Source organism: Podarcis cretensis (genome assembly GCF_951804945.1).
Source record: "Podarcis cretensis genome assembly, chromosome: 8".
Taxonomy (NCBI): Eukaryota; Metazoa; Chordata; class Lepidosauria; order Squamata; family Lacertidae; genus Podarcis; species Podarcis cretensis.
In genome coordinates this window covers 78,395,663-78,467,751 of record NC_137177.1, presented here as the reverse complement: position 1 = coordinate 78,467,751, position 72,089 = coordinate 78,395,663, and the positions used below count along the sequence as shown (strand labels likewise).

The 72,089-nt window shown below is 44.6% G+C and overlaps 2 long non-coding RNA genes across 4 annotated transcripts; one reads left to right on the top strand and one right to left on the bottom strand.

Moving 5' to 3' along the window:
• Window positions 1-24,608: 24,608 nt before the first annotated feature.
• LOC307222263 lies at window positions 24,609-38,148 on the bottom strand. 2 transcript variants are annotated; one of them, XR_013841694.1, is made up of 4 exons: window positions 38,046-38,138; window positions 34,269-34,438; window positions 27,534-27,723; window positions 24,873-24,990 (listed from the first exon to the last, which is right to left on the bottom strand). It is a non-coding gene; the product is annotated as an uncharacterized lncRNA (long non-coding RNA). The 2 variants fall into 2 exon arrangements; XR_013841693.1 differs by lacking the exon at window positions 27,534-27,723 and having other exon boundaries at window positions 24,609-24,990; window positions 38,046-38,148.
• Window positions 34,364-36,645, top strand: LOC307222270. Of its 2 annotated transcripts, none has more exons than XR_013841703.1 (2): window positions 34,364-34,482; window positions 36,325-36,645. It is a non-coding gene; the product is annotated as an uncharacterized lncRNA (long non-coding RNA). The 2 variants fall into 2 exon arrangements; XR_013841704.1 differs by having other exon boundaries at window positions 34,367-34,482; window positions 35,887-36,645.
• Window positions 38,149-72,089: the final 33,941 nt, after the last annotated feature.

The window sequence follows — 72,089 nt, the reverse complement described above, 5'->3', positions numbered from 1 at the left end:
CTGGAGGCGGTTGGAGGTTGGATGGCGGCTAACAGATTGGGGTTGAATCCTGACAAGACAGAAGTACTGTTTTTGGGGGACAGGAGGCGGGCAGGTGTGGAGGATTCCCTGGTCCTGAATGGGGTAACTGTGCCCCTGAAGGACCAGGTGCGCAGCCTGGGAGTCATTTTGGACGCACAGCTGTCCATGGAGGCGCAGGTTAACTCTGTGTCCAGGGCAGCTGTCTACCAGCTCCACCTGGTACGCAGGCTAAGACCCTACCTCCCCGCGGACTGTCTCGCCAGAGTGGTGCATGCTCTGGTTATCTCACGCTTGGACTACTGCAACGCGCTCTACGTGGGGCTACCTTTGAAGGTGACCCGGAAACTGCAATTAATCCAGAATGCGGCAGCTAGACTGGTGACTGGGAGTGGCCGCCGGGACCACATAACACCGGTTCTGAGAGATCTGCACTGGCTCCCAGTACGTTTCCGAGCACGATTCAAAGTGTTGGTGCTGACCTTTAAAGCCCTAAACGGCCTCGGTCCTGTATACCTGAAGGAGCATCTCCACCCCCATCGTTCAGCCCGGACACTGAGATCCAGCGCCGAGGGCCTTCTGGCGGTTCCCTCACTGCGAGAAGTGAGGCTACAGGGAACCAGGCAGAGGGCCTTCTCGGTAGTGGCGCCCGACCTGTGGAACGCCCTCCCATCAGATGTCAAAGAGATAAAGAATTACCTGACATTCAGAAGACATCTTAAGGCAGCCCTGTTCAGGGAAGTTTTTAATATGTAATGCTGTATTGTTTTTAACACTGATTGGGAGCCGCCCAGAGTGGCTGGGGAAACTCAGCCAGATGGGCGGGGTATAAATAATAAATTATTATTATTATTATTATTATTATTCCCTCCCTTGTCTCCCCATTGGCTGGGGTACCACAAGGTTTACAGCCCATCATGATTACCTAATTACCCTGCCCTTATTTGGTCTATAGGTAAAGGTAAAGTGACCCCTGACCATTAGATCCAGTTGTGGCCGACTCTGGGGCTGCGGCGCTCATCTCGCTTTATTGGCCGAGGGAGCCGGCGTACAGCTTCCAGGTCATGTGGCCAGCATGACTAAGCTGCTTCTGGCGAACCAGAGCAGCGCACGGAAACGCCGCTTACCTTCCCGCCGGACCGGTACCTATTTATCTACTTGCACTTTGATGTGCTTTCGAACTGCTAGGTTGGCAGGAGCAGGGACCGAGCAATGGGAGCTCACCCCATTACGGGGGATCGAACTGCCGACCTTCTGATCGTCAAGTCCTAGGCTCTGTGGTTTAACCCACAGCGCCACCTGTGTCCCTTTATTTGGTCTATATCCCTATGCAATTATTTGCTAAGCCAAATTATTTGCCAAGCAAAAATACCTGGAGATAAGTGTGAATTGAACTCTCTGCTTTGCTGTTGCTTGTCTACTTATAACACCCACATTCTGACCACTAGCAGGTGTCAGAAAGTTCTATATTTGCTGATGCCTGTTAATCTACTGTCTAAAGTTATCTAGCGCTACGGCTTTGTAGCCAATGTGAAGAAAAGTAATGTTCTATCCGAGGTTGTTTTTAGCAGCTGCAGCCTTGAATGAAAAAGCAACATGAATGAAAAAGCAAAATGTTTCATCATTTCTCACACTGATAAAACAAACCAGCTGAATGGCTGGGCACAAACCCAGATTCTTCCTTTCTCGGGGAGGAAAGGCTATATAAAGAGAGCTAATGACATCACCCAGGACAGAACAGACCGAAGGAGAAGCTCTTCCTCTCCACTGACCAATGTGGAGCCATCATGAAGTTCTTTTTTTTTATAATATTTATTAAATTTTAGTTTAACAATAAAATACATAGATAATAACACAATCTTTCCAATAAGTCTTTATATTTCAGCCAGACATTAAATACTGCTTTTCTGACAACATGGTTCTTGAAAGTCTTATGTATTTTAGCCTTGTCATACCACAGATATGCATGCCAACCAAACGCATTGTTGAATCCTTCCAAATCTAAAACGTCAGTGTTCTCAAGAAGTAGCCAGTCTTTCAACCAGCAGAAAGCTGCTGATTCATAATACAATTTTAGGTCTGGCAGGGCAAAGCCCCCTCTTTCTTTAGCATCAGTTAATATCTTAAACTTAATTCTGGGCTTTTTGCCCTGCCAGACAAATTTTGAAATATCTCTCTGCCACCTCCCAAAACACTCCATTTTGTCCACAATCTGCAAAGTTTGAAACAAAAACAACATTTTTGGCAATACATTCATCTTAATAGCAGCAATACGTCCTGTCAAGGAAAGTTTCAATCTTGACCAAACATCTAGATCCCTTTTAATTTCAGACCAACATTTTTCATAATTGTCTTTAAATAAGTTCCTGTTCTTCGCTGTTATGTTTACCCCTAGGTATCTTACTTTTTTAACCACATTTAATTCTGTCTCTTTCTGAAACCTTTCTGATTCTGAAGAAGTCAATTTTTTTTCTAAAACCTTGGTTTTTTGCTTATTAAGTTTAAATCCCGCCACTCGACCAAACTCATAAATCAGTTGCAATACCCTTTTAGTACTAGGCTCTGGCTCCTGTAGGGTCAAAACTAGGTCATCTGCAAATGCTTTCAGTTTATATTGTTTCGCTCCGACCTGGATACCTTCCACCAACCGGTCTCCTCTGATCATATTCAAGAGCACTTCTAGGACCGATATAAATAACAAAGGGGATATAGGGCAACCTTGTCGTGTTCCTTTTTCAATTCTAAACTCTGCTGTCACCACATTGTTGACTATCAGTTTTGCCTTTTGCTCTGAATAAATTGCCTCTATCCCATTGTGAAACCCCCGCCCCACTCCCATTCCTTCCAAATTTTTCTTCATAAACTTCCAAGAGATATTGTCAAAGGCCTTCTCCGCGTCTATAAATATCAAGACTGCTTTTGTATTAATGTTTGTTTGCAAGAGTTCCAAAATATAAATAATGTTCCTTGTGTTTGCAAACAAATGTCTACCTGGGAGAAAGCCTGCCTGGTCCTTGTGAATTACTTCATTTAAAACTTTTTTAAATCTACTTGCTAAAATGTCTGCAAATATTTTGTAATCCACATTTAGGAGGGAGATGGGGCGGTAATTCTTAAGTTGTGTCTTTTCAGTTTCTAGTTTGGGTATCAATGTGATGAAGGCTTCTTTCCACGACTCCGGTGCCTTCTTCCCCTCCATAATTTCATTGCAAACCTCCATTAATGGATGTATCAAATAGTCTTTCAATGTCTTATAATATTTGGAGGTAAGCCCATCTGGCCCTGGAGACTTGCCCAGTTGCATGTTCTGAATGGCCTCCTCGATCTCTAATTGTGTTATTTTATAATTCAGGATTGTTCTATTCCGCAGAGACAACTTTGGTAAACCATTCTTCTTTAGAAACTGTTCTATCTCTGATTCATTTTGCGGCCCTTGAGTATATAGTTGTTTGAAATATCTCTGGAAGCACTTTCTGATTTCCACTGGGTTCTGAATATTTCTTCCCTCAATTTCTAAATTTGTTACTGTGTTCAGCTTTTGTCTCTTTTTCAGCTGCCATGCTAGCAGCTTTCCATTTATTTGCCGATTCAAAGGATCTTTGTTTCATTAACTTAACTTTCCATTCCACTTCCTGGTTTATCAGTTTTGAATATTGTGCTTGATAATGTTTGATTTCTCTTAATATCTCCTTTGATTTCGGTCTCGATCTTAACTTCTTCTCACCTTCTTTAATTTTCTCCAAGATCTTATCTTTCTTATCGTTCTGTACTTTTTTCTTAATAGTATTCTGTTGTATCAGAAACCCCCTCATAACCGCCTTACTTGCGTCCCAGACAGTTCTTTTTTCCACCATAGTGTTCAGGTTTATCTCAAAATAGTCCTTCAAAGCTTTTTGGGCCTTTTTAATAATGTCCTGATCTCTAAACAAATTGCCATTCATTCTCCATCTAAAGGAGCCGGTTGGAATTAATCTCATATCCATCTTCACCGCATTATGGTCGGAGCAAGTCTTTGGGCAGATTTCCACTTTTTTTATCTTGGGTGCCAGGCCTCTGGTTATCCAAATTTGGTCGATTCTTGTCCATGTCAGTTGGGCTTCAGAAAAGAATGTTCCTTCTCTTCCTAGAGGGTTCTTTGTTCTCCAAATGTCAATCAAGTCCATGTTGTCAGTCATTTCAAAGAATGTTTTCAGTAGTCTGCCGTCTTTTGTCACGTTTTGGCTATGTGACTTGTCCATATTGGTTGATACCACTCCATTCATATCTCCCATCATGATGATGTTATCATAGTCCAGATAGTCCAGCATAATCTCGTGCAGCTTCTTGTAGAATTCCGATTTTCCCTCATTTGGCGCATAAATTCCTAATAACAAAAACTTTTCTCCTTGGGTCTGGATCTCAATTGCCAAAATTCGTCCTTGTTCATCTTTAAATAAAAATTTTGGTGACAGGCTCTCTTTTGCATATATCACCACACCTCTTTTCTTTACTCGATCCGATGAGATAAATTCTTGGCCTAATCTTTTATTTATTAACACTTTTCTATGTAGCCTAGTCACATGTGTTTCTTGCAAGCAAATAACATCCAATTGTTCTTTTTTCAAAATATGAAATATCCTTCTCCTTTTCTCCGGGATGTTGGCGCCATTTATGTTCCAACTCAGAAGTTGCAGAGACATCCTGGTCAAATCTGTTATTGTTCTGGTGGTGGTATCTTTTTATCCTGGTCTACAGACCCCAGAGGTGTAGGTGTAGGTACAAGCTGTGGTCCAGCCCCTAAGGGTCTTTCAATCCCTTTCTGAAGGTCCTCTCCGTAGGTATTCAAAAATTTATCTCTGTCTTCAGCTGTTTTAATTTTCACCTTCTTCCCCCTGAACGTAAAAGATAGTCCTTGTGGAAATTCCCACCTAAAGATAATCAAGTTGCTCCTCAACAGCTTGACTAATTCAAGGTAGGTGGATCTAAGATCCAAAAGTTGTTTAGGAATGTCCTTGTAAATCTCTGCTCTTTTGTCCAAAATTTCATGAAGTTCTTGGCTGGTCTCTTTGCTGTGGTGCTGCTTATCTGGTCCATGATGGCTGAATTTTTAAATGCTTTTTGGATGCTTTTGGACAATAGGGATGTATTGGATTTAGAAGGTTTTGATAACAGATTCGGCTGGCATGCTTATTTGTGGTATGACAAGGTTAAAGTACATAGAGGTTTCTTAAATCACACTATAAGAAAATTAATTTATGAGGTCTGGAACAGATATAAAACATTATTAGAATGGAAAACTCCGTGGTGGCTTTCACCACTGGCAGCCTTTGCAGTAAAAAAAGAAAAATATGTTAAGTGATTCGGCTACATACAAAGACTTGCTAATGGAAGTTGATAACAAACTGAAGCTAAAGTCATTTGAAGAGATAAGAGGTAAGCTATCAGACTGGTTGCAGTGCCATCAATTCCAAGATGTATTTAAGGAAGATAGTGAGAAAAATGGTTTTGGTAACACTAAATCAAAACTAGAGACAGAGTTGCTAAACAACAAAAAGAAAATCATTGTCAAAAATGTGTAAGTTATTATTAGAATGGCATACAAAGGATGAAGAAGTTAAGTCAGTTATGATTAAATGGGCTCAAGATTTGGGTCATAATATTGAATTAGATAAGTGGGAAAGATTATGGACAAAAACAATTAAATTTACTGCATATATGGCACTTAAGGAAAATTTAATGAAGATGATGTATAGATGGTAATTGATGCCAACAAAACTTGCTAAAATGTATAGAGCTCAAAATAAGGCATGTTGGAAATGCAAGGAGAAGGAAGGGAACTTCTTCCATATGTGGTGGGGGTGCAGTAAAGTTAAAGCTTACTGGGACATGATATACAATCAATTGAAAAATATCTTTAAATATACTTTCATTTTAAAAAGGAGGCTTTTCTATTGGATATTGTGGGAGAAGAAATTCCAAAAGTAGACTTAAATATGTTTATGTATGCTATCATGGCTGCAAGGACACTTTTAGCCCAGAAATGGAAGCAGAAGGAACTTCCAACTTTGGAAGAATAGCAGATAAAAATGACTGAATATGCAGAAATGGCAAAGCTGATAGGGAAAATCTGAAACCAGCATGAAGAACTGTTTGAAAAGGACTGGAGTAAATTTATACAATATATGAAAGAACATTGTAAAAATTTGAGAACTTTTGCAGGTTTGATTTAAAATGTTTTGTAATGATAATTTTTGAAACTGATTTACAAATACTAAAGTAATTTTTAAAAGCATAGTAGGAAGGTAAATAGGGTGATAAGAGGATTGTGATTGCTTAGGAAAGCCAGGGAGTGGGGGAAGTTGATGCACAGTATGTGAGGATATGATTTGATATGAATGCGACAAAGGAAAAATTTGAAAACTTAGTAAAAATTGTGTGTGTGTGTGTGTGTGTGTGTGTGTGTGTGTGTGTGTGTAAAGGAAAATGTGCACACTGCCCAGATAGGGACACAATAATGGCTTCTAAGAGCCATGCTACATCTGAGCTTCATCAATCAGCTCAGACCTCTTTACATGCTAAGTTTCTGAGGGAGACTGAGGGAAGAACCATAGGCCTGATTCCCTAGCTCCTCCCAAGGTGAGCTAAGTCTGGCAGGACAGCTTACTCAATGGTCTTAACCCCTTTATGCCTTAAGTAGACTTAAGCATGTTGGTTATATGAGGCTGGTTAGCCCACAGAACTTCGCAGCCAAGAGGAAGGGGACTATCTTTCAGATATTGGGAGCCTGACTCCTTTAGGGCTTTAAACACAAATAGAAGTACATTGAATTGAGCCTGGAATCAAAGGGGCAACCGATGCATCTGGTTTATATGTGATGAAAATGGAAATCCTGCTAGTAATCTGGCTGATGTAATATGAACCAAAGGAAGTTTCTGAGTTGTCTTCAAGGGCAGCCCCATGTAGAGCACTTTGCAGAGGTCCAGCCTGGAAGTTACCAGAACATGGAGCACAGAGGTCAGGTCATCTGTGTCCAAAAGGGGCCATAGCTAGTGAACCGGTGGAGCTGGAAAAAAGCACTCCTTGCCAAGGCTACCTGAGCCTCCAATGATAATCACAGTTCAGTGGGGCAGCCCTAGTGAATAAACCTTCTGCTTGAAACTCAACTGACGTGACATTAATCCCAGTTAAAAACAGACACAGAGAAATACTGGATGACCTTTATTTTTTTTGATTCGGCTATTGCAATTGATGCCCCAGTGAGAGAAACCAGCAGTGATGGGCTGATGTTTGACGACCATGTGCTGAACCTCTGAGCATCTTGGGGGGGAGGGAGGGGTCGGAGGTTAGATCAAAATGAACTGGAGCATCGCAGGGTCTGGTTGCAGAAGTGGAGGTGCCTCGAGCTTGTCAATTTATACCTAACTCTTTGTCTGGTCCAGGACGATTTAAGCCCCCCTTAGGCTCTTTAACCGGTCCGCTTTTGCCACTCCTTGCCTTTGGGGCCCGTTTCCTGATGGCATGAATCCCATCGTTCAATGCCCCCTGTTGGCAGGAAAGAGAAGACAGCTGGTATCATGACCCAACATCTGCAGACACCTTTCCTCCCGTGACAAGTGTGGACTGGAACCTTTGTCCCTCTGGTCAAGCGTGGAAGAGACTAGCCTCTTCCACTGCAAACTGTAGCTCAGTGTTAGAGCATCTGCCTTGCGTGACAAAGGTCCCAGGTTCAAGCCCCAATGACTTCTCCTGGTAGGGATAAAAGGTAAAGGTACCGCTGCCCATACGGGCCAGTCGTGACTGACTCTGGGGTTGCGCGCCCACCTCGCTTCAGAGGCCGTGAGCCGGCGCCATCCGAAGACACTTCCGGGTCACGTGGCCAGCGTGACGAAGCTGCTCTGGTGAGCCTGCACCAGCGCAGCACACGGAAACACCGTTTACCTTCCCGCTATAAAGCGGTACCTATTTATCTACTTGCACTTAAGAGTGCTTTCGAACTGCTAGGTGGGCAGGAGCTGGGACCAAATGACGGGAGCTCACCCAGCTGTGGGGATTCGAACCGCAGACCATACGATCGGCAAGTCCTAGACGCTGAGGTTTTACCCACAGTGCCACCCGCGTCCCCCACAGCGCCACCTGGTAGGGATAGAAACCCTTTAAACCACAGGCAGCTACAACGCGTCAATCCATAGACAATACTGACAAACCAATTGTCTGACTTGATTAAAGGCAGCTTTCTCCAGGTTGCTGCTATTAATATTACTTTCGTTATTATTACTATTACCACAATAATCTATATTCTGAAACAGTCAACAGAACTGTATGGAAAAACCTTACATTTACAGAGCAAGATATCCTCTTGAATTATATACCCACCTCATGGAACCTTACAAAAAGACCATATGAGTGGACTCTCTGTGCCCTTGCCACAGCAAAAAGACTGATGCTGAGTAATGGGAAAAATAAAAAGGTGGCTCCCTTCTATGATTGGATTGAAGACTTTTACAGACTCGCAACATATGAACAACTTGCATATAAATGCAGACTTGCTATGGACAAATTCAATGGTATTTGGAATCCATTCTTGCAAATACTGTAATAGGTTAAGATATGGTGAAGTACAATAACAATCTTGCAAAATATACAGTTTTGGGTTCCCCCCTTTGTTTCCCCTTCTGCACGTTTTCCGTTCCTCTTTCTCTTTTTCATTTGCATCTCACCATGGGTGGTGCACATATAGTTACGTACTTTTTGAACTTTCAATGAAGATGTTTTAAAAATTAAAAACTAAATAACCCCCCCCCCCAATAATTTATATCCTGCCCTTCCTCCAGAAGGAACCCAGGATAGTACACACAAGAGATAAACCTATTAACAAACGAAAGAGTCCACAAGTCCTAGAGATCATAGAATCATAACATCGTAGAGTTGGGAGGCACCCTGAGGATCAACCCCCTGCAAGGCAGGAATATGGCCACATTCCATTTGAAACAAGTGGCAAATCCCTGGCAACAGGATGGAGACCCCTTGCTTGAACCGCCACCTTTGACATCCAGCTTTTCCTACCAAAAACAGGGCACCCCTGAATGGCAGTTCCTGGGAATCCCAAGTAGCAGGGAGAGTGGCTGTTGTATCCAGGGCCTGCTTGTGGGCTTCCCCTTCAGTTGACTACTGTGAGAAGAGAATGCTGGACTTGATGGACCCCAGGGCTGATCCAGCTTCAGGGCTCTCCTTATATTATTCTACTTACCGTCTTGCCCTGGGCTGAATCCTCAGCCTGGACCTCATCCAGAGCTATCAGAGACCAGATCAGCAGCACGGCAACAATGAGGGTGGTGGAGAACTTCATGATGGCTCCACTCTGGTCAATGGAGTGGAAGAGCTTCTCCTTTGGTCTATTCTGTCCCGGGTAATGACACCAGCTCTCTTTATATACCCTTTCCTCCATGAGCAAGTAAGAATCTGGGTTTGTGCCCAGCCACTCAGCTGGTATGTTTTATCTGGTGTGGCTTGGGTTGTAAGGCATTGTTGGCTATGGAGCAGGAAGAAGATTAATGGGGACACCATCTACCTTTGGTCTTGGCAGACATCTCTTTTCCACGCGTCCAGTTTCCTAGTTTGCTGGGGTCCTAATTGGTTATGCGGCTGTCATGGCTCAGATATTCAGCTCATGTAGCTCTATATGCAATTATATAGAACTTCCCAAAGACAAAAGAAAGTGTCTGTTTCTTTAAATATAGCCTTTACATAATGTATGCAATACCAAAATCATTTTCAAGTGGAATAGACCAGAGAAAACTGGATGATCCTTTAGCAAGAAGTAGACTTAACCTTTAGAATAAGAGAACAGGAAGAACATACTGTATATTTAAAGAACATTGGAAAACATTTATTGAATATATGGGAAATACCGTAATTGTGTCCAGCTGAAAATGATGGCAGCATTAAGATAAATTCAGCAGTGTCAGTAGGTTTGGATGGATGCAGTAATCATGGAATACTGAATGGTATACTTTTTGTAAAATATGCACGAATTTATGCTATGTAAAATGAATCATGGAAAGAGAAGAAGGGAAGTCATTGATATCTTAAGGATGTAAAATGAGCATCTTAAACTGTAAAACAGGAAACTGAAAAAGAACATTCTCTCTCTCTAAGCAACGAGTATAATTTTAGAGATTCTCTTCTATTTTTTAAATGAATGAACACTCAGACAGAACTTTGGTTTTGAGATATCCTGTATTGCACTTGAACATGATTTTGATATTGCATAAATTATGTAAATGCTATATTTAAAGAAACAGACCCTTGGTGGAATATAAATGTCTTATTATTACATTTTGCCTTTGGGAAGTTTTGTATCATTGCAAACAGAGTTATATGAGCTGTGTTTCTTTATTTCTCTGTATTCCTTTCTGTTGTGTATGGTTCGGATATTCCCTGGCCAATGAGTGGAAGGGAGACCATTTCCCACCCCACAGCATTTTAGTGCCGCAAGGGAGATAAGAAGCCCAGAAGGGCCAGTGGCCAATCTAGTCCAGCGTCCCATTTTCACAGGAGTCAGCCTGTGGGAAACCTTCAAGCCAGACCTGAACATAAAAGCCTTTCCCTTCCTACAAACCCCAACCCTTTAAGTCTGGGTGGTGGGCTCAATTTTGTTGATGTACAACAGCATGGATAGTAGTGGGGACTCTTTGGAGTTGGTTTTGAGGATGGTTGAGAAACGGGCAACCAAGAGCAACTCCTCTTTGAGGAAAGGCGTAGAATAAGTGGACAGAGAAAGGTTCTTCTCCTTCTCTCCCTTCTATCTTGCACTCTTTATAAAGCCTCTTTTATTGTCCATGAGTTGCCCAACCACTGCCACAGTGTCCTTTGTCTTGGCAGATCAAGATGAGCAGGTTGACAGCAAAGGTTGCAAGGTTTTTAGCTGGGGCAATCAGAATAAGAGCCACTATTGGACTATTGATTCAAAACCCTAAAATGTATTTTATATAACTGACTTTTTATTTCTATGCTTTGTATATTGTATTGTTCTGTTGTTGCTATGGCCGATGGCTGACGCCAATAAAAATTCACTCATTCATTCTTCTCCCTCTCTCATAAGACTAGAATTCGTGGGCATCCAATGAAGCGGAATGTTAGGAGATCCAGGACAGATAAATTGAAGGGCTTAATCACACAGCACATAGTTGAACTATGGAGCTCCCTTCCCCAGGAGACAGTGGTGGCCACCAACCCAGATGGCTTTAAGACAGGATTCAACAGATTCATGGAGAAGGGTTATCAGTGGCTGCTAGTGATGGTGGCCATGCTCTTCCTCCACTATCCCTGTATACACTGATGGTATCTAGGAAAGAGGTATGTGCCATTTCTAATATCTAATCTACAGACACATGCAAAGCCTCTCTTCCTCCTGGAGGGGAGGGATTTTGATCAGGAACTGTTCCCACGCTTGCAGGGGGCATGTCACCCCCTGCCTGATGTCACTGCTGACGTGCCACGTCCCCCGGTCAGTCTTCCAATCGGTGGGAAGCCTGGGGGTGGGGTTTAGCCGCTCAAATGCGGCCGTGGCAGCTCTTCCCCTCATTGTGCTGCCAGGTTTTCATCAAGTCACCCACCCAATCTTCCCTCTAGTCCATCCTTTACGCTTGACCTTGCTATGGACCTATGGTTGGTCGCCTTGGTTGCCCAAGGGGCCTGGTAGGAGTTTTTTCCCAATTGGCAAATTGGCACCGGCCTCTTGGTTTTTTTCGCCTACCTCGTAGCAATTCGTCACAACTTTTCCGGTATTTGGCAGTTAGGCATTGGAATATGTTGTCGATGTATGGAAGGGGGCAGGGTGTGGCCATCGCCTACCCCTTCACTTATGGGTATTCCGTTAAAGCCATTTCTGACCCTGAGGAAGAGGTGGGGTTGCGGGCTTCATGCCCACCCCACGTGCCCGGGGCCTGGCTTCAGCCCCCACGAGACTGAGGGAATCCCAGCTGTGTCTCCCACCCAGCCAGCCAATCGGGTGGCTGGGGGGCGTGGCCTGCCCTATTTAGGGCCGGTGCGGCCGGGGCTCTCCCTCTTTTTGCTGCACCAGCCAGGTGATTTTGGAGGTTATCTGCTTTGTGGTTTGTATTGGGTTTGTTTCGTCTCTTCTTCACCTTGCTTTTAGGCCTTGTTTTGTCCCAGGGCTGTGGAGCAGCGTCGGACCCCTAACGCCTCTGTGTCTTTGGCGATCGTATTTCCTCTGTTGTGCCAGTGCTTCGCTAATCACATTTCCCTCCACTTGGATTCTTTGCCACAAGCCCGCAGCTGTGTTCTGAGTGAAACTGCGGAAATAAAGCCTCATCGATCGGAGTTGTTTTCCCGGGTTTCCGGATCGCTTACTACAGAGGAGCCTTGTCGGTCGGCAGAGCCTTGCCGGGCACGGTTTGCAAGTCTCGGCCAGCTCACCTCCAGCTTTGCCGCTAAGGAGCTTTGTCGTGCTCTTTTGCCCACACGTTTCCGGGAGATCCCCACTTTCATCTTGCCTGGGGAGGATTCATCACCCTGAAGAACAGGTCGTGTGGGGTTTTATTGCTTCGGGCCGCAGTTGCGGGTCTTTTGAGTTCCATGTGGGCTTGGCTGGGGCTCAGTGGGGTCTGGGCAGCGCACAAGGAGGGAGACTTGAGGCTGCTCCAGGGGGGGCTTGTCCGTCGACTTAATTCACCGCTATCTTAGCGTTCATAGCATTGCCTTTCCAGGGGTGTGTGGGCTTATTTGCGGACCTGCTTGTGCTTTTGGGGGGAGCTTTATTTCCGCGCTGAAGCTGAGAAATAAGTGGCGGCTCTGTTGCTAGGTTACCAGCCTGTCCCGGGCGCCATTTTAACGACCACGTGGCCCGGGAGCAGCCGTCATCTTAATATAGGCAACCCCACATGGGAGGATTTCATTTTCTGTCTATTTCTATCGCAAATCGGCCGCGAAGGCAATGCCTTTTTCAGCGCGAATTAATTTTATTAGCAATATTACTGCAGGCAACATTAATTGACGGATCCTGCTGCATTAGCCACTTAGCATTGGGCCGCGTGAGTGCAATTAGATCTGCCTAGCGTTGTGTTTCTGGTACAGGCAGCAGCCTCCTTCATTGTACAGTATCGGAAGTATTTCACTGGTAATTCCCTATATTAGCGGCTTCGTGGGAGGCCCCCCTGGGGTCACCTTTTGCCTTGCTCTGCCCTCTTTGGATCCATAGGCAGCTAATTCAGGCCTCGTTTTGTTATCTTTAAATTTATTTCGACTTTGTGGTGTACTGTGAGAGTTATTTCCTTCAATACATTACATAGCATTTTATTTAGGATTAGTTAATCAATAGTTTATATCTTTATAAGGCTTATCTTTAATAGGGACGCAGGTGGCGCTGTGGGTTAAGGCCTCAGCGCCTAGGGCTTGCCGATCGAAAGGTCGGCGGTTCGAATCCCTGCGGCGGGGTGCGCTCCCGCTGCTCGGTCCCAGCGCCTGCCAACCTAGCAGTTCGAAAGCACCTCTGGGTGCAAGTAGATAAATAGGGACCGCTTACCAGCGGGAAGGTAAACGGCGTTTCCGTGTGCGACTCTGGCTCACCAGAGCAGCGATGTCACGCTGGCCACGTGACCCGGAAGTGTCTCCGGACAGCGCTGGCCCCTGGCCTCTTAAGTGAGATGGGCGCACAACCCCAGAGTCTGTCAAGACTGGCCTGTATGGGCAGGGGTACCTTTACCTTTACCTTTACCTAAGGCTATATTGTTCTGCAGGGGGCTCCTTATTTGGCTAAATAATTCATTGGGTTAATTTTAATTAAGGTATGCAAGGGCTCTAGGGAGCTTCTCATTTGGGCTGAATAATTCATTAGAGGAATTTTAAGTAAAGTGCACAAGGGTTCTGGGGAGCTTATTATTTTGTGGGATTAATTAGCCAATCTTAATTAAAGTGCAAAAGGGGCTCCAGGGAGCTTCTCATCTTTGGTTCTCAGTTCATTTGGTTTATTGCAATTCAAAGTGTTTCTCGGCCCCAGGTGCTTCTCCTTTTTGGCTAAGGTCATATAGATTTTGCTAAATATTTCATTTGTCTCATCTTAATTCCTAATTGTTTTGGCCTTTATTAACAAACCTCAGCACCACTGGATCTCTGGGTTCTTATTCATTTTCCTCTGTAAGTTTTGCTCATAGCTGCCTACTTCTCGGAGGTACTCTTGTACTCATATTTATAGACCCAGGTCGGTGCTAAAGACTAGGCTTTTGCATCTAGATACATAGGTTTGAAGTTTGGGTAGGCATCTTTGTTTTCCTTTAGAACTTGCTAGTGCAGACACTGCTGAACTATTTCGGTAATACCTCCGACTTACATATTCAGGACAGGACCCGCCCTGACTTGGCCACAGTGATCCATGCGACAGTCATCTCCAGGCTTGACTACTGTAATTCGCTCTACGCAGGGCTGCCCTTGAAGCTGTCCCAGAAACTCCAGCGGGTACAGAATGCTGCAGTGAGGCTCCTCACGGGGTCTCTGCCATGGGAGCATATTCACCCAGTGCTTTTCAAGCTGCACTGGCTCCCGGTGGAGTACAGGGTCAGATTTAAGGTGCTGCTTTTGACCTTTAAAGCCCTTCATGGCCTAGGACCCTCGTACCTACGGGACCGCCTCTCCTGGTATGCCCCACGGAGAGCCTCAAGGTACATAAATAACAACACCCTAGTGGTCCTGGGCCCTAAGGAAGTTAGATTGGCTTCGACCAGAGCCAGGGCCTTTTCAACTCTGACTCCGGCCTGGTGGAACGCTCTGCCTCATGAGACCAGGGCCCTGCAGGATCTGATTTCTTTCCGCAGGGCCTGTAAGACAGAGTTGTTCCGCCTGGCCTTTGGCTTTGAGCCAATTTGATTCCCTCCCTCCCTCCCTCTCTCTCTTTTTTTCTCTCTTTTCCTTCTCCTCCTGCGATGAGGCTACATTTTCATATTTTAATGTTCCATTATTTTAATGTTGTATTTTATTTTTGTTTTTAAGTTTGTAATCATTCATCTTGTTTTTATTATTGCTTGTAAGCCGCTCTGAGCCCGGCCTTGGCTGGGGAGGGCGGGGTATAAATAAAAAAATATTATTATTATTATTATTATTATTATTATTATTATTATTACTAGGCAATCCAAACCAGCCAGTGTAGACTTTACTGAACTATCTTATAAGGGTATTTGTCTCTAATTATGTCTGCTCAAGAGAACCAACAGACCCCCGCTGGATCTGGGTTGGCGCAGGGAAATCAGGAAGGGACCCAGGCCTTGGTAATGCCTTGTAACCCGCAGGCATTTGCCCAGTTCTTTTGAGGCGTTTTATAGACAATGCAAGCCTGCAGGCCAGTTGGCCTTGCCTCCTGTGCCACCCTCACAAGAATGCATCCCCGATACCCCCCTTTGCAATTTGGATCACCCCAGCACTTCAGCTGCCAGCGTGGCCACACTGAGGTTGAGCAATGATTCAGCAAACTGTCCCAACACATGGTCGCAATCGTCCAGTGCAGGCAAGTCAAAGGGGGGTCAGAAGGGTGGTAAGTCTGGCAAGGCAAATGCTAGAGGCCCTAATACTACTAACCCCCACAAGGATGTAGGCATCTCTAGTCTTTTGCAGGATGCACCACCGCAAGCTGCTGCAGCAGAAGGTGTGTCAGGTTCCTTTTCTGACGAGGAGGCACAGGAGCACCAGGGCGACCAGGTGACCAGCGTTCCAACACCTGTCCCAGGCAAGGGCCAAGCTGGAAAGAGGAAGGGAAAAAGGAAGCATACCTCTAAGAAGAGTAAGAGAAGCAGACGGTCGGAGTCTGAGGAGGGATCAGGTACCTCATCATCAGATACTGATAGCGACACACCTATGGAGGAGTACTGGGGTTGGGGAGAAGACAGCTCAGGGCTCCCCTTATGGGTGCATGAAAGAAGGGCTAATTCATACCACGAGTCCTTCAATGGTTCCCTGGAATGGAAGGACGGTGCTTTAGTCCAGGATGTAAAAACATCCACAAATTTATCTACTGATTTTATCCTGGGGAATCATTTGTCTCAAAGAAAGAGGACCAAAATACTTAACGGTGATTTCATTGACATATTTACTTTGTTGCCCCCAGCTAAGATGACCGGGGAAGGGGAAAAGAAGCATAGCTACAGCAAGCGTCGTTATAGAACACCACGAGCCGAGCGTAACTTTGAAAATTGGCTGGATGGGTTCCAGGTGTTCATGGGTGTGGTCAGTGCAACTTATCCTAAACGCGTGATGCATCTAATAGCTTACTTAGCACATGTCAGGAGGGCATGGGAATTAGCAGGGGAGATCGCTGCTCTAAATTATGATGAGGATTTCCGTAGAAATGCTTCTCTGTTATCATCTACACGTTGGGATTTGAGGGACCAAAATTATTGGATGGAGCACGTCGGTCCCTACGTAGAGAAGAAGTCCCAGGATTCGTCCAAATTTGGAAAGGCCAACTCAAAGCAGAGGCGGCTGTGCTGGGAATTCAACAAAGGGGTTTGTACGAGGCCTATCTGTAAGTATAGCCACAAGTGTGAAAAATGTATTGACAACCACCCAGCCACTGCTTGCATCAAAGGAAGGCAGCCCTTTCGGGGCGGGAGAGGCTTCTCCAACCAGGGTGCTAGGGGCTCCCATGGTGCTTCCTTCGGACCACAGGGTAACCGATAATAACTTGGAACTTGGCCTGGCCTTTTCTCCCATTAAGCTGACCCCTTTAAAAACTCTTTTAGACCTCTACCCCAACAGGACAGCAGCACTATATCTTTGGGAAGGTTTTAGTTTAGGCTTTAGGATTCCATTCGCTTTCCCCCCCAATTCAGGTGACCCACCAAATCAGAAATCAGTCAGAGAAATGCCCGAAGTTGCGCGCAAGAAAATTTTCAAAGAGATAAGAGCAGGGAGGGTTGCCGGTCCCTTTCTGGTCCCTCCCATAGAGGGTTTGCACATATCCCCATTAGGCATTGTCCCCAAAAAAGTGCCCGGTGAGTTTCGCATGATTCACAACCTGTCCTACCCGAAAGGAGGGTCTGTCAATGATGCGATACCTCAAGAACTCTGCTCTATGAGGTATGCCTCCTTTGACCAAGCAGTCAAACTTATTCGCAAATTTGGAAAAGGCGCGTTGCTGGCAAAATGCGATATCGAGTCTGCGTTTCGACTCCTGCAAGTCCACTCAGAGGATTTCTGGTGGCTGGGCTTTAAATTCGAGGGGGCATACTTCATAGACAAGGCAATGCCCATGGGCTGCTCAGTAGCCTGCGCAGCCTTCGAGGCATTCAGTACCTTCTTGGACTGGGCACTTCATTTTAGAACAGGCTCGGAGGGTGTGTCGCACTTCTTGGACGACTTTATCCTCGTGGCTGATAATAGACAAAAGTGCTCGGCCCATCTGGAAGCCTTCACGACTTTAGCGGCTGAGCCGGGGGTGCCATTGGCCGCAGACAAAACAGAGGGCCCAGCTACAATTATGGTTTACTTGGGTATTGAATTGGATACTGTCGCCCAAACCTCAAAGCTTCCCAGAGAAAATTTAATTGCACTCAGAGACCTTAATTGGCAACTTCTTCCCCTAAGGAAAGTAATCCTCAGGCAGATTCAGTCACTGCTTGGTCATTTAAACTTTGCTTGCTGTGTGGTTTCCCCTGGCCACCCATTTTGCGGCTGCCTCGCGAGACTATCAGCTGGTCTGCGATCACCTCATCACAGGGTTCACTTATCAAAAGAGGTAAAATCTGATCTGGAAGTCTGGTTGAAGTTTTTGGAAAGTTATAATGGAATTTCCCTGTGGCAGGATAACATGTCACTGCAGGTTGACTTTCAGGTGCATTCAGATGCTTCAGGCTCTCTAGGGTTCGGTGTTTACTTCAGGGGACAATGATGTGCACAGCGCTGGCCCGCAGCCTGGGGGGGGGGGGGTCCGATAACCAGAGATTTAACCTTCTTGGAATTCTTCCCGATCGTATTGGCAGTGCACTTGTGGTCTAAAGAATTTAGTAACCATAGGGTATGCTTTCACACTGGTAACCAGGCAGTAGTATCAGTCCTATCCAAGCAGGCCGCCCGGTCACCAAGGGTGGGGGCCCTTCTATGCTCCTTTGTCCTCTTGTGCTTAGAGCTCAATGTCCATTTTTCTGCCAAATTTGTGCCTGGTGTTAACAATGACATCATGGATGCCCTATCTCGTTTTCAGATGGACCGCTTCCGCTCGTTAGCACCGGACATGCACCAGCTTCCACAGCCGTTCCCGGAGCACCAATGGAGCCTTGGGAACTAGAAGTGATGCAGGGAATATTAGCCTCGGCGGCGCCTTCCACTTTAAGTTCTTACAAGAAAGCTTGGTCGGATTTCCTAAAATTCCGCAGTAAATCCTACGCCACTAGAATCAATTCCCCTCCCATCAAGTCTGAGGTTCTTTCCTACTTAGTACATCTGAGACGCATGGGCCGCGCCCCAAAAACCCTTAACATACAGACGGTGGCAATATCATTCTTTTGCAAGGCATTTTATCCTTCTGACCCATGTGCCGACTTCATGGTGCGAAAGGCCTTGGAGGGCTGGGGTAGATTGCAGCCCCCCAGCTGCGATAACAGAAAGCCAATATCATTTGACATCCTTTACCAGATCCATAAAAAATTGAGAACTGTTTACTGGTCTAAGTACAAGGCCCGCTTATTCTCAGCAGCGTATTCCATCGCCTTTTTTGGCGCACTCCACATTGGGGAGGTAGTATATGAGGCTGGCCAACGCTGTTCTTCCCGAGGCTTACTGTTGAGCAATGTCACACTATCGTGGCAGGATCTAGTCTTGCGGATACGCAGTTCTAAAACAGACCAGTACGGGAGGGGGGCTTTAATTCGGCTTTTGGCGACCGGTAAATCGGGTCCATGCCCGGTTAAGGACACTAGGCGCTTCCTGTTTTTGAGAGCTAATATGGCAGGGCCACTCTTGATTCATGCGGATGGCTCACCCCTGACTCGGCACCAGTTCACTCGTGTCATGCGTTTAACAATTGCAGCATGTGGCTTACCCCCCGCTGATTTCGTGGCGCACTCATTTTGCATAGGGGCGGCCACCATGGCAATGCACCTGGGCCTGACTGCAGAGAGGATTAAGGACCTAGGCCGTTGGAAATCGGATGCTTAAAAGTGTTATGTGAGAAAAAATTTGACTGCTCACCGGGGGTAACCTGACCTTGGCCTGTTGTTTCAATTCTTACAGGAACTATAAGGGTGCGCATCTGGATAATCGGGCACAGCACTGTGTATTGGGCCAAGGTCCGTGCCATCAATGCCAGTCTCGGGCCGCACCTCAACTTACCTGCAGACATTACTATTTCCTGGATCTCCTGGAGGGGAATGCGCTGGGCAGAAATGCTGCCCGCAGTTAGGGCCAAAGCGGCATTGGAGGGTCCCCCAAATGCTTTAATAATTCAATTAGGTGAAAATGATTTAGCTTATTGAAAGGCAGTCGATTTGATGTGGCATATTTATGGCGACTTTGAAGAACTGAAGGCCTCTTACCCAGACATAATCATTCTGTGGGCATCACTGATGGAGAGGCGGGTTTGGAGAGATAGCCAGTGCCCGATAGCCATAAATAGGGCTAGGAAAGCCTTGGATCGGGCGGTGGTGCGTAGAGTGGCAGCCTTGGGTGGTTGGGTCATTGACCACCATGGCATTCGTTTTAGCAATGAGGCCCTCTACTGGTCTGATGGCATGCATCTGTTGGATGCGGGAAATGACATATGGCTGACTGATATAGCAAAGGGGATCAGGGATTGGTTGCAGGCATGAGGGTATTGGAGGCGAGCTTTGCTCAAGTGGCGGTTAGGCATTGGTAAGAAGGGGTTAAGAGGATGTGGGGGGGAGGAAACGCCATCACCTCCCCCCAAAAGCTAAGGGTAGTCCGTTAAAGGATTCAAGGGGGGCGTGGCCCTGTCCGAAACCTATGGAGGCATGGGCCTAAGGCACGCCCCCGAGCGGTGACCCGGGGGAGTTCCTAGTTGACGTGCCTCAGCAGGACTCCCCCTTCTGGTGTTAAGCCTTGCCGGTCTTCATGCAATTGGGCTGGAGCCTGTTAGTCGATAGGACCAATGCCTAAGCCAATACCTCGCATTCCTGAAATCAATAAAGTTGTGGCCTAATTCGCCCATTTAACCTTAATACTTGGTGTCCTGTGTCATTATTTCTCCTTGCTGGGGGACAGGAACTCGCCACACAAATAGGAAATCCGGCGGTCGTGGATCCTGTCCAATGCCCTGCTGGGGGCTGGGGGCCATGGCACGACCCCCGGTGACATCAGGGGAGAGCTTACAGTTGTATTTGCACCAACAGGCTCGCCCTACTGGTGGTTAACCCTTGCTAGACTCACCCCTCCTTGAGTGGGTGGAGTCAAACTTCACTGTTTCTTCCACTGCCTAAGCCAGTACCTCTCACATGCTGTAATCAATAAAGTTGTGGCCTTTTCTAGCCCATTAACCTAAAATACTGTGTCCATGTGTCTTTCTTATTCCCAAGCGAAGGGGGCGGGTCCTCGAATCATAATTCTCTGCCCCTGGAAATGGTGGCAGGCCAGATGTGGAATGCAGGCCAGATATCCCCACTTGCTGGTGTACAGGACTGAGCTGGTATCAAGGACACCCATTCAAGGGTGTATCTGATTGGGTAAAGTTTTGGCCATTAAATATGAAGCAGGAAGAAAAACCAAGGGCATGGCGTTATGCCTCAGCCTCATCAACTTTGTTCTTTCCACATGGCCAGCACCAGATATTGCCAGCGCCGTGTTCCGTTGAGAGGCACATCCACCAAGACAGAAGAAACGAGTCATATAACTTTAGAGTTGGTGAGCTGTAATATTGGGAAATAATCAATAATGAGTTGAAAAAAAATGTTTAAAAGTACTTTCCCAAAAAAAAAGGGTCCTTTTTGTTGGGGATAATTCAGACAAAAATTCCCAGGTGTCAGAAAAAGTTATTTATGTATGCCACTACAGTGGCCCATGTTTTGTCAGCCCAAAATGGAAAATGAGCGAGGTCCCAATGAAAGAAGAATGGCAACTTAAATTAAAATTTTACATTAAATTTTCTGTTTTACAATTTAGAATATTCATTTAAACCACCTTGAAATATCAATGACTTCCCTTCTTCTCTTTCCATGGTTAATTTTGCATAACACAAATCCCTGCATATTTTACATCAACCAAACCATTCAGTATTCCATTACATCCATCAAAACTTATTTACACTGTTGAATTTATCTTAATGCTGTCAACGTTTTTAAGTGTACACAATCTCCCCCCATATATTCAGTAAACATTCTCCAATCTTCTCTAAACATATGTTCTTCTGGTTCTCTTATTCTATGTGTTAGGTCTGCAAACTGCAGATATTCCATCCGTTTATGTTTCCATTCTTCTTTAATTTGGACCTTGCTCGTTTTCCATTTTGGGCTAACAAAACACGGGCCACTGTAGTGGCATACAGTACATAAATATCCTTTTTTGACACCTGGAAATTTCCGTCTGAATTATCCCCAACAAAAAGAACCCTTTTTTGGGGGGAAAGTACTTTTAATCATTTTTTTCAACTCATTATGGATTATTTCTCAATATTACAGCTCACCAACTCTAAAGTTATATGACTCATTTCTTCTGTCTTGGTGGATGTGCCTCTCAATGGAACACGGTGCTGGTAATATCTGGTGTTGGCCATGTGGAAAGAACAAAGTTGATGAGGCTGAGGCATAACGCCATGCCCTTGGTTTTTCTTCCTGCTCCATATTTAATGGCCAAAACTTTCCGGATCAGATACGCCCTTGAATGGGTGTCCTTCATCCCAGCTCAGTCCTGTACACCAGCAAGTGGGGATATCTGTCCTGCACTCCACATCTGGCCTGCCACCATTTCCAGGGGCAGAGAATTGCATGCAGAGAGCAAGGACATTTTTATTGGCGACACTGCATATTGACTGGAAGATGTGCACAATGCCCAGAGAATGTGCAAAAATTTCCTTAAGTATTTCTGCAGGCTCAGTTAGATATTATCCATTATGGCTTGGTCTCAGATCAGGCTCCTGGCAGTTTCTGCTGCTGCCCATGTGGAACTAACACAGATGATGGAAAATGGTATGCTCATTAATTTTCTTTCTGCTTCATAGACACTAAACCTGAATGACCAAACTTCTTCCTGATTAGATATCCCTCTCACATTGGTGGACTTTGATCTAGGTCATTATGAGCTCTTTGTGGGTTATGAGCTCTTTGTAATGTGTGTGGGCATTATTGTCTTGGAAGATGTTTAGTAGGGCCAGTTCTGGGGTGACTTCTAATACTTGCTTGGTTATTTTGAGGAGACTCAAAGCCATCATCTAAGACAGGGCATTCTTTAAGGTGGTTCTTCCCTGCATAAGCATTCAGGAAGACCTTCCTGTGTACAGCCATCATGGAAAATATCAGCTGTCCTGCTTTCAAGCCTGGTGCTCTTCTGGTCTGTGATGAGAGCCACAAATGAAGCAGAAGCTCAGCCCAGGGGAATTTGAGTAGAAGGAGCAGCTGTTCTTCCAGGCACCAGAAATTTGGGGGAAAGAGCTGGAGGGCTGCACCCAATGTTCATGCTCCTCAGAGTAGATCCATTATAATGAATGCACATCATGTGGAACCATTGATTATGCTGGTTGGAGCTCTTGGGAGGTGGAGTCAAGCACAATCTGGAGGACCAATACTTCCCATACTCTGGTGTAAAAGCTGCTGGGGTGGACATGATCGCCTATGGGTGTGGACCCAATAATTAGGTGGATGAAGGTGATCTCAAGGTGTCCCCCTCCTGAGTCAAAATGTGAGGTCAATTGTTTTGTTTCCTTGTACAATGCTTAGAGATTATCATAATGATGCAGTCTACAAAGTATTCAAAACAACAACAACAAATTCCTCTTCAGTGTGACTAGGATCCTGCAAAGCCTCATGCCACTTTGTTTCTGAGCTTCACTGTGCTGCATAACACTATGCTCAGTGCTATTTTTCTAGAAAAAGAGGTGCCAGAACTCACAATGAAGTCACATTCTCTTAGAATGGCAATGGCACCAACCTGAGAGGTTTGGGAACCTTTCGGTTCTGGCTGAAAAAAAGCCCCATCTATGTTTGCCAAACTAAAATCTCTCTGTTCATCTAGATCCCTGGACTTTGCAAGAAGACAATGTGGTGCATTGGTTAGCGTGTTAGACTAGGTTCCTGGAAGACCAAGCTTCAAACCATGAAGCTCATTGGGTGACCCTGAGCCAGTCATTACCTACCTCACAGGGTTGTTCTGGGGATTAAATGAGGGGTGGCAGAACCATGTACACCATCTTCAGCTCCTTGGAGAAAAAGGTGGGATAGAAATGCAATAAATAAAGAAAATAAAACAATCAGTAGCCACGGATGGGCTTTTGGTGGTATCCACTGTGAGTCCTTCTCAGAATAAAACCACCAAAATGAATGAACATGAGCAATTGGGTCCATCACCTTCAGTGGATACACTTTGAGTAGAACACAATTAGGCAGAAACCCTATTATCAATGAATTAGACGAATCCACTTTTCATGCCATCCAAGCTGGTGACTATCAGTACCTTTTGTGGGACTGAGGTCCATAGTTGAACTATACAGCTTATTTCCTTTGTCCTGAATCTTCTGGCATTCAACTTCATTGGACAGCCCTGACTCCGTTCTAGCATTATGAGAGAAGACTGTCCATAAAAATGGAAAGCTGAATGTCTGTATGTTATGATGATGTCTCAATGTTCTGAACATAGAAGTAAATAATCTGTGGACACAAGAAGAGCCTGGCTGCTGGATCAGGCCAAAGTTCCTAAATTATTAGCATAGGGACACAATAATGGCCATGCTACATCTGAGCTTCAGCAATCAGCTCAGACCTCTTTACATGCTAAGTTTCTGAGGGAGACTGAGGGAAGAACCATAGGCCTGATTCCCTAGCTCCTCCCAAGGTGAGCTAAGTCTGGCAGGACAGCTTACTCAATGGTCTTAACCCCTTTATGCCTTAAGTAGACTTAAGCATATTGGTTATATGAGGCTGGTTAGCCCACAGAACTTCGCAGGCAAGAAGGAGCGTAAGGAAGGGGACTATCTTTCAGATATTTGGAGCTTGACTCCTTTAGGGCTTTGAACACAAATAGAAGTACATTGAATTGAGCCTGGAATCAAACGGGCAACCGATGCATCTGGTTTATATGTGATGAAAATGGAACTCCTGCTAGTAATCTGGCTGATGTATTATGAATCAACGGAAGTTTCTGAGTTGTCTTCAAGGGCAGCGCCATGTAGAGCACTTTGCAGAGGTCCAGCCTGGAAGTTACCAGAACATGGAGCACAGAGGTCAAGTCATCTGTGTCCAAAAGGGGCCATAGACTGGTGAACCAGTTGGAGCTGGAAAAAAGCACTCCTTGCCAAGGCCACCTGAGCCTCCAATGACAATCACAGCTCAGTGGGGCAGCCCTAGTGAATAAACCTCTTCTGCTTGAAACTCAACTGACGTGACATTAATCCCAGGTAAAAACAGACACAGAGAAATGCTGGATGACCTTTATTTTTTTGAGTGGGCCATTGCAATTGATGCCTCAGTGCTGGGTTCCTTCTGCATGGAGAGAAATTAGTGGTGATGGGCTGATGTTTGAAGACCTTGTGCTGAACCTCTGAGCATTTTTGGGAGGAGGGAGCGGTCGGTGGTTAGATCAAAATGAACTGGAGCATCGCAGGGTCTGGTTGCAGAAGTGGAGGTGCCTTGAGGAGGGCCAGCAGCAGGCAGGAAGGACATGTTGCTATGACATAGCTACTGGGTGGTCTGGTGCAGGCTGATATTCCTTAGGCTTGTCAGCATTTCCAGTATAATTAATTATCCCTTTCAAAAGAAGGGCTGCCTCAACTGCATTCCTATTTGCCTTTGGGGCACGTTTCCTGATTGTATGAATCACATCGTTCAATGCTCCCTGTTGGTAGCAAAGAGAAGATAGTTGATATCATGACCCAGCATCTGCAGACACCCTTCCTCGCGTTACAAGTGTGGAGTGGAACCTTTGTCCCTCTGGTCAAGAGTGGAAGGGACTATCCTCTTCCACTGCAAACTGTACTCAGTGTTAGAGCATCTACCCTGCAGTCTAAAAGGCCCAAATTCAATCTACAATGGCATTCCCAGGTGTGCTTGCCGGGTCTCCTGTCCTAAACCTTGGAGATCTTTTGTTCCTCAGAGTGGTCAATACCGAGCTATATGGACTGTCTCAGTATAAGGCAGGTTCCTCTGTTTCTCTTTAAACCACCCCTTTATGAGAACCACAAAGACTAGGATTGTACTTGAGTTTGAGGGAAGGAATGTAGGCCTAGGTCCCTCATGCCTATGGGACCGCCTCTCCTGGTATGCTCCATGGAGGACCTTAAGTAAAGGTATAGGTACCCCTGCCCGTACGGGCCAGTCGTGTCCGACTCTGGGGTTGTGGTCCCATCTCACTTAAGAGGCCAGGGGCCAGCGCTGTCCGAAGACACTTCCAGGTCACGTGGCCAGCGTGACAAGCTGCATCTGGCGAGCCGGCGCCGCACACAGAAACGCCGTTTACCTTCCCGCTAGTAAGCGGTCCCTATTTATCTACTTGCACCCGGGGGTGCTTTCGAACTACTAGGTTGGCAGGCGCTGGGACCGAGCAACGGGAGCGCACCCTGCCGCGGGGATTCGAACCACCGAATCCTAGTCCTAGGCGCTGAGGTTTTACCCACAGCGCCACCCGCGTCCCATGAAGGACCTTATGGTCCACAAATAACAACATTTTGGAGGTCCCGAGCCTCAAGGAGATTAGACTGACCTTGACAAGGACCAGGGCCTTTTCGGCCAGGGCCCTGGCCTGGTGGAACACTGTGTCACAAAACACCAGGGCCTTGCAGGATTTGACTTCTCTCTGCAGGGCCTGCAAGACGGAGCTGTTCTGCCAGGCCTTTGGCCGGGGTTCTGTCTGACTCCTCCTCCCCTTTCATAAGAACTTGCATGAAAGTGGCCTCACAATTTTTCTCACAGACCCATATAAGTTCAGCAGAAACAGTTGGGCCTGGTGAGCATTTAAGATCCCCAACCCTAATCTGTGGGTTGCCATCTGATTGGATTTTATTTTGATCCTGATCTGATTTTAGGATGTATTTCAATTGTTTGCCTGATTTTATGTTAATGTGTTATACGTTTGATGTTAGCCGCTCTGAGCCTGGATTTAGCCAGGGAGGGCGGGGTATTAATAATAATAATAATAATAATAATAATAATAATAATAATAATAAATAATCTCAGTGTTAGAACATCTGCTTTGCATGCAGAAGGTCCAAGGTACCAAAGATTGTGGTCTAAACCACTGAGCCTACTGGGCTTGCCAATCAGAAGGTTGGCATTTCAAATTCCTCTGACGGGATGAACTCCCGATGCTCTGTCCTGGCTCCTGCCAACCTAGCAGTTTGAAAGCACGCCAGTGCAAGTAGATAAATAGGTACCACTGCGGAGGTAAGGTAAATGGCATTTCTGTGTGCTCTGGTTTCCATCACAGTGTTCCGTTGCACCAGAAGCAGTTTAGTCATGCTGGCCACATGACCCAGAAAGCTCTCTGTGGACAAATGCCAGTTCCCTTGGGCTGAAAAACGAGATGAGCCCCACAACCCCATAGTTGCCTTTGACTGGGCCTAACCATCCAGGGGTCCTTTACCTTTACCTTTTACCTAATCCCTGGCATCTGCAGGTGGGGATAGAAAAGAGCCCTGACTGAACCCCTGGAGAGCTACAACCAGTCAATTCATAGATAACATTGAAGAACCAATTGTTCAACTTGGCAGAGGGCAGCTTTCTATGAGTTGTTGAGATTTAGTTGTTATTACCATTACCATAATTATTATTAATTATATTTATATCCTGCCCTTCCTCTGGGGCACCAAACAAAACAAGAGATAAATGAATTAACTCATCTAACAACATCTGAAAACAATTTCAGTTCAGATGCCACTGGTAGCAAGTGCTAGTCCTACTCAAAGAAGACCCTACTCAGAGTAGATTCCTTGCAGTTAATGGACCTAAGATAGCCATGCCTCTTAACTTCAATGAGTCTACTCTGAGGAGGACAAGCATTGGATACCACCCTGTGTCTTAGGAGATCTGAGACGAGTCCCACTAGACAGCAAGCAAAGGCCCATCTGGTGCAGTATCCTGTTCCCAGTGTGGCCATCCAGAAGTCCACAAGAAGCCCACAAGCAGGACCTGAGCACATTGGAGGCCCCTTGGATGGCCATATTCAGTTTGAAACAGCAGAATGACAACTCCTTGGCAACAGGATGGAGACCCCTTGTTAATATCAGTTCCTGGGAATTCCAAGTGTCAGGGAGAATGGCTGTTACCTTCAGGGCCTGCTTGTGGGCTTCTCCTTCAGTTGACTACTGTGAGAAGAGGATGCTGGACTAGATGGATCCCTGGCCTGATCCAGCTTCAGGGCTGTCCTTATATTCTTCTACTTACCATCTTGCCCTGGGCTGAATCCTCAGCCTGGACCTCATTCAGAGCTATAATGGACCAGATCAGCAACACAGCAACAAAGAGGGTGATGGAGAACTTCATGATGGCTTCACGCTGGTCAATGGAGTGGAAGAGCTTCTCCTTTGGTCTGTTCTGTCCCAGGTGATGGCACCAGCTCTTTATATACCCTTTCCTTCACGAGCAAGGAAGAATCTGGGTTTGTGCCCGGCCACTCAGCTGGTTTGTTTGTTTTTAATCAGGAGTGGCTTGGGTTGTAAGGTATTGTTGGCTAGGGAGCAGGAACAAAGTTATTTGGAACACCATTTACCACTGGTCTTGGCAGACATCTCTTTTCCACATGGCCAGTTTCAGAGTTTGCTGGGGCCCTAATTGGTTATGAGGCTGTCATGGCTCAGATATTCCCTGGCCAATTAGGGGAAGAAAAACTGTACTGAACAGGGGGTTCCCTTCTATTTCCCCATCGCACAATATTTCCACTGCCACTAGGGTGATAATAACCTAAGAAATGCTCTGCTGGATCAGGCCAGTGGCCCATGCAGCTCAACATCCCATCTTGACAGGGGCCAAGCCAGACCTGAGCACAAGAGCATTCTCTCTTCCTGGAAACCCAACAACTTATGTTTGGATGGGGGCTCAATTTTGTTGATGTAGATCAGCAAGTTAAGTAGAGGAGAATCTTTTCCCTTAATGGTGATCCCGGCCCCTATATGGGAGCAGTTCCTGAGAAAATATTTCTCAGTGGCAGAAGCTCCAGCCACTCATTGGAGACCCTCTAATCCCCTTCCCGTCTGGCCCAATACCGACCCTGCTGAAATCCTAGAATTGATAGCCGAGCTGAAAACTGGTAAGGCCCCTGGGCCAGATTTGGTCCCTGTTGAGGCTATAAAGCTTCATTCTGCATGGTGGGCAGGGATTTTAGCTAAAACGTTCGACGCAATAAATGCCACGGGCTTAATTCCAGGAATGTGGAAGGAGGCCATTATAATTCCTATCTATAAAAAAGGCCCTCCCGGTGACCCAGGGAATTATCGGAATATCAGTCTGCTATCGTCCATTGGGAAAATATATGCCCATTTTTTGCTGGCAAGGTTGATGAAGTGGTCAGTTGAGGCGGACCTGATTGGACATGAGCAAGCTGGATTTAGATTAAACCGATCCACAACAGACCAGGCAATTATTCTTTATCACTTAGCCCGGAAATACTCGACACCTCGACGGGGCCAACTTTGTGCAGCTTTCATAGATTTGAAAGCTGCGTTTGATAGTATTCCGAGGAAATTACTATGGGATAAACTTGCCAGTTGGGGAATAGATAGAAGGCTCCTGTGGCTTATCTCCCAACTTCATGCCGGGTCCGTGGCCAGGGTGAGATTATCCCCTGCTGGAGACCTGACTAACCCAGTGCCAATAAATAAGGGTGTACGCCAGGGTTGTATTTTAGCGCCGCTTCTTTTTAACTTATTTATCAGTGATATGAGGAACCCATTAGCCGTCTCACAAAAATTTATCCATTCCCCGCGTATAGCAGAGTACCGTTGTCCTTTACTTCTTTACGCAGATGATGCGGTACTACTCTCTTACTCCAGAGTGGGTTTAAGAAGGGCACTAAAGATTTTCGCGACATATTGCCATTCTAATCATCTGTCTATCAACCACACCAAGTCCAAAGTACTGATATTTTCAAGGAGTCGCAAACTTTATTCATGGAAACTGGAGGGCACGAAAATCGAACAAGTACACAAATTCAAATATTTAGGAATTTATTTTCAATATAATTTAGGGTGGAAAGCGCACGTTGAATATCTTCAAAACAAGACAAAAGCCCTATCACACTCCCTCCTTCGTTTTTTCTACTCTGAGGGGGCCTTATTCATCCCTGCGGCCTTGAAAATATATAGCATCAAAGTGATGGCCACAATGGCCTATGCTGCACCTTTATGGGCTGCCTTTGCAAACCTCTCACCTTTAGAGTCACTTCAAAGCCAATTCCTACGCCGACTTTTAAAATTACCAACATGCATAAGTAATGCGGCTATTCGCTTAGAAATGAAGATCCCCTCAGTGGAGTTAGTTATATGGAGGAGAGTTTTGATTTATTGGATATCTCTATGGCATAAACTCCCGAACCACTATCTCATTCAATGCATGTGGCGAGATGACTTCACAAATTTGTGGTCAGGAAAAATCCATGCCAAATTGCTGTCCTATGAGATCTCACCCACTGAATTGCTCAAACTGGATCTAAATGTGGCAAAAAGATGTATAAATCAAAGGCTGAATGATGCGGAGCTATACCAAAATTTCGTAGCTGGTGGTGGAGCCTGCTCGCCGTTAAATTTCGGCATAACCCCTATCTACCGCGCTCCGTCCTACTTAACATCGCTTATGGCCGCGTCTCACCGATACGCCTTCATTAGAGCTAGGTTCAATGTCTTTTCAACAAATGTGCTGAGACATAGATTCACTAAGGGCTAAATCCCTTCAATGTGTGCTTGTGAAATGAAAACATCGGAATCTCTACATCATGTTATGTTTATCTGCCCTTTGTACAGTTCAGCCCGTGCTAGTATACTAAACCCCATAATCCAGCCTATGGCTGACAAACCAGTAAACCTACAGCTTGCCTGGGTTCTTCAAGATGTGGATCCTTATATTACCCTACAGGTTGCTAAATTCCTAACAGCCGTCCTCTCGTACAAGAGACGGAATGGAATGTTGGCTGATTATTGATAGTTGTAAGGGTTTTCTGTGGTGACAGCAGATGTTGATTTTGGTGTGGTGCCAGAATCTTAGTCTTAATCTTAAGCTTTTCTTGTGAATGGCTAATGTCTGTCCTTGTGAGTTGTGAACTGTGTTGTATTGCTTGTGGCTTGTACGAGTCCGCTGTTTTATTTGTTTTGTTTTGTTGTGTTGTGTTGTGTTTCATGATGGGCGTAAAGCGGAATAAACATTTTGATTGATTGATTGAGAATCTTTGGAGTTGGTTTTCAGGATGGTTCAGAAAAGGGCAGCCAAAATGTGGAAGGGAATAAAGTGACTCCCCTACAAGCAAAGGTTGCCTCATTTGGGACGTTTGGGTTCATAGAAAAAGTGAGTAAGAGATGATGTCAGGGACTGGACAGTGGAGGAGGAATGGTGGAGACCGCCTCCCCCTCCTCCTGAACTTTCCAGAGAAGAGGAAGTCAGTGGTCTGCGGGAGGGCATAGCTCAGAGGCAGAGGAGGAGAGAAGCTGGGAAATAATGGGAGAGGAGCAGGAAGAAGCAGCAGCACCAGGGGAGAGATAGCTGACAGACTCAGTGTCTTTAGAAAGCATGCCAGACCCCCCCCCCCTCCCAGAACCTGGAGGTCATTGAAAGTAGGAGAGCAGAGAGCTCAGAGGTAGAAGGCACAGATCAGCCACCATAGGAATGACGTATAAAGGGAGAGATGGAGGGGTGGGGCTTAACTTGGAGAAATGCCATTATCTAAGAAAGATGGCATTGCTATCTCTCTCTCTGTGAATACAGTGGTACCTCGGGTTACATATGCTTCAGGTTACATACACTTCAGGTTACACACTCCGCTAACCCAGAAATAGTGCTTCAGGTTAAGCACTTTGCTTCAGGATGAGAACAGAAATCGTGCTCTGGCGGTGTGGCAGCAGCAGGAGGCCCCATTAGCTAAAGTGGTGCTTCAGGTTAAGAACAGTTTCAGGTTAAGAATGGACCTCCGGAATGAATTAAGTACTTAACCCGAGGTACCACTGTATTGTATAAAAGACATGGTAAGAACTCTCCTTGTTTATCTAATACTTGGCTGCCTACCGTGGGAGGGATTGGATTCCTTGAAGCCTGACTGGTGACAATGATAGAAGCTCATAAAATCCCACATGGCATGGAGAAAGTGAACAGAGGAAAGCTTTTCTCCCTCTCTGATAATACTAGAACTCATGGGCCTCCACTGAAGCTGCATGTCAGAAGATTCAGGATGAGTAATAGGAAGCACTGCTTCATGCAGTGGATAGTTAAATTATGGCACTCACTCCCACAGGAGGCAGTCATGGCCACTGACCTAGGTAAAGGTAAAGGGACCCCTGACCATTAGGTCCAGTCGTGGCCGACTCTGGGGTTGTGGCGCTCATCTCGCTTTATTGGCTGACGGAGCCGGCATACAGCTTCCGGGTCATGTGGCCAGCATGACTAAGCCGCTTCTGGCGCACCAGAGCAACACACGGAAACGCCGTTTACTTTCCCGCCGGAGCAGTACCTATTTATCTACTTGCACTTTGATGTGCTTTTGAACTGCTAGGTTGGCAGGAGCAGGGACCGAGCAACGGGAGCTCACCCCGTCGCGGGGATTCAAACCAACAACCTTCTGATCAGCAAGCCCTAGGCTCAGTGGTTTAACCCACAGCACCACCCGCGTCCCCATTTGTATAAGGTGCTCCAACATTAAATAAAAATCATTTCCCCATCAGAGAAGAGGCAATAGTTTTGGGGGCGGTGGGATTTTTCACATGATAGATTACGGCTGTAATCTCTTTTTTTACAATGTTAACATTACAAATATTTCTTTGAGAGGTGGCTAGCAACTTCCTTAAGCATCTCGTCTGACTCCAGGTTTCAGAGAGCACCTGGTGAGTCTCTTATTCCATTAGTCAGGAAGCGCAAAATTCTGTTCCAGTCCAAAAATGAATACTTAAGAGGTATATTAACTTTTCAACATGAAGGAGTACAGCAACTCTGTTGAGATGTCTAAGGCTTATCACCTTGTTGCTGTTCCAATCTCCAGGCTGCACAATGGCTTTTGCAGAGAAAGTACTGTACCTTTTGAGAATGTTTTGAACAGGTACATTAATTTTCCAAGAGTACAACAGCTCTGCTGCAGGAACAGTATGCAAGTTGTTTAATGAGCTTGGTAGGTTGCTGATTTGGAGTGACCTACACAGTGAAACATGCTGTTAACCAAGCCTAACTTATATTGTCCACAACATCCATATGGCAAAGTTGCCCTGAGAAGGACTTGGACCTAGATGACTCTCAAGAACTTAGTCACTCCTTCTCCACTATCCAGTTTTGAGGACGTGGCTCTTCCACTATCTTCAGACTCTCAAAATGACTCACTTGTAGTTTTGCCTGCTCCAGACATGCAGGAGGATGTGACTGCCGAATCAGCTGTGGATGCTTTTTAGGCATCGCAGACAGCTCTCCCAGAGGGGTTTCCTCCACAGGAGAGGAAAGCCTCCACAGCCCTCTTAAGCCTTCATATGCCTCTTGCTCTTTTCTGAAGCAACATCCTCCATGCCTCAGCTAGCAGGGCCCATTGAGAGATCTGTAGGATCCTGATTTGCCTTTCCTTGCCAACCTCTCACAATTGCTCCCACCTCTGGGGTGAGTGCCAAGCCCCAGTACAACAGTAGCAGAACTCTTTCAGGCTTTGGGGCTGATGTAGTCAATATGCTGCCTTCCAAATCCTTTGGAGAACAGCTCTCAGCATCTCTTTCCATGTAGCTTCTCCTACTGCACCACTGGACAGGAGGCTGTAACTTCAGAATCAGCCATGGACTATTTAAGGGTTGCAGATGACTCTTTTGAGAGGGCATAGATGCTTCAGGAGAAAGGTTTTTTTAGCAATTTCCCTCCTCCAACACTGCATTTGTGATTGGTGTAAATCACATGCCTGTCTGAGAAGAGTGTGGGGAATGGAAGACAGTTTTATCTCTTCCGCTGTATGTACTTTTTTACTTGTGCCTGTTTGTTCTCTCAGAGCTGGATAGAACGGACGCCATTATGCTTTTGCCTGTACATTATGCTTTTGTCTGTACATAGTGCCTGGATAGTGGAAAGGGGGACACTGAGGACTTGGGAGTCATATAACTCCAAGTTCACCTCAGGTAAAGGTAAAGGGGCCCCTGACCATTAGGCCCAGTCGTGGCCGACTCTGGGGTTGCGGCGCTCATCTCACTTTATTGGCTGATGGAGCCGGCGTACAGCTTCCGGGTCATGTGGCCAGCATGGCTAAGCCGCTTCTGGCGAACCAGAGCAGCGCACGGAAATGCCGTTTACCTTCCCGCCGGAGCAGTACCTATTTATCTACTTGCACTTTGACGTGCTTTTGAACTGCTAGGTTGGCAGGAGCAGGGACCGAGCAACAGGAGCTCACCCCATCAAGGGGATTCGAACCGCCGACTTCTGATCAGCAAGTCCTAGGCTCTGTGGTTTAACCCACAGTGCCACCCACGTCCTGCAATTATAAGTTAGGCTTGCGTCAGTGTCCTGGTCAGTCCACACCTGTACCCAACCAAGCGCATTATACAACCTGCATACTGTTCCTACAGCAGAGTTATTGTACCCATTAATGAGACTGTTGAAAAGTTAATGTACCTCTTAAGTATGTTGGGGAAGCAACATTGCTTATTTTTTTCAAAAGGACTGGGGAGCTGTGGCAAACTTTGCATGATGCAAATTTGGAGTCAGTATCAGAAATGTCTGAGCCAGGAAGGGTGAGACCCAGAGTGGAATGAACCAGACGAACAGTCAAGGAAGAGAATGGAGGAAATCTATTCAGCCCTGGCAAGGAACTCAGCGTTCCCCACACAAGATGGCCAATTGCTCTCCCTATTTCTGGTTTGAGGCCAGAAATAGGTAGCATCACCCAACTGTTCTCAACAAGGGCTATATAAGGAAGGCAGAGCTCCACCTCAGGCAGAGCAGAGACAAGGAACAACCCTTCCTCACCTCTATTCCTTTCTGCCAGCCGAAGGAGGAATTCCGAATCTGACCCATCATGAAGTTGTGGCCCATCCTGCTATCTGCAGCACTGCTGGTTTTGACTCTGAGCATTTCGGTTCAGGGCAAGGAGGATGACAGTGATACAGCTAAGAGCGATACAGCTAAGAGAGACACAGCTAAAGTGGAAGGGAAAAGGGAGTTTGAAAATTTCAAGGAGCAGGTGGGTACAGGCAATTCTACATGCAGTTCTGATGAGTTTGGGGAAGGATGGGAGCTCAGCGGTCGTGCTGCTTGCTTTGCATCCAGAAAATCCCAGTCCTACCCACAGAATCCTTAGGTAGGGCTGGATCCTAGGAGTGTTCACAGCTCTTGCCTCCCATCTGCCCTATGGCCTCAATCCAGGCAGGGTCTGAATCAGGCCTTGGGCCAAACTGGCAACTACTTGGCCTTTATCAGATATTATTTTTTATTAAAGTTTCCAGTTATAGAATTTCCACAAATAAACACCCACCAATAAAACAAAATAATACACCAACTTCCCTTCTTCTCCTTCCATGGTTCTTTTAAGTTTCCCATTCTTACTGCATATTCTATTCCAACCATCTAATTTCCCCTCCTTTTCATGTTACCTCAAACAAAATTGCAACTGTTGAATTCACATTAATCTTGCTCATGTTTTCACTTGCTTTCAGTTATTTCCCACGTATTCCACACACAAAAATCATTCCTCTTTATAAACTCAATCATCTTGTTCTCTTACCCTGCTAGTTAAGCCTGCTAACTCTGCATACACCATCATTTTTAGCTGCCATTCCTCCTTCCTTGGGACCTCTCCCATCCTCCATTTCTGAGCTTACAAAATCTGAGTTGCTGTAGTTGCATATATAAATGTGCTCTTCTGGCCCCTGGGAGCCTCTGTCTGTACCATTCCCAAAGGAATGCCTCTGGTCCTCTGCCCAATTTCGTTATAAGTCATTTCCCAAGCAGCTGCTTGTTCTGTCCTGGATTTGTTCCTGCAGTAGAATAATAAAATCATAGAACTGCAGAGTTGGAAGGGAATCCAGGTGTCATCTGGTCCAACCATGTGCGATGCAGGAATCACAGCTAAGACATCCCTAGCAGATGGCCATCCAAACTCTGTTTGAAACTCTCCAAGGAAGGAGAGTCTGCCACCTTCTGAGCTAGTACGTTCCACTGTAGTTCGGGGCTTGTGCCTCCCCACAACTGACTAAAGGTAGGGGGGGTCACTTTTGAAGTGTGCACCTTTGCAAGCTGTTTGGCAAAGGCACCCATCTTGCCTTGTCCATGCCATTCCTATGCAAGGGGCTTCTCTGCAAGGCTTGCCTCTGTAAGTGTTTCAGAGGTTCTGCCTCACCTTCCTGCCTGAAGCCTACTCTGCCCTGAGAGTCATGGATGACTCTGGGGCATCCACATATGCCTGATTTGAATCAGGCCTTGGCAGAATCCAGCTCCCAAAGGAGCCCACGACCACTTTTCTCAGCCTACCGCACTGACCTTCCAAATGCAATTCTAACAGGGGTTCAGGGGGAGGGGTCCCCAGTCAACGTAGGGAGGGTTGCTGATGGAATCAGGCCTCAACATCCCTTCTTCTTTCTCCAATCAGATGGGCAAAGCAATGTCAGCAACAGCAGAGGCTGCAAAATACTTGGCCAAAGGGGTAAAAGCGAAATTTTCAGCAATAGTCCGAGGTGCAAAGGCGAAATTCAGTAATATATTTGGGTAAAAAAAAGAGAGCGAGGGATAACCAACAAGCCCATGAAATAGAAAACACCTTGTGTCTGAACTGTGCAGATGTGACTCTTTGGTACTTTCGCCAGCATCGTGGAATCAAAGATAGATCTCAAGATGAACCCCAACCTCTTTCCTCCACCGGGCCACCCACACATCGGAGACTCTCGGTTCTTATTGATTATGTTAAATTCCTCCTGTTATTGAGGGTGGGCGAAAGCTGCTTCCTTCACTTGCACAAACACAGAGACACATACTGCAATGAAGTGAGCCCACTGCCCCCTATCTCAATTGGCTTTTGTACCCTCTGCAGGGGAAGATGAGGAGTGGCCACAGCCACACAATTTGCATCCACTCGTCACAGCCGTGGCACAAAAGGGGGCTTAAGGAGAGCTGTTTAATGGACACCTATGTACAACACCCATTTCTGTACCGTCCTAAACGGACAGCCATGCCTTTTAGTGTAATTGAATGTCATGCAAATATAATATTATTTCTTTAAATTTATACGGTATAAATGAATGGTCATGTAAATAATTCATTAATCATGGTAGCAGCAGGAGCAAAAAAGGCTTTCGATAACTGATTTTGTTTGCTTTGTGTACTTAATAAATAGAGTCTGTTTATTCCCACATTGCTTGCTTCAGTGTCTGCCTTCAAGGAGGGGGGACGGACCATTCTCAGCCCGATGGCTGCATTCCCTTCTGGGTGACCATATGATTTTTACCTTTACAGACTAAGCTAGATTACACACACACACACACACACACACACACACACCTCCATCCAGGCAACCAAGAGGCATTATCAGAGTTGAGGACACATCCCAGCCAGACAAGAACACAAATAATAATAACAATGTTGTTGTTGTTTAGTTCTTTAGTCGGGTCCGACTCTTCATGACCCCATGGACCAGAGCACGCAAGGCACTCCTGTCTTCCACTGCCTCCCGCAGTTTGGTCAAACTCATGCTGGTAGCTTTGAGAACACTGTCCAACCATCTCATCCTCTGTCATCCCCTTCTCCTTGTGCCCTCCATCTTTCCCAACATCAGGGTCTTTTCCAGGGAGCCTTGTCTTCTCATGAGGTGGCCAAAGTATTGGAGCCTCAGCTTCACGATCTGTCCTTCTAGTGAGCAGTCAGGGCTGATTTCCTTCAGAATGGAAATAATAATGATAATGATAATGATGATAATAACAATAATAATAATAATAATAATAATAATAACAACAACAACAACAACAATAATAATAATAATAATAATAATAATAATAATAATAATTTATTATTTATACCCTGCCCATCTGGCTGGTTTTCCCTAGCCACTCTGGGCAGCTCCCAACAGAATATTAAAAACACAATACAGCATTAAACATTAAAAACTTCCCTAAACAGAGCTGCCTTCAGATGTCTTCTAAAAGTCAGGGAGTTGTTTGTTTCCTTGACATCTGATGGGAGGGCGTTCCACAGGGTGGGCACCACTACTGAGGAGGTCCTCTGCCTGGTTCCCTGTAATCTCACTTCTCCCAGTGAGGGAACCAGCAGAAGGCCCTCAGAGCTGGACCTCAGTGTCCGGGCTGAACGATGAGCGGTTCACTCGCTGCGAGAAGCCAAGTCACAGGGAACCAGGCAGAGGGCCTTCTCGGTAGTGGCACCCGCCCTGTGGAACGGCCTCCTACCAGATGTCAAAGAGAAAAATAACTACCAAACTTTTAGAAGACATCTAAAGGCAGCCCTGTTTAGGGAAGCTTTTAATGTTTAGGGAAGCTTTTAATGTTCAATAGGTTATAATAGGAAACCCAGCCAGATGGCCGGGGTATTAATAATAAATTATTATTATTATTATTATTATTATTATTATTAGTCATGATGGCTCAGCTCTGCCTCCATGGTCTAAGGCAGCAATGCTTCTGAGTACCAGTTACACCTCAGGAGAAGAAGCTACTCTTGTACTCAAATCCTGCTTATGGGTTTCCCACAGACAACTGGTTTGCCACCATGAGAAGAGGGTGCTGGACTAGATAGGTCATTGACCTGATTCAGAAGGCTCTTCTTTTCTTCTGCTCTGGGAGAGACACGTCTTCAAGCCTGGATAGTGGAGAAAGGGGTGCTGAGGACTGCTTGGTCATCTTAATCAAAGTCCTCCTGAGGGCAACACTGTGACATGGCTGTTGGGGACATAATAACTTAGGCTTGGTCAATTGCATGAGTACTAGTCACTCCACACCAGTAACCAAACAAGTTCACAATGCAATTTGCATACTTTTCCTACAACAGAGCTACTCTATCCATTAATGATACAGCTGAAAAGTTAATATACCTCTTAAATAAGTAGGGGAATGTCCTTAATTTTTTTTTAAAGGTATTGTGGAATTTGGAATTTGGAACAACAGTGCAGTGATGAGTTTCTAATTAGGATTTGAAAATCCGCTATAGTAACTTCCAGACTGGACTCTTGTGATTCTCCATACCAAAATAAATAAAATAAAATAAAATAAAATAAAATAAAATAAAATAAAATAAAATAAAATAAAATAAAATAAAATAAAATAAAATAAAATAAAATAAAATAAAATAAAATAAAATAAAATAAAGGGTAGCTTCAGTGGGTTCAAGACATTCCTTTTGGAGCATTTTTCTAATGCACACATACAGTTTTATGAGATTGGTGGGGGTGGGGAGAGAGAGAAGAAAAGGAGCTGTTACAAAGAGTGTGAGCCAATTTCCTCATTGAGCTCAGAAACTGTGAAATTTGGGACGTGTGGGACCCAGAGCAGAATGAACTGAAGAAACAGTCAAGGAAGAGAATGGAGGAAATCCACTCAGCCCTGGCAAAGGGCTGAGTGTTCCCCACATCAGCATGAAATGGCTTATTGCCTTACTAAACTTCACTTAGTTTAAAGTAGGGAGCATCACCCATCTCAAACAGGTCTGTACAAAGAAGGCAGAGGCAGGGGCAGAGGAAGGGGGGTGCGGTGGGTGCGGGCCGCCCCGGGTGTCACCACGGAGGAGGGTGACAAAATGCCAGGCAGCACTCACTGAGGAGCACCATCTCAGACAGATCAGCGACAAGGGCCAGCTCTTCGTCACCTCTATTCGTCTATGCCATCTGAAGGAGGACACTTTGATTCTGATCCATTAGAAATGTGAGCATTTCAAGTCAGCGCAAGGTGAAGAACAAGAGTAAGAGAAAGTCTGAGGAGCAGGAACAGATTGAGGACAAAGACGAGGATGGGGGCAGTAATCAATTTTCTTGCAGTCACTAAGAACAAGGTGAGTAGAAGCAATGCTAAATGCAATATGTGTGTTTTTGGGAAGCATGGTAGAGCATCTGCCTTGCATTTAGAAAACCCCAGTTCAATCTCTGGAATCTCAAGGTAGTGCATAGATAGTCCTCTGTCTGAAGGTATGGAGAGTCGCTGACAATGCAGACAATAATGAACCAGATGAAACAACATGGTAAAAGCAGCTTCTTGTGTTCCTATGAACGGGCCCTTCAAAGTCTCCACAATGTATTCAGCAGTGGCTTGTACAAGAAATGATCATATAAGATTGTGAGAGGCACACTCTTGTCTAGTATTATTATTATTATTATTGTTATTATTAATAAACTTGTGGCACAAAAACTTATCCAAGCGATTCACAACATTCTTAAGAGTCCTTAAGCAAAGGCTTTGTGTTTGTGTGTGATACACGGCTGGTGTCTAGTGAGACTGATGGGGCAGAAGGCAGGGAGGCCCACAGAAACTGGAGCCACAGGCAAGGACAGGTGGTTCCAAATAATTCTAATTTTCACAGAATCATAGAATTGTAGAGTTGGGTCATCTGGTTTAACCCCCTTGCAGTGCATGAATCACAGCTAAATAATCACTGGCAGATGGCCATCCAACCTCTGCTTCAAAACTACCAATGAAGGATTGTCCACCACCTCTTGTGGAAGTCCAGTCCACTGTCCAATAGCTCTTTCCACCAGAACGTTATTCCTAAAGTTGAGTTGGAATTTTGATCTATTGTTGTGGGGCCCCTAAAAGGCATGGGGCCTATAGGCTAGTGCCTGCTCTGCCTATTTGGTAATCTGGCACTGTACACAGCCACCCTCCCCATAGCATCAATCAGGATGGTGGTGGTGGTTTCCAAATCAGAGCACCCTGCCCTGAACCAACCTGAGGGTCACTTGCACTGCTCTGGATTTGGAAGAAGTTTGGGGGCAGAACCATATTGGATACAGCTGCCAAAGAAGCCCACTACCAGTTTTCTCAGCTTACTACACTGACCCTCCTGATGCAATCCTAAAAAGAGCTCAGGGAGTATGTTTTCTGGCAGGCAAGTTAAAGTAGAGAGGGTTCAAAAGCCACTGTCGCAGAAGTTAAGCTTTCACCTTCCTTCTTCTTTCTGCAAATAGATGCTGGAAGCCTTTAAGATCTCTAAAGCAGCCTCCAAGGCTGCGTTCAAGGGGGCAAAACAATAGTTGAAAGCCAACTGGAACCAGCTAGTGTGTGATGACTGAAAAAACAACAAGCTTGTGGAATTGGAAATGTTTCAAACCATGATTATGTTCCTCCTTGGCACTTTCACTGGGATTGTGGACTGAAAGATGGATCTAGAGATCATGTCCAACCTCTCTCTTCCAATGGATCACTCACCAACTAATACCCCACCTGTGCACCTGAGACTCTCGAGTTTTTGGTGATTATGGTGAATGCTTGCTTTTCTCAGGAATGGTTTCCTTCACAATTACAAAATGGTTTCCTTCACAATCACAAACACACTGAGCAAAGTGAGCCTACTCTGCTGCCTGAGATGCTGGCTCTCACAGGGTGATATTTGCCTCAGGGAAAGATTGAGCATGGCTGTAGCTACCTAACCTTTGCCCACAGGTCACTGCAGCAGCAGAATGAGGGGCTTAACAGGAGCTGTTTGATCATTTGCCCCCCTTCTGTACAATCCTACATGGAAAACTAGGGACTTTAATATAACTGACTGAACATTAGCATAATGCAAAGATAGCAACCCTTGTTTCATTTTCTGTAGCAAAAACAATCAAATTATCAATCAATCAATCAATCAATCAATCAATCAATCAATTATGGCAGCAGCAATAAAGCTTTCAATTATTTTGATTGATGCATTTTCGGTTCCTGTCTTAATCTAGGCCGCTTCTGCACTTCTGAACTGAATGACCAGGTAGAAACCTCCTCTTTAGCCCTATGAACGTTTTGCTGCAGCAAGCAGGTGCACAGAAAATAAAAATAAACATAAAGCATCTCTCGTGACACCCTAAAAAGTAACACATTTAAGGTGCCACATTTGCTTTTGCTCCAAGAAACCTTACACCAGTGTGTTAGCCTTTATCGTGCTGCTTTGGGTTTTCATAGCAAGAGATTAACATGGCTACCCTTCTAGAAACAGAATAATAATAATAATTTATAATTTTGTTATTTATACCCTGCCCCAGCCACTCTGGGTGCCTCCCAACACACATAAAACATAATAAAAATCAAGTAACATTTCGGCAACATATTAAAAAGCTTACATTATGGAATCAACCAGGGGTTTTTTTTTGTTAAGTTTTTGTCATCAGACCCTTGGCTGGTTTTGTCACAACAAATATCAGCACTGCTATTGTTAAGCAAGCAAGACACACAAACACTATCAAATAGCTAATGGGCAGTTTACAGACTTAGTCGAACACAACATACCATTCACATTTCTTTTTTAAAAAAAACAAAAACAAAGCAGCAACCCTTTAAAGCATTATTCTGTTAAAGTCCTGTACACAGAAGAAAATCCTGCACACTGAAGGAGACCAGGTCAGTGTGCTTGGAAAACAGCAAAGCAATATGAGCAAAGAGGACTTTGCATCCCTCGCACTTGCCCTTTCCATCCTTGTGGATTCGAACCGCCGACCTTCCGATCGGCAAGCCCAAGAGGCTCAGTGGTTTAGACCACAGCACCCCCCGTGTTCCTGTGATGTGGGTTAGGCAGGGACTGATCCCAAGGTCAACCCTTCAAGGTTGAGTGGGGATTTGAACCTTTATCTCCAGGTTCTTGTCCAGCACTCTAACCACTGCACCACTCTGGCTCTCTTTTACCATCATTGGAGGTACTGATATCTTTCATCACATACCCAAGGTACTTTTCTATATAACCTTCCATTAAAATTGAAACCGGGCTCATATCTTCCCCATCCAACCATTGAATGCGATCTTTCGAATGTGTAGCAATGTATGTGTCAGGGACTGGGCAGAGGAGGAATGGGGGCGACCATCTCCCCAGCTTGACCTTTCCAGGGAGGAGGAAGAGGAAGACAGTTTAGATTTACCACAGGGGTTGTAAATCTGCACAGAAGCAGATGAGGGGAAAAGTTGGGAAATAATGGGAGAGGAGGAGGAGGAGGAGGAAGCACCAGGGGGGTGACAGCTGATGGACAGTGTCTTTAGAAAGCATTTCAGACCCACCCACCCCTCTCCCAGTACCTGGCGAGCCTTGAAAGTAGGAGAGCAAAACCTCAAAGACAGAGGGTGCATAGCAGCACCCATAAGAGAGACGAATGAGAAAGTGGGAGAGATACGGGGGTGGAGATTCACTCAGATCAATGCCATTTTCCAAGAGGCTGGGTTCTATAGCCTCTTTCTGTAAATATTGAATAGAAAGCGGATAGTAAGAAACATTCCCTTGTCTTTGTACGTTCCTGGGCAACCAGCCAGGAGTCGCTCCCAGCAGCCTGACAGTATTGCTCGTGAGTTTCTCTGACAGCACTATGTAGGATCTTCCACACTCTTTCATGCCATCAGAACTTAAGAAGAACCTGGACTCTCAAGTCCATCTGGCCCAGCATCCAATTCTCACAGTGGCTAACCAGTTGCCTCTGGGAACTCTGGAACCAAGACTTGAGTGTACTCATTCATATTGATGAGATAGGAGGGAGAGGCAAGATAAGAAAATGACTGGGGAGTTGTGGCAAATTGGGCATGACCTGTGCACAGAAATCATCAGTTTATCAAAGTGTGTGGGAACCAGAAATATTGTAAAATTAATGAATGTTAGAAAAATGATGGAATGAAGTTATATGGCTTTAGCAGAAATGTTATAAGGAATTAGGTACAGACAGATTGTTAATGTATCAAAGGAGGGAAAAAAGGTTAGAATATGTTAAGACAAATTACAGGACAGAAAACAGAGGAAGATGGAAAGGAATTGCTGAAACAGTTAATTGAAGTGGAATACAAAAAGGGAGGTGTGAGAAGGTCGCTGACACAAGTGAACGAAAGATAAGATATTGTAATTATTGGATGTGTTTTTAATTGTTTTTGTTTTGTTTGGTTGATTCAATGTTTTAGGGTTTGTGTTGTGTTGTGTTGTGTTTTTGTTTTTGTTTTTGTATTGTTTTGTATTGTCTTGTTTAATTCTTTTTTTTCCTTTTGTAATCTTTAAACTGCTAATAAATATTATTTAAAAAAAACACACAAAAAACAACAACAAAGTGTGTGGGACCCAGAGCAGAACGAATTGGAGAAACAATCAAGGAAGAGAGTCGAGGAAATTCACTCAGCCTGGGCAATGAGCTCTGTGTTCACCATGCCAGCATGAACTGCCTAATTGTCTTTCTTTAAGGCACTTGGCTTTAGTCCAGAAGTAGGGTAACATCACCCATTGAAGCTCAAACAAGGCTATATAAGGCAGGCAGAGAGCACCATCTCAGGCACAGCAGAGGCAAAGAGCAGCTCTTTCCTTCTTTTCCTTTTTTTGCTGCTGCTGAAAGAGGACACTCCGATTCCAACCCATCATGAAGTTCTGGCCCATCCTCCTATCTGTAATGCTGCTGGTTCATACTACAGGTGTTTTGGGTAATGATGAATACCAGGCTGAGTTCCAGGGAAAGGTCGAAAGGATCAAGAAAGGTCTTGTGAGTAGACGTAACACTAGTTGCATTTGCCATAGAACTGTAAAGTTGCAAGGGACCCCTGAGAGTCATTTAGTCCAACATCCTACAACACAGGAATCCTGCTACAGCTGTCCTGGGTCGGCTCAAAACACCTACACTCCAAATCCATTCAACACTTAGTTCTATTGGGACAAAAACACAGTGGGAAGAGGCTTACAGGCTGTATCATTCATTGGGTTGGTTTTAAGAGACCTGCAGGTGGAGGATGACTGAGGGTGACTGAGGTTAAGTTGGGCAGAGCCTTATTCAATCCTGATTTATCAGCCTGCACTGGTATGTGTGCCTATTGCATTGGATATACAGACCATGAAAACGATGAGCAGTATACAATTCTTTTGCTGCAGTGCTCCAAAAAATAAAATAAAAATAAAAATTACTATCCAATGGGTATGCTCTGAACAAGATCATCATCATCATTATTTTCCAAGCCCCTCTCCTCATTTTTAATGTCATAAGCTTAGATTTTATTTATGCATTTTAATATTATGATGTTTTAATGTTGTATTTTAATCTTGTTTTTTAAGTTGCATTTCAATCAACTTGTTTTTATTATTGGCTGGGGAGGGCGGGGTATAAATATTTTTTAAAATTATTATTATTTGTCTGTGTATGTGCCAGTAGTGGCTGGTGCCCATTGCGACTGATGGGGCTGAAGATAGGAAGGCCAACGGTAAGGGAGCCAGAGCCAATGCATGCAGAACCCATTCTCCCCACTGCTGAGTTCTGCAAGGGGGAAAGCTCTGCACGAGTGGGGGTTGTAGTTAAGAAGCTGTCAGGTGAGAGTTGGCGGATGGCAGACTGAGGTTAATGGGGAAATGCTCTGTTTGTTCTGTCGCATTAGCCTCCCCTGGTTTGCATGCTTACAGCATTGGATATAGCTCAAGTAAAACTATTGCCCATTTTCTTGGTCTAATTAGCTGACCTTCTTGATGCAATTTTTAAAGGGCTTCAGGTGATGAGTTCTCTCATAGGCAAGTCAACATAGGAAGGGTTCAAAAGCCACTGCTGCAGCTGTTTGTCCTCACCCTCTCTTCTTCTTTCTACAGCTTGATGGCTGGAATAAGATCGCAGTGCCTATTGTGGGGTTGTTGACTGATGTGGTCGACAAAACACTGAAAACAGCGGAAAAAATAAAGGGCGTAGGAACTGGTCCAGAAGAAGAAATATCTCAGGAATCGTCCAATCCTTAGGGCAGATGTTCTTTCTGGGCACCTCAACCAAGAATCCCAGATTCAGCTACGAATCAGTTCCAACCTCTCTGCCCCATTGGACACCCCACCTACAACCCACACATCTGAGGCTCTCAATTCTTCTGAATGATGTCATAATGAAGCAAGCCCCCACTGCAGCCCATTTCAACTGGCTCTACCAGGACTGGCCATGGAACCTGCTCAAGGAATGGATGGGCACGGCCAGAGTTGTGTAATCTGCACCCCCATATCACAGTGGTGGCAGAAAGAGGGGCTTAATGGGAGCTGTTTAAAATTCACCTATGTACACACTCATTTCTGTAGAATCCTGCATTGGAAACTATCTTTGATATAGTTGCATATCATTAAATGCAATGTGAATAATGAAACATTATTTCTTTGAATTATTGTTGTATAACCAATGATCAGATGATCGTATAATTACCTCAACAGTGGAAAAAGCTTTAAATAACTTTGATGTTTTCATTTTATTTCCACACCTGAAATGGCACCTGAACCTGGGTTACAGAATCACAGCTTGATCAGTTCAAGCCCTTCTCCCCTATTGGACACCCAGCTAATATACCACCCATGCACTTGAGGCTCTCAGTTCTTGTTGATTCAGAAGAGTTTGGATTTGATATCCCGCTTTATCACTACCCAAAGGAGTCTCAAAGCAGCTAATATTCTCCTTTCCCTTCCTCCCCACAACAAACACCCTGTGAGGTGAGTGGGGCTGAGAGACTTCAAAGAGTGTGACTAGCCCAAGGTCACCCAGTAGCTGCACGTGGAGGAGCGGAGACATGAACCCGGTTCACCAGATTACGAGTCTATCGCTCTTAACCACTACACCACACTGGCTCTCTCTTTTTAGAGGGTTGAATATAGCTCTCTAACACACACACAAGCTAAAATGAAAAAAGTCCACTTTGTTTTCTAGGCACATGTACACAATCATTTCTCTACAATCCTACATGTGAAACCATGCCCTTGGTATAATTAAATATAATGCAAATGTTTTCGGTCTCCTTTCGGTCTTTACGATGAAGAGAGGGAAAACTGGTTGTTAAAGTGTCTATGGTAGAGGGAAAAGCCTGATTTATGGTTGACAAAAAAAGATTAAATAAGTACATTGTGCAGAAATCATTGAGCAGTCTGGAGATTGGAACAGCAACAAGGTGATAAGCCTCATTGAGACCTGAACGACCTTGGTTCTAGTCCAATAGCTGGTAGCATAACCCAAGAGAGAGCTTGAAGAGAGCTATATAAGAAATGCAGAGAGCCCCATCTCTGGCAGAGAAGAGACAAGGGACAGTCCTTCCATTCTTCTATTCCTTTCTGTCAGCTAAATCAGGGCACCCTGAATTTGAAGTCTCGGCTCATCATGAAGTCTTGGCGCATCCTGCTAGCTGTAATGCTGTTGGCCTTGACTACAAGCACACTGGGTAACTTTGATGCTGACATGTTGGACAAGGATGAAAACCAAGTTAAGACACGGCCTCTGGACGAGGACCAGGATGAAGACCATGACAAGAACCACAGATTTGAGGGTGGCATGATTGATAAATTCAAGAATTGGGCCAGGAATAAGGCCAAGAAGTTTGTGACGAAAATAATCAATACGAAGCTCGAATTGGATGGATACAATCTCAGTGACGGGCTCAAGGAGAAGTTAATCGAGGAAATTTTGACAGCTGTGAGTAGAAGTAGCCCTAGATGCCTAATATGTGTGTACTTGGGGAAGGATGGTAGTGGCTCTCTGAAGCACCACAACATATTCAACAATGATTTTTGTCCTGAAGCCAAAGAGATAACATAGTTAGGGCAGAAAGGAGTCTAGTTTGTATCCAAAGTTAGTTATACTCAGAATAGACCCGCTGAAATTAATTGTCATTAATTATTTTGCACCAGTGATTCCAGTGGGTCTACTCTGAAGAAAACTATATATAAAAGCATGCACACACACACACACACACACACACACACGTACGCATAGAAGTGACCTAGGTTTTGCAAAAGAGAGAGGAGGGGGGAGAGGAGGGGCAGAAGGCAAGGGAGGCCAAAAGTAGAGGGAAACAATGGCAGGCAGAGCCCATCCTGCACCCTGCTGAGCATGGGAAAATGCTGTTGCAGCCAAATATAAAATTTCATTTTTCCTAGATGACTAAGGGTTAGTAGAAAATTCCTAGAGAGAACTCTGTGAGGTCATTTCACTCTGTTTGCTTTGGAGGGGATTTCTTGCAAAGCAGATTATCCTGTGTACTTTCTTCCTGCCTGAGCATCTCCTGACGAGCAGATAGGATGCATATCTTTTGCTCTCCTGAGCAAGAAGGTTTATTTTGATCTTCAACAATGTATTTTGCAATTTAGTAACTAGTTTTTGCCTGTCTTGATTTACACTATTGTTTCTGCTGAATCTTGTACAAGGCTATGTAAGTAAACATTTTTTTATATGCTTACAGGTCAGTCAGCTGTGTCTGAACCTTCTGTCTAGAGGGATTACAAAGCAGTGAAATCCACAAATGATCCAGTCTGCTAACACATCCTCAAATAATTATAGTAAGCTACATAGCTTTTGTCCCAGAAATGTCCATTCTGTGCTGCAAAGGATGGTGACTTTTAATTCTGTTGAATCTATATAAGAATTGTCACACACATGAGCCAAAGGAAGGAAAATTACTAAATAATACATCCACCCCTACACTCCAAATCCATCTAACACTAAGTTCTATGGGGACAAAATCTCAGTGGGAGAAGGCTTAAAGACTGTGCCACAACTCCTTGAGTTGTGTATGTGGCTGGTGCTCATTGTGACTAATGGAGCAGAAGGCAGGAAGGCCAACAGAAAGTGGAGCCAGAGCCAATACATGCAGAGCCCACCCTACCCCCTGCAAAATCTTGGTAGGTAGGGGGGTTGTAGTTAAGAAGCTGGCAGATGGGGGATGGCTGAAGGTAGACAAAGGTTATGGGGAAATGCTTTGTGCTGCTGCATTAGCCTCTCCTGATTTGCTTACAGCATTGGATACAGCCCCTTGAGAACTATTCTTGACCTAAAAAACTGACCTTCCCAGGGGATGGGATCTCTAGCAGGCAAGTCAATGTCAGAAGGATTCAAAAGCCACTGTTGTAGCTATTAGGCCTTCATCTCCCTTCTTCTTTCTACAAACAGTTGAAGGATATCTGGAAGAATCCTAACAAGCGTATTGCAGAGAACGTTGCTGAAATCTACCGGATGTATGTGAGTGGTATGGTCACTACTGGTCCAGAAGCAAAAAAGCCTGTGGAATCAGGCAATCCTTAGGGTATATGTTCCTCCTGAGCACTTTGACCAGGATTGCAGAATCTCCAGTTGAACTACAGATCAGTTCCAACCTCTCTCCTCCATCGGACCCTCCATCAATTACCGTATTACACAACCCACACATCTGAGGCTCTTAATTCTTCTAGACTATGTTACCATGAAGCAAGCCCCCACTGCAGCCCTTCTCAACTGACCCTACCGGGGTGACCTTAGAACCCACTCAAGAAATGGATGGGCATAGCCAGAGCTGTTTAACCTTCACCCCCAATATCACAGCAGTGGCGGAAAGGGGGGCTTAATGGGAGTGGCTTAATATTTACCTATGGTTATTTCTGTAGAATCCTACATAGGACACTCTATCTTTCATATTTTGCTGTTTAGTCATTTAGTCGTGTCCAATTCTTCAGGACCCCATGGACCAGAGCACGCCAGACACTCCTGTCTTCCACTGCCTCCCACAGCTTGGTCAAACTCATGTTCGTAACTTCGAGAACACTGTCCAACCATCTCCTCCTCTGCTGTCCCCTTCTCCTTGTGCCCTCAATCTTTCCCAACATCAGGGTCTTTTCCAGGGAGTCTTCACTTCTCATGAGGTGGCCAAAGTATTGGAGCTTCAGCTTCAGGATCTGTCCTTCCAGTGAGCACTCAGGGCTGATTTCCTTAAGAATGGTTCGGTTTGATCTTCTTGCAGTCCATGGGACTCTCAAGAGTCTCCTCCAGCACCATAATTCAAAAGCATCAATTCTTCGGCGATCAGCCTTTTTTATGGTCCAACTCTCACTTCCATACATCACTACTGGGAAAATCATAGCTTTAACTATATGCACCTTTGTTGGCAAGGTGATGTCTCTGCTTTTAAAGATGCTGTCTAGGTTTGTCATTGCTTTTCTTCCAAGAAGCAGGCGTCTTTTAATTTTATGACTGCTGTCACCATCTGCAGTGATCATGGAACCCAAGAAAGTAAAATCTCTCACTGCCTCCATTTCTTATCTTATACTGTATATAGTTGCATGTAATTCAAATGCAATGCAGATAATGAAAAATTTTTTACATATAGCCAATGATCAAAATGATTGAATAATTACCACAACAGTGGGAAACCTTTAAATGATTTTTATGTTTTCATGTCATTTCCTCGTTGGCACTTGAACCTAAGTTACAGGATCCCAGTTTGATCTAGTGATCAGTTCCAGCCTCTCTCCTCTACTGGACACCCCACTAGCTATTATACCACCTACGTACTTGAGGTTCCTAATTCTTGTTGATTCAGGTTAACTCCAGCTTTTCAGGGGGGTGGGAGATATTTCTTGAACATGCACACACACTAAATGAAGGAAGCTAGTCCCCTGGGTACATGCTCATTTCTGTACAATCCTGACCTTGATGATAATTGAATAGAACACAAATGTAATGCAAATAATAAAACATTCTTCAATTTTGTCAGCAGCAAAAAAAGCTTTGCATAATTGATGGGTGTACTTTCAATTACATTTCATGTACTTAATAAAAGGAGCATTCATTCTCAAATATCTCCTGTTTCTACTTTTCCTGCAATGCACACCATCAAAATAAAAATGTGTGAGAGCTGGCATTGTGAGATCTTCCTCCAAAGCCTTGAGCCTTGTTCCATTCACAAATTAATCCTGACCACATGGCAACCTGTGAGCAGTGCTGATTCAGGCTGACAGGGCAGGAGGCAAGGAAACCACAGCAGGTGGGTCAAGAGTCAATGACAAGCAGAGCCAGAGCCCATGAGAGACAAAGCCAGCCCCTGATTGCTTATGAATTAGAAGCGAAGGGATGCAGGTCTAACTGACTGAGCCTCTTGGGCTTGCCGATCGGAAGGTTGGCAGTTTGAATCCCTGCAATGGAGTGAGCTCCTGTTGCTCTGTCCCAGCTCCTGCTAACCTAGCAGTTTGAAAGCACGCCAGTGCAAGTAGATAAATAGGTACCAGTGTGGCAGGAAGGTAAATGGTATTTCTGTGAGCTCTGGTTTCTGTCATGGTGTTCTGTTGTGGCAGAAGCGCTTTTGTCCTGCTGGCCACATGACCCGGAAAGCTGTCTGTGGACAAACACCGGCTCCCTCTGCCTGAAAATGAGATGAGCGCCGCAACCCCATAGTCGCCTTTCACTGGACTTAACCGTCCAGGGGTCCTTTACGTTTACCTTTTACCTAAGTTAGAAGCAAGGGGCATAGGAAGGGGGTGAGGGGGGCGGGTCATCCCAGGTTCCATCAAGGTGGGGGATGACAAATTATCAAGGAACAATTACTGCCCTACTAGGGCAGTTCACAAAAAACTTTTTTTAAAAAAATGCCTGCTCCAAGGTCTTATCTTACTACACTAGGGATTATATAGCTATACAGTGGTACCTTGGGTTACATACGCTTCAGGTTACATACGCTTCAGATTACAGACTCTGCTAACCCAAAAATAGTACCTTGGGTTAAGAATTTTGCTTCAGGATGAGAACAGAAATCGTGCTCCGGTGGCGCGGAGGCAGCAGGAGGCCCCATTAGCTAAAGTGGTGCTTCAGGTTAAGAACAGTTTCAGGTTAAGAACAGACCTCCGGAACGAATTAAGTACCTAACCTGAGGTACCACTGTATATGAAATTTCATGCATATCAGTTAATATCTTGACCCTTCTCCACAAAAATATCTGTTTACTTGGCCTTTTTCCTATGTTGTGAAGGCTGAAATTTCAATTCAGTGGAGCACTTATTGTTTGATTTTATACCAATGTTATGTATCTGATGTTAGCCGCCCTGAGCCCGACTTTGGCTGGGGAAGGCGGAATACAGTGGATTCTCAGGTTGCAAATGTGATCCATGCGGGAGGCATGTTTGCAACCCACAGTGTTTGCAACCCGCAGCGCCACATCTGCACATGCACGGGTCATGATTAGGTGCTTCTGTGCATGCGCAAAGCATGATTTAGTGCTTCTGCGCATGTGTGAGTGCTGAAACCAGAAAGTAACCCATTCCGGTACTTCTGGGTTTTGGCACATCTGTAACCCGAAAACACGCAGCCTGAAGGGTCTGTAACCCGAGGCATGACTGTATAAATAAAACTTTATTATTATTATTATTATTATTATTATTATTATTATTATTATTATTATTTTGTAAGAAAATATGAAATAACGTAAAACAATTTTTGCAGGCAAAAAATAAAATAAAAATCAATGGGGGTGTGACAAGAAATTTTCTGCACTGGATACCACCTGGCCTTCCTATGCTTCTAGACAGGTGGGGACCGGCTGAAGGCAGAGCAAGGTTGGTTGGCGCAACCGTAAAGGCTCTGCTTCCATTGCCTGTGAATGAGTTTTCAGAGGGATGAGGGGAGTTCATACCATCTGAAGCTCAGCTTACATGAGGAATCGTGAGGCAGGTGAGCTTCTACAGAGCAATTATATTGTGAGGAGAACCTGAGCTTACAGGGTTAAACAGCTCAGAATGTACGCACTGCCCACTGTTGGGAGGGGGGAGATTCTACGTCATGTCCGAGAGTCTCCAGTCTTTGTTCTTTCTCTCTACTTTCGCTTTTGAGGAGAGAGGACGTGTTTTTCACGATGCTGTTCGCTGTGGACGATAATGGATAGTCTGCTGTAAATAAACTGCTTTTAGCTGCTAAGATCCTGAGTGGACTTTGTTTGGGCACACTGAAGAAAGCTCTGAAGAAGCTTTTGCAGCTTTCTCTTTCTGCTGCGTAAACTCTGTGTTTTTGCTCAGAGCCTTTGGAATGTGGCCTTTGAAGTCCAGCGTATCTGCACAGCCGAAGCGGGCTGGACGCCAGGATTTATCTGAGCAATAAATCTATTATTTGACATATATTTCATTGAATCATAGAATTGTAGAGTTGGGAGGGAACCCAACGGACATCTAATCCAACCCCCTGCAAGGCACTGATGACAACTAAAGCAATCCCTGACAGATGGCCCACTCTGTTTTAAAACCTGCAAGGAAGGAGAGGCCACCACCTTCCAAACAAGGTTATTCCACTGTCAAAGTGATCTTCCCACCAGAAAGGTCTTACTAATGTTGGGTCAGAATCTCCTTCTGTGAAATTTGAATCCATTAGTCTGGGCTTAGACAGTGAGTTACCAAATGAAGGATTTAGTCCTCCATAGAGGATTTAGGGGATAGGCCTCACAGTTCAGAGGATGTGCCCTGATCCCCTTATTCCTGGCAAACAAAAAACCACCCCAAAATTATTATCCTTCTAAACTTGGTAGACCCTTCCTAGAAGACCATCACAGAGTTTCTTAGTGCATCTTCAAACTAAGGAATTCACTCCCGCAGGAGGCAAGAATTGGCCACCAACCTAGATGATTTTTAAAGAGAATGAGACAAATTTATAGTGGAAAATGCCACCTGTGGCTTGTGGAGAATGGTGAAGAATGTCAGGGAGGATTCTGAGGAGGACAAGGAAGAAGTATATGAACTATTTGAAGAGCAATTGTAATCAAAAAATTACACTAGTAGGACTACAAGAAGTTTTGTAAAGAGAAATATACAAAGTGTTACAAAGTAGATTAAAGAATAGAGATCTTGGTTGTGAGTTTTAAATGTAATAGGAAAGGTAAGAAATGTATACTAAGAGATTAGATTGGAAAATTCTCAGATAGGACTGATGGAAGTCAAAAAATTGAGTAAGATGTAAAAGTATGTTTAATTACTGTTGAAAATGGTATGTTAAAAAACTACCGTATTTTTTGCTCTATAAGACTCACTTTTTCTCTCCTAAAATGTAAGGGGAAATGTGTGTACGTCTTATGGAGCGGATGCAGGCTGCACAGCTATCCCAGAAGCCAGAGCAGCAAGAGGGATTGCTGTTTTCGCTGCGCAGCGATCCCTCTTGCTGTTCTGGCTTCTGAGATTCAGAATATTTTTTTTCTTGTTTTCCACCTCCAAAAACTAGGTGCATCTTATGGTCTGGTGCGTCTTATAGAGTGAAAAATACGTAATAAAAAATTATATATATATAAAAAATAGGCAAATCAGGATCCTGGACATCTCCCGTGGGCCCTTCTGGCTAGGACATGGAAGATGTTGCTTCAGAAAAGGACTAGAGGCACTTGAAGGCTTAAGATGGTGTCAGGGAACTGCCAGCGGGGCCAGAGGCGGAGGGAAGGCTCCAGAGCGATGCCGGAGAGGGTCCCAGCAGGGAGAGAGGCAGCCCATATGCTGGGGAAGGAAATCAGCGCAACACCAGGGGTGAAGGGGGGCAGATGGGGGAATCGGAGAGAAGGCTCCAGGACTCTTCACCGGAGACAAGTGGGGAGAGCACGGGTACGCCGCTGACCACACTTGGAGCGGGCCAAGGAGGTTTACAAAAGGCAGGCAGACAAGCACCGTCGGGAGGGGGAAGCCATACGGGTGGGAGACCGGGTGTGGTTGTCAACCCAAGGGTTACCCTTGAAGGGAGGGTGCAAGAAGTTGCAGCCAAGGCGGCTGAGACCTTTTGAGGTAACACAGCAGGTGAATCCCGTGGCATTCAAGCTCAAGTTACCTGACAGCATGAAGATACACCCGGTGTTCCATAGGTCCCTACTCTCACCATACAGGGAGGGGCGGGAATTTCCAGGGTGGGAGGGAGGAGTCACCACCCACCCATGGGTAGAGGAGAGGGAACACCACAACCAAGCCACGGAAATACTCGATTCAAGGTGGCGAGGTCGCCAGGTGGAGTACTTGGTAGCTTGGGAGGGAGAACCCAGGTCAGAAAACACGTGGGTCCCCGCTGAGGTGATCAATGACGGGTATCTGGTGGAAGAATTCCACAGCCTGTTCCCAGATAAACCAAAACCACTAGCGAGATTCTGGGAGGAAGAATTTGGAACCACAGACGACGAAGAGGACTTTATGGGTTTTCCTGCCTCCGAAGAGGAGGGAGGGGAGGAGTCCGAGGGAGAGGAATCAGACTGGGAGGCCCACCCCGCGGGAAGAGATCGGAGCGGGTGGGAAGCGGGTTTTGAATCCTCAGAGGATGGTGACAGCTCCTTCAGGGGATTCCCCGCATCGTCGGCCGAGGAAAGGGATGAAGTTGGATCAGAAGGTCGGGCCAGGGTGGAGGGGGTCCTGGGGGGGGGGTGGATGTCAGGGAACTGCCATGGGAGCCAGATTCTCCATACCTGTAAAAAACAAATGGGCAACGTCTTCTTTTCTTTTTGGAGCATGTCTCCAATGTACATATTCATATTTGTGAGATGGGATGGAGGGAGAAGGAAAGGATTTAGGAACTGTGGCAAACTGTGCACGATGTACTTCGGGCATTAAAAACAAAAACAAAAAAAACATGAAATTGAGGAAGAGTGGGACCTAGGTTGGAATGAACTGGAGGGATTGTCAAGAGAGTGGATGGTGGCAATTCACTCAGCCCTGGCAAGGAGCTCAGCATTCCCCATGCCAGCATGAAATGCCTAACTGCCTACTTTTTTTTTTGTGCAGTAATTGGTAGCATACCCCAACAGATCTTGAAGAGGAAGGCAGAGAGATCCATCACCGGCAGAGTAGAGATACAGGACAACTCTTCTACTCTCCTATTCCTTTTGGCCCACCAAAGTAGGACACTGTGAATATGACCCATCATGCCCATCCTACTAGCTGTACTGCTGCTGGCCTTGACTACAAGCATGTTGGGTAATTTTGATGCTGACATGTTGGACAAGGAATAAAACCAAGTTAACACATGGTCTGTGGACGAGGACCAGGATGAAGACCATGGAGAGGATCAAATGGGCCCAAGAGCAATCACTGGTTCTTGCTCAATCTCCGGCGCAGATTCAAGTATGGGCTGCTTCAAAATATCAAGGAGTGGACTGAGAAGCAGTTCTATGGACTTCCGGGTTGGTGCCTGCAGCAATGGCTGAATTCCTCTGATCGGGAGGAATTTGCTTTGTGGAAATTAGGGTCTGGCCGCCACGGCAAAGGCAGGGACCCACCAAAAATCACAGGCGGGAGAAGCCTGTGAACGTGGGATTAGGCTGGCACCTTTTGCGCCTCCCCTACTCGCGGGGAAACCCGGTTTCGGGGATCTGGAGCGAGGTGGGGTGAGTGGCGCGGTGCTTCAAATTGACTGCTTCTTTCACGGAGTGAAGCCGCATAGCTGTTGCCGGAGAGCGCTGACTTTTTCCTGTGGACAATTTGATCTTAAAACAACTACCCATGAGTAGAACGGAAAATTGGATTTTTAAACGTCTTAATTTGGCACCGAAATGGGGAGGTTTAAAACAGGAAGTCCGCCTTCCCCTTTTGTAAATAGACTGAAGCAAAGAGGCTGCAAGCTAAAGTCTCAAAAAGTCTTCTGTAAAGGATTAAACTTCCATCGGTTAAAATCATTAAACCCCCCCCCCCTTGGAAGCAGGAGAAGAGGGGGGAAATTTTGGATCGTGTAAGCCTGCAGGAGAGAGAGTGAAGAAAGATAAATTACCACTGCTTTGAACCTGGAAACGGGCTGCTAGCAAGATTGACATTTTGGGAAAGTTCATTGACTGAATAAAACATATGTGGACAGATAGCTAAATAAGAGAAATATATTCTTTCCATTGTTTCCTTCTGCATTTAAAAAGGAGTAAAAGTAACTGAAAATTGAAACTAATTTTGTTGCTTGAACTATGTTTAAAAGGATTGATACAAATAGAAATTGTTTCCCTCTAGAGGGAGCCTTTGAAACTGTTACAGGAGTGGAACTGGGGGAATTACCAGCTGCAGAGATAAAAAACTGTGAGAACCAGGGATTGACCTTGGATTGGTAAGAATGTCGACAGAAGAAGCCTTAGTGATTGCATTATGCAAGATAAGTGCTTCATTGGAACAGCTTCATAAGAAGACGGATGTGATGACTATCAAAATTGACAATTTGGGACAAAAAGTGACTGATTTGGGACAAAAAGTGAATATCTATACAGAAACTATTCAGGAATTGTTTCAGGAATCTACTTTGACATGGCAAATTGCTTAGAAGGCAAGGGAGAAAGTTGTTGTTGAACCTAAAGTAATACAAGTGGAGAGAGTCCCAGTCTTACAGAGGCAATTCGATGAATATAAGTTGTTGCCTTCTATGACAGAATTTAGAGAAAGTCAGATTTTGAGGATTAGAGCCCTGCTTGGATTTGAGAAGGAAAGTTGGACAGATTCCCTTATGCAGGGATGTACTGACCTTTGGGATTTGGACTTGGGCCAGGAGGAGATTGGAGTTGTGGGGAATTTCAGTTTTGGAGGGATTTTGAAACACGTCCTGAAACATCTTTTGGACTTTAGTCCTAACTACTGAGATTTGGCTGACCTGTCGAGAAGGAGTAAAAACATTGCTACGTTGGAGCCTCCCCGAGATCTACTCCTCGGCATCAAGGGAAGGAAATTAAGAACAAGATCAGCAGAAGACAAAGTAAAGTGCATATATAAATATGAAAAAGATCTGCAGAAGGGACTTGGAAAAGAGTTAAGAGCCTTGGACAGAAGATCACCAGGTTGATGGACCATATGGAATAGACGGAAAGGACTGGCAGAATCCGAGACCAGGGAGAAGAGACGGTGGGAGAAGATTGGAAAAAGTTTAAAATTTATTTATAGAAATATTGTAAAATTAATGAGTGTTAGAAAAATGTTGGAATGAAATTATATGGCTTTAGTAGAAATGTTATAAGGAGTTAAGTATAAATAAGTATTATGGTATTAATGGAAGATAAGGTTAAAATAAGTTAAGATAATTATATGATAGAAAATAGAGAAAGAGGGAAAGGAATTGCTGAAATAATTAATAGAAGTGGAATACAAAAAGGGAGGTGAGAGGAGGTCGATGAAATGAGGGAATGAAAGATAGGGCATTGAAACGGTATGATGTATGTTTTTAAATTTTTCTATGTCTAGTTTAATGTGTTAATGTTGTGTTGTGCATTGTTTATATATTGTATTGTATTGTATTGTATTTCTTTTGCCTTTTTTCTCTTTTCTTTTCTTCTTTTCTTCTTTTTTTGTAAGGTTTAAAAGTAATAAATATATTTTTTTTTTTTTAAAGAGAAGCAGTTCTATGAGGTGGTTGACAAGTTGAGTCATTTGAAGTTCGGAGATAATTTACGCAATCTCAGTGATGTGTTGAAGAAGAAAATAATCGATGCAGTTATGGGTACTGTGACTGGAAGTAATACTAATTACATTGTGTGTGCATGTGTATGCGTGTGCGTATTTGAAGAAGGGAAGTACTGGTTCTCTGAAGTCCCACAAGGTGTTCAGCAAAGATTTCCCCCCAAATCCGAAACTGATAAGGTTGTGATTGGCAAAAAGTCCAGGTTGTATCCAAAGTTAGTCATACTCAGAATAAAAACACAGAAATTAATGGACATTACTTACTTAGGGCCAGTACTTCCAGTGGGTCTAATCTGAGGAAATCTACACGCGCTCGCACACACACACACACACACACACACACAAACCAACAAACACAAACACCTCAGTTCCCAGAGCGGCCTCTGACCTCTGTTCTTCTTTCTACAAACAAATGTCGGATATCTTTAAACATGTCTGGAAGAATCGTGCCAAGCCTGCTGAGTATATAGCAGCTGGTGCAACCACAAGTATACTCAATAGACTGTCCTCTTCTGGTCCAGAAAAAGAAAAGCACGTGAAATCAGGCAATCCTTAGGGAAGAAGTTCCTCCTGGGCACCTCAACCAGGATTGCACAATCCCAGATTAAGTTATGGATCAGTTCCAACCACTTTGCTCCATCGGACCCTCCACCTGCTAATATGCCACCCACACATCTGAGGCTCTTTGTTCTTCTTGATCATGTTATAATGAAGCAAGCCCACTCTGCTTGCTAGTCACCTATGTACCTGCTCATTTTTGTACAATCCAACAGAAGAAAGCCTGACCTCAATGTAACTGAATAGAACACAAATGCAAAGCAAATAATAAAACTTCTTTTGTTTTAATTTCTATAGTATAAAGACAGTGGTGTAAAAGCTTTGAATAAATGATGGGTGTTTTGATTTCCTATATTTAATAAAGGGGGCATTCGTTCTCATATCTCTGCTTTTCCTATTTTTGCTGCACAGTACAATGTGAAAAGGGACGCGGGTGGCACTGTGGGTTAAACCACAGAGTCTAGGACTTTCCGATCAGAAGGTCGGTGGTTCAAATCCCCGTGACAGGGTGAGCTCCCGTTGCTTGGTCCCAGCTCCTGCCCACCTAGCAGTTCAAAAGCACATCAAGTGCAAGTAGATAAATAGGTACCGCTCCAGCAGGAAGGTAAATGGCATTTCCGTGCGCTGCTCTGGTTCACCAGAAGCGGCTTTGTCATGCTGGCCACATAACCCGGAAGCTGTACGCCGGCTCCCTCAGCCAATAAACCTAATGGTCCCTTTACCTTTACCTTACAATGTGAAAATAACAACATGTGAGAGCTGTCATTGTGAGATCTTTCTCTGAAGACTTGAGCCCTGCTTCCTTCACAAATAAAGCAAACTATGAAATTCGCTGCCACAGGAGGCAGGGATGGCCACCAACCTTTGATGAGTTTTAAGGAGAATGAGACAAAGTTAGAGTGGAGAAGGCCATCAATGGCTTGTGGAGAATGGTGAAGAATGATGGTTAATGAATGGAGAATTGATGGGGTGTGTGAGTAAGTTGGTTGAGGTATAGCTTTTGGCCTGCCAAAGTAGGACACTTTGAATCTGACATATCCTGAAGTCTTGGTCCATCCTGCTAGCTGTAGTGCTGCTGGCCTTGACTACAAGTACATTGGGTAACTCTGATGCTGACATGTTGGACAAGGATGAAAACAAAATTAAGACCTGGTCTGTGGATGAGGACCAGGATGAAGACCATAGCGAGAACTTTGGCTCTCCCAGTGACTGTTGGTATTGTTCAGCAGTTGATGGAGAAAAATTGGAGAAAGCAGATGGTGAAATCAAAATTATTATTTATTATTATTTATTAAATTGGCATAGCACCCTATACTCACAGGTCTCAGGCAGTTACAACATAAAATCACTATATATATATATATATATATATATATATATGAAAATACATATTAAAAATAGAAAAAAACTACCCAATAGCCCCCCTCCCCAATGCCTTTCATACAAGGGTTTGGAGAAGGGGAAAATAAAACCATAAATGGAGAGATGGCAAGCCATCTGGATTTGGCATTGTGGGAGCCGAGAGAGAAAAGGTTTTGGGGAAACTTCAGTCCTGTCTATTCTTCTAATAGGGAGAAAGCGCTATTTGTACAATCTGGAAATAATTCAGAGAAAGATGTGACTAAAGTTATGCTACGCATCTGGAAAAAGAGTGGAAGAAATGTAGATGAAAGGTCACTTCTAGAAGAGATTGGAATACTATGGTAAACACATCAGAAAATGGGATTATGGAATATTATTTCAGTATGTGATCACAGTGGAGAAACTCTAATAGGGACATGGATGGAAGAATTTACTATTACTCCCCATGAAGGCATGGTTGTGGGAATTACTGGAAGCATAGTAAAGAAAGTACAGTGGTACCTCAGGTTAAGTACTTCATTCGTTCCGGAGGTCCGTTCTTAACCTGAAACTGTTCTTAACCTGAAGCACCACTTTAGCTAATGGGGCCTCATGCTGCTGCTGTGCCGCCGGAGCCCGATTTCTGTTCTCATTCTGAAGCAAAGTTCTTAACCTGAAGCACTATTTCTGGGTTAGCGGAGTATGTAACCTGAAGCGTACCTAACCCGAGGTACAACTGTAAAGAAAAAACACAGTTGACATTTATTACTACTAATAATAATTTGGGAAGTCCTATTGGACTTTTTGTGGTTAAAGGAAATGAATGAGATGCTTGGATTTAAAAGAAACATTGTTTCAGAAAGTGGAAAAGATGAGTGCTATCATGGACAGAATGTCTTAAATGTTTTTTGAGATGTAACTGGCAGATGGAAAGGGAGGTCGTTTTTATTTCCCCCCCCCCCTTGTTTCTTGTTTCTTTCATTTCTCTTTCTCTGTTCTTTCTTCCTCATCTTTCTTTCTCTCCCCTCCCCTTCTCCGTTCTCTTTTCTTTCTTCTTTCGTGTCCTCTGCTTGGGACCTTCATCAGGGTCCAGGGTCTGTGCACTCATGGGGGTGGACCCTGGGTGGGAGGCAGGGAAGTGTTGGGCTTAGAGGGTGAGAAGCTGGGAGAAGAAAGGAAAGACCTCTGATGAGAGCTGGGTTGGGGGGTGTTTGACAAACTACCTTAAAGAGACGACTGCATTCTATTTTTAATTTTGTGGTTTAGTTGTTTTAGTTTTTATTCACATTAGTTTTCCCTATCTTACTGTATTAAGAAAAAAACACACCCTTTACTGAAAATCTTCAGAAAAAGGCCCAAGAGGACTGGGGAGGCTTTCCTCTCCTGTGGATGAACCCCTTCTGAGAAAGCTGTCTGCAATTCCTTATAAGGGTCCACAGCTGATTTTGCAGTCACATGTTCCTGCATGTCTGGAGCAGGCAAAACTACAAGTGAGAGAGTCTGAAGATAGTGGAAGAGCCACATCCTCAAACCTGGAAAGTGGAGAAGGAGCTACTAAGGTCTTGAGAGTCATCGATGTCCAAGTCCTTCTCAGGGCAACATTGCCATATGGATGTTGTGGACAATATAAGTTAGGCTTGGTTAACAGCATGTTTCACTGTGTAGGTCACTCCAAATCAGCAACCTACCAAGCTCATTAAACAACTTGCATCCTGTTCCTGCAGCAGAGCTGTTGTACTCTTGGAAAATTGATGTACCTGTTTAATACATTGTCGAAAGGTGCCGTACTTTTTCTGCAAAAACCATTGAGCAGCCTGGAGATTGGAACAGCAACAAGGTGATAAGCCTTAGACATCTCATTGGGATCTGAACGACCATGTTGAACCTCATGCCTGAGTAACTTTCACAGTGAACTCCATATCAGAAGAAAAAATTAAAAATTGGGTAACTTCAGATTTCCTTTTTGGAGCATATCTCCAATGTCTATATTCATATTTGTGAGATGGGGCCGAGGGAGTAGAAAATGATTTAGGAACCGTGTCAAACTGTGCATGGTCCATTTCAGGCATTAGTGGGACCCAGAGTGGAATGAACTGGAGGGACAGTCAAGGAAGGGAATGGAGGCAATTCACTCAACCCTAGAAGGAGATCAGCATTCCCTATGCCAGCATGAACTGCCTGACTGCCCACTTGGTTGTAGTCCAATAATTGGAAGCATAACCCAACAGAGCTTGAAGACGGCTATATAAGAAAGGCAGAGAGCTCCATCCCTGGCAGAAAAGAGACAAGCGACTACTCTTCTACTCTTCTGTTCCTTTTTGCCAGCTAAATCAGGGCACCCTGAATTAGAAGTCTTGGCCCATCCTGCTAGCTGTAATGCTGCTGGCCTTGAGTACAAGCACATCGGGGAATTTTGATGCTGATGTGTTGGACAAAGATGGAAACCAAGTTAAGACACGGTCTCTGGACGAGGACCAGGATGAAGATCATGGCGAGGACATACATGGGTCCAAGTGCAAGTTCAGCTCCCTGTTCAATCGCAAGCACAGATTGACGTCACTGTATAAAGGAGTGGATTGTGAAGAAGGTCGACAAGCTGGTTGAAAAATTGATTCATTCAAAGTTTGGGGATAAATTATGCAATCTCAATGACTCTGAAATGAAGAATATATTCAAGACAGTTTTGGAAACTGTGAGTAAAAATAACACTAATTACATTCTGTGTGCATGCGTATGTGTGAGTGTATTTGAGAAGCAAGGTGCTGTTTGTCTGAAGCCCCACAAGGTGTTCAGTAAAGATCCCCCCCCCCCACAATGCCAAACAGATAAGGTTGTGAGTGGCAAAAAGGAGTCTGGGTTGTATCCAAAGTTAGTCATATTCAGAATAGAAACACAGAAATTAATGGACTTTTTAATAATAATAGTAGTAGTAGTAATATTAGTAATAATTTATATACCACCCAACTGGTTGGGTTTCCCCAGCCACTCTGGTTGGCTCCCAACAGAATATTCAAAACTCAATTAAATATCAAACATTAAAAACTCCCATAAACAGGGCTGCTTTCAGATGTCTTCTAAAAGTCAGATAGTTGTTTATTTCCTTGACATCTGATGGGAGGTCATTCCACAGGGTGAGTGCCACTACTGAGAAGGCTCTATGTCTGGTTCCCTGTAACCTCACGTCTCGTAGTACTCACTTCTGGTAACCGCCAGAAGGCCCTTGAAGCTGGACCTCAGCTTATTTAGGGCCAGTATAACCAGTGGGTCTAATCTGTGGAAATCTACACACACACACACACACACACACACACACACACACACCTCTCCTTTCCCAGAGGGGGCTCTGACCTCTGTTCTTCTTTCTACAAACAGACTATAGATATCTTGAAAGATGTCTTGAAGAATCATGACAAGCCTATTATGGATATAGTTGCTGCTGCCATCAAAATAATACTGAAAAGATTACAGTCGTCTGATGAAATATCAGAAAAGCTTGTGGAATCCAACGGAGGAAAGCCTGACCTCGATGTAACTAAATAGAGCACAAATGCACAGCAAATAATAAAACTTTCTTTGTTTTAATTTCTATGGTATACAGACAGTGGTGTAGAAGCTTTGAATATATGGTGGGTGTTTTCATTGTATTTAATAAAAATGGGATTCATTCTCAAATCTCTGCTTTCCCTATTTTTGCTGGACAGTACAATGTGAAAATAACAACATGCGAAAGCTGTCATTGTGAGATCTTTCTCTGAAGACTTGAGCCCTGCTTCATTTACAGATAAAGCAAACTGAAATTTGCTTCCACAGGAGGCAGGGATGGCCACCAACCTCTGATGAGTTTTAAGGAGAATGAGAGAAAGTTAGAGTGGAGAAGGCCATCAATGGCTTGTGGAGAATGGTGAAGAATGATGGTTAATGAATGGAGAATTGATGGGGTGTGTGAGTAAGCTGGTTGAGGTATAGCTGTGTAACAAGGGGGTGGAAGTGTGTTGTGAAGCAAGGGGAAACTTAGGTTTTAAATGTTGTTAGACCTATTTTATATATGTCAACCTTTTTTTGTTATCTCTCCTGCTTTGAAAACTTCTTTGCCAAGTGTCTCAATGAAAAGTGGTCTATAAGCGCTTGGAATGCAATCAAATGAACCCAAGTAATGCCCCCGCCATGCTAAGGTCCGAATCCTGATTAGGGAGTGTTCATGCTCTATTTTAATTATAAATAAACACATTTCTCCAGTGTCAAACGCCAGGATAAAGAGGTGAAAGAGGTGTCAGGCTTCAAGGAATCAGATCCCTCCCCTGGTGGCAGTAAATAGGCAGATCAAATGAAAGGACTGTTACCAGATAGGTTCTTTAATAATCACAGCAAGAGACAAAGATATACATATCTCTCTTAAAAAATGGTGTTGCTCCCATTAAAGGTTTACCCCCTCCCCTCCGTCTCCATTAATCTACTTCATTCCTACATCAGGTAATCTGAGCTTGTTGCCAATAGCTTTCTGTTCTATTACTTTCTAAGCCTGTCTAACCTTGGGCGAATGGGGGGTCAGGAATGCTGTCCAAGAACACTGAACCTCCCAGCTGTCTGTCTCTTGGCGTTTCATCTTCTAGCCATTCCTCACCCAGTATTTCCCAGCTTTCCCCCCTCTGGACTAATGCCCTTTTGCAAACCACAATTGTAAAACAATACTGTCTTCCTACCCTTGGGAAGGCTCAGAAAAAGGGATGCAGTGGCTCCCACCATTCCTCCTCAGTCCAGTCCCGGACAAGGGGAGTCATGAAAAGCTGTGCAGTGAAGTCACTAGGTACCCCTCTGTGGGAAGGGAGTCCCACAGCTCAAAAAGGACCTTCCCAGTCTGCCTGTATTGGTTTTAGATGATCACATTGTTGTACTGGTGGAGAAAGGGGGTGCGGTAGTGGTGATTGGCCCCAGCCGTCATCCCTGAGGGGCAGTTACATCGCTGCAGGCGGCGCCCCCCCGGACATTCAGCGCTGCTTGCGCACCCCTCTGGGATGCTGACCGCTGGTGGCGCACCCCCGCCGGCGGCTATCCCTGCCCCCGGGTGCCGCTCCGGGTGCCAGTGCAGCTAGCTCTGCATCTGCATTGTTGTTGTGGTTGTTTTAAAAAATCTCAGTGTTCTATGGTATTTGCCACCCTGTGCTTCTTTGGCAGGAAGGGCTGATTGGAGTTGGAGTCCACCAACGTCTGGAGGAAACTGTTAGGATACAGTTCCGTTCCACCTTAAAAGGGACAGGTAGGACTATTGTGTGGCACATGCCTGTTTACATTGCCAGCACAGTCTGCTGGGAACTTCCGTTTTGTATATAGCTTCGGTGTTACTGCTGTTTTGCTGGAGACAAAGGGAAGCAGACATGTTTTCCTTTGTTCCTGAACTACGCTGAATAAAATGCTGTACATTATGCTTACACATTTCTCTGTCCGCCTCTTCTGCTGTGAGAAGATTTACACTCTGCTGATAGTGCGTGCATGGGTCTCTAAACGTATCTGAGGCTTGTGTCACTAATTGATGCTGTTCCAACGGAGACCGGCTGTCGGCCGGTGGCTGGAGCCAGCTCGGAGCCTGCCTGATGCCAGCCTGATGCCCCCGTCTTCCCGGCAGTATCCCAACAGAAACTAGATTCCCCATCCCTGCATGAGGCCATCGCTTGCCTTTACTGCCTCCAGCTGCATTTTAATGCAGAGATGGAGATCTTTGGCTATCCTGGATGGTGCTGATTTGAAGATATATATACAGTGGTACCTCAGTTTACGAACTTAATCCGTTCCTGAAGTCCGTTCTTAAACTGAATCCGTTCTTAAACTGAGGCGTGCTTTCCCTAATGAGGTCTCCCACCGCCAGTGCCCTTCCGCCATTTGGCTTCCGTTCGTAGAGCAAGGTAAAGTTCACAAACGGGGACACTACTTCTGGTTTTTGCGAAGTTCGTAAACCGAATAGTTTGTAAACAACACTGTTCAGGTACCACTGTACAGAAACGGTCAGAAAAGGGCTAGAGGCAGAGACTTCTGGTTTGACTTGCGGACAGTGAGGAAGCAAGGGAAACCTCGGTGGGGTTTCCCTGGGCAGCACAGGGGCTTGGGGGAGCCGCAAAGGCACTGCTCACCCCAAAAATCTCAAGGAGGGGATCCTTGAGGTACAGGCTACCCAGCAGCGGAGGTGCGGTTTCGCTGTCTTTTCGGGTTTCTTTTCCGGAAGATCTCGAGGACGACGAGACTGCCAACGCAAGTGGGAAAGCACCGACCCTATGCTGCGATGCCTTTAGCTTCCACTGAGAAGCGAGATGAATTTCCAGAGACAGATGACTGAATTCCCTGATGAAAGTGGAAGATTTACATGCTAAAAGCTTGAAGAAAACATCAAGGGAACTTCAGATGTTTAAAGATTGAAAGTAAAGTCTCCATCTCCGGCGGAGGAAAAAAAATGGCGCAGGAAACAAAGTCGCAAGAACAAGAAAGGAAGTAAGTAAGTGACTTTCTCCCTATCTGAGTGGTACAAAACAAAAGTCCATGGCTACTTCTTGCTGCAGCAGACAGACTTACTAAACACAAAGTAATTAATAAGGAGATGTTTAGAGGCTTTGTACATCTTTAGAGCATGGAAGGCAAAAAGCTAAGAAGTTAAAAAGTTTCCACGTCCGCTCACTTCAAAGAGCTGTAGCTAAGAAGATTGTGAAAAGATCTGAGAAGGTCCTAAAGTGAAGGAATTGAACGGAGGAATGAAAACCCGCCTTCCATTTTTGTTTGTGTGTGTTTAAAAGAGACCCTCTCTAGAGGGGGGATGCATAAGGTTTGTCAAAGGACTTCAAAGGACTTTAAACAGACAAAAGAAGGAAGCGTATCACAAAGGACTACCTTCCCATCCGTTTACATAATAGGTCGTAGTTGAAACCATTGCTAATTCTCTTCTTCTCAATAACATTAAAGATTAGGGCAACACTGTGGTACTTTAAACTATCACCTTTTCTTCTTTTGGAGGGACTTCCCAAACTTTTTTACAATTGTTGAAGTGACTGGGACTGGCTGTGTAAGAGGATTTTTGAAACGGACTGAGCTGGGAAGAGAAGGAAGATTCTAGATTTGTCCCTAATGACTAAGATTGGTGGTGACAGCTATTTACCCTGCTCCGTGTTACTTCATTTTGAACTCCCCTCTTTCATTACAATTTAAATCCCTCTTTCTGACCAACTTAATTTGACCTTACAAGATTGAACGATTTTTGGATTTACTTATTGACTTTGATCTCTGAGGGCATTTGGCTATTAGGGTTTCTTTGTTTTCTAAGAAGTGAAAACAAACCGTGACTTTACACTCTGAGGTTTCTTTTTTCTTTTTTTTCTTCTTTTTTTTTGGGCCTGGGCAAAATAACAAGGGTGGAAGACTCCATATTTAAAATGGATTAAGCTGGATTAATGGCGACAAATTGCGGAAGATAACAGAATTGAATAGAGCGGACTAAGACTGATTAGGATTAACTGTAAATTATTGCTTATTGGTAAAAAAATTGTTTCTCCTCAATTTTCTTTTTCTTTTTCTTTTTTTGCTATTCTCTCTTTCTGGGAAAATGATGCAAATAGGTCTATTTCTCAATTAAGTTTAAAAGCATCTTGGTTTAATTAGGGAAACAAGTCAAGCCCTATTAGAGGACCTGTTTGGGGTTTTTGCTGGGAAAAGACATTTAATTTAGATGCCTTCCAATGTTAAGACTCTAATTTAATTTTTTAGGCCTTGAAGTAAAATGCAACCTCTACATTAAGCATTTTAAGGTAATAGACGTCTCAACTTTGGTAGATATCCATTGGATTTAAAGAGGAAATTATGAAATAATCTGTTCCTGTACTTGTATGATGCTTGTTATCTAGATTGGACTGTGTTCTTCCCTGTTACGTACTATTGGTAACAAAGTTACATTCTGGTCTGGAATTTGGGGGGAGGGGCGGGGACGATATTGAGAAGTATGGGATCTAGTCAGAGAAAGAGAGATTGTGCACCCTCTAAGGGAGGGTTTAGGTAATAAGATTGACAATTGGGGGAAAAGCAACGCATAGTGTCGGGGAAAAATGGAAAGAAGGCAGTAGGGACCCCGGGGGAAAGGAAAGCATCTCGACAAGTGGAAATCAAAGATTTAGATTTTTTGTGGTTAAAGATTAAGGAGGAATTTAAACAAAGTGAGGTACATATGGAAAACAAATTAGGAGAGGTGCAAGACAGGATAGACAAGAAGATAGAAGGGGCCGTAGGAGAACTTGCTAGTAAGATCCAAGACTTGTCAGTTAGGTCAAAATCTATTGAAGATTCAAATAGGAAAATCCAAAAGGAAATGAAAGAACAAAAGAAAGAGACAGAAAAAATAAAGGAGGAAATAAGAGAATGGAACAATATTAATCCAATTCTGGATTAATTGCAGTTTCTGGGTCACCTTCATTTTTTAAAAAAAATAATAATAATATTTATTAACATTTTAAAAACTGCAAAAGAAAGACAAAGGATTAAACAAAGCAAAACAATACAATACAAAAACACCACACAACACCAACCCCCAAACATTAAATTAACAAAACCAAACAAACACAATTTAAAAGAAACATCTAATAAGTTCAGTATCTTAACTTTCATTTACTTGTTTCATTGACCTCCTCGCACCTCCCTTTTTGTATTCCACTTTAATTAACTATTTCAGCAATTCCTTTCCATCTTCCTCTGTTTTCTGTCCTGTAATTTATCTTAACATATTCTAACCTTATTTTTCCCTTTAATATATAATTGTCTTAACATATTTTAACTTTATTTTCCCTTTAATACTCTAATATTCTATTTATACTTAATTCCTTGTAACATTTCTACTAAAGCCATAGCTCCTTTCCAACATTTTTCTAAAACTCATTAATTTTACAATATTTTTATAAATAGTCTTTAAACTTTTTCCGATCTTCTTCCACCGACTCTTCTCCCTGGTCCCGGATTCTGCCTTCAAAGGTAGCCCCACGTAGAGCATGTTGCAGTAGTCCAAGTGGATGAGCCTTTGGAAGAAAAGCAATAAAGATAGGTTTAAAACCCAGAGTTAGGCTTGGGGTTCTGAAGGCATCTCAGCCACTGCAATTTGGTGTCTACTCTTAAATAAATAAATCTGTCACATTGGCATGTATAAAACAGATTAGAGTTGTGTTACATCAGGCGACAAGGTTAGTTTTATAACAATCTACCGTCCCAATACTGGCTGAATAATTGTATTTGTTTTCCTTCATTGTTGGAGCTCCCTAAACATTTTATCATATGCTCAAGATACATTTTCTGTAGTGGCTCCCCAGTTGTGGAATACTCTCCCAGCGGAGATGTAAGAAGAGCCCTGCAGGATCAGGCCAAAGGCTCAGCCAGTCCAGCATCTTCATGGTCACCAATCAAATGACCAGCATGGGAAGCCCCAGGGCTGGCTCCATCTTTCTGGGGGCATTTGGGTACAGGGTATCAGTGGGGTCCTTGTCCTAATAACAACATCAGAACACAAGAAGAGCCTGCTGGATTGGGCCAATGGCCCATCTAGTCCATTCTCACAGGATGTAAAATAAAGTCCCAGTATATAGTGTTAAAGGACTGTGGCTGTCCTTTACTCTGCAGGAAATAACAGCCTGTGGGCAATCTTTTCTAAGGCTGCAATGTTCCTAATGTTCTTATACCATTTTTGCAAGGATAGATGGTTCAAAAGTTCCCATTGTTCTACTACTGTTTGCAAGAAGTTCCTTAGAATGGAAGCCCTTGTCTGAGCCCTGAAATAAAGGTAGTATTGATTGATCGAACTGATACCTAATTATCATGTTGCATTGTTATATCAAAGCATCATTGTAAGCCAAAGACAGAATAGTAAATAAGGAGATGTCCTCTTAAATTAAGATATATAATACATAAGTCCCTCCATTGTTTCAAATCCAGGATTGTGATGCAGCACTACAAATCTTCCAACGGCAATGACGGTCTTAAATTTTTACTATATATAAAAAGATCTTATTCCCTCCATTGTTTCAGCATGTCCAGGAAATGACGATGCCTCTTAAGTCATATGTCTGACAGTGTATCCATGCCAGAGGTCAAACTTAATTTGCAATCTTATCCACTTACCCATTGAACTCAATGAGGGTGCCGATTCTGCTGTGTGTAGCTATGCTCAGGACTGCAGGATGTGTTTCAGGGGCTATCCATTCAGGCTACGCTAACAACCAAGAAATATGTTTACTGTAATGATGATGATGATGTCAGGGACTGGACTGAAGAGGAGAAGGAATGGTGGAGGTCTCACCACTCTTCGCCTGTAGCTTCTAGAGAGGAGGAAGGCAGTCTTGAATTACAGCAGGGCTTTGAGGAAGATAACAGCTCAGAGACAGGCAGACAGCAGAGTTATGTGGTGTTAGGAGGAGGAGGAGGGGAGGCAGAGCAGCTAGCCAACACATCAATGACCCCCCTTCTCCCAAAACACGGGTTTTGTTAAGGGTGCAAGAACAAAGGGCACAGAGACAGTTGTCCATGGACAGATGCCGTAGAAGTAGTTGTTGTTGCTAGAGGGGAAGAGGGAGGAGCTCAGTGTGAGCAACGCCACCATTGAGGAATGACCGTATTTCCTTGTTTTTCACCGTGATGACTGAATAAAATCAGAAATAAGAACTTTCTTGTTCCTCCCTGCTTCTGGGTGCCATTGGGAGAGGGAGTGAATTCCACAAGCCTGACTAATAATAATAATAATAATGATGATGATGATAATAATAAATTTATATGCCACCCATCTGACTGGGTTGCCCTAGCAACTCACAGCAGCTTTCAACAAATTAAAACTACCGTATTTTTTGCACCATAACACTCACTTTTTTCCTCCTAGAAAGTAAGGGGAAATGTCTGTGCGTGTTATGGAGGGAATGCCTACGGGTGGCATGCCTACGGATTTTCTGCCTCTAAAAACTACGTGCGTGTTATGGTCGGGTGCGTGTTATAGAGTGAAAAATACGGTAATTTTAAAGGCCAAGACGGTAATGAAGACTTTTCTGTCTTCATCAGGAGACAGACCACGTGTGTGTGCTCCAGGGAACCTGTGTTTCCCCCCAAATGATTGCATTTTCTGTCTGCATGTCTGGTCTATTATCTGCAATACACCAGCCCTTGGGGCAAATGAAACATCTAAAACGGACAGGGATCTGCTTCTCAGTCATGGAATCCCATCCGTCTAACACTGGCACATTTAAAAGGGCCCCAGAATGAAAAGCAGGCTCTGGGACTTTTCAGTTGGCATCACAGATGCACTGCTTGGTGTCTCAGAGGTGGACACAACAAGCATATAGGGACAGAAGTGGGTTTATGCCACAATAACTGTTACAGAAGCAAGCCCTGCTGATTCCCATGGGGCTCAATCCCTGATCCTGGCAAGCGGATATGGGATTGGAGCCTACTAAAACTGCTCCAAAGAATCTTTCAGTCCTGGGGTGAGGGGACTATTTCCACCACTTTTCTCCAAGCCCAGCTGTTTGTTCATCTCTGCATCTTCTTTTCAAGAATATGGCAATAAGATTGAAGGATATCAAGTGGGCTAGCATGCAGGAAATAGAGAGTGGGCTAGGAACTGGGGAAGAAGGTCATATCCAGAGTCTGGGGATGAGGGTAGGGTCATGTCCTCAAGCCAAGATAGTGGAGGAATAGGGATACTGAGGACTTCAGAGTAATCTCAGCTCAAGTCCTACTCAGGGCAACATTGTAATGTGGATGTTAAGGTAAAGGACCCCTGACAGTTAAGTCCAGTCGCGAATGACTCTGGGGTTGCGGCACTCATCTCGCTTTACTGGCCGGGTTTACTGGCCGTTTGTCCACAGACAGTATTCAGGTCATGTGGTCAGCAGGACTAAGCCGCTTCTGGTGAAACCAGAGCAGCGCACGGAAACGCCGTTTACCTTCCCACTGGAGCAGTACCTATTTATCTACTTGCACTTTGATGTGCTTTCAAACTGCTAGGTTGGCAGGACCAGGGACCGAGCAACGGGAGCTCACCCCATTGCAGGGATTCGAACCGCCGACCTTCTGATCGGAAAGTCCTAGGCTCAGTGGTACAGACATAATAAACCAGGCTTGGTCCACTGCGTGTGTCAGTGTGCTGATCAGCCCACACCAGTAAACAACCAAGCTCATCATGCAACGTCCATGTTCTCCCTACTACTGGGTTACTGAACCTATTAATGGTACCGTTGAAACATTAATGCACCTCTTAAATACGCAGGGGAAGGTATATTCCTCTTTTCAAAAGTCGTTGTACAGCCAGGAAGTTGGAGCAATAATGAGGTGATAAGCATCAAAGGGACGCGGGTGGCGCTGTGGGTTAAACCACAGAGCCTAGGACTTGCCGATCAGAAGGTCGGCCGTTCGAATCCCCGCGATGGGGTGAGCTCCTGTTGTTTGGTCCCAGCTCCTGCCAACCTAGCAGTTCGAAAGCACAAATTGCAAGTAGATAAATAGGTATTGTTCCAGTGGGAAGGCAAGCAGCATTTCCATGTGCTGCTCTGGTTCACCAGAAGCGGCTTAGGCATGCTGGCCACATGACCCGGAAGCTGTCTGCGGATAAACGCCGGCTCCCTCAGCCAATAAAGCGAGATGAGCGCCGCAACCCCAGAGTCG